Here is a 72,089-nt window from a genome sequence, read left to right as displayed (position 1 = left end):
CTGGATTAAACGTATATAGGGTATATAGGCTGACAAGTGATGTGTATCCCACTTAGTTTTGGTGGGGTACACACTGGTGAAACCAGGATTATGCGTATATAGGGTATATAGGCTGACAAGTGATGTGTATCCCACTTAGTTTTGGTGGGGTACACACCGTTGAAACCTTGATTATGCGTATATAGGGTATATAGGCTGACAATTTCAGTGTATCCCACTTAGTTTATTCCACACCATGGAAAGCTGGGTTGAGCGGATATAGCCTGGCTTAATTGCTGTGCATCCCACTTTGTCATTTGTGGGTACACAAAGCTGGATGGAGCGTCTCCCTGCAGTGTAGCTCTTAAAAGAGCTGTTGTTCTTCTTCTTTTGATTTCCTGCCTAGCAGAATCTAAAACCTATCTAGCCCTCAGCAGATGTCTGTCTCTAATTAAGTGCAAATGAATCGGAGATGACGTCGTCTGTTCTTATAAATCAGAGGTCACATGTCCTCGGCAGACAATGGCTTTTTCCTAGTTTTTTCATGGCCTCCGTTGTCGTAGTTCCTGACCCACCGCCCCTGCGCTGTTATTGGTGCAGAAAAAGCGCCAGCGAATGTGGGAGGGGAACCGAATTTTAAGTGCATTTGCCACGCGGTGTTCGTATCGAATCGAACATGGCGAACAGCGTGATGTCCGATCGGACATGTACTTGATAGAACTCTGTTCGCTCATCTCTATAAATAGCCACAAAGCACCATGACAATCTTAGTTATTATCTTTTTTCTATACCTTTCTAGCCATCATACAATTTTACACAGGACATTTATAAAAATGTAATAAAAAACTTTGATCTACTTCAAACCTTATAGTCAATGGTGTCCTCTGGGATGCGTTTCTGTCTATCATTATTTCCATCACTATTTCATTTAATGGACCAGAAGAACAGACTTCTTGATGCAGATATGAACACAGGGTAAGTAATAACAAATAATTATCAGACAAGTGATGTCATTTCATGTAAGATATACAACCAATTCTAGCAACAAACTTTCAAAATATACTAGTGGAGTAGAATGTTATCAGTTACACGGTTTCAAATTAAGTTTTTTTCATTTGTATCTTCTTTGCAACCGGAGTATTTTATGTGTAAGTACAGTATAGTAAGAAGTGTAAGTACCTGAAATGGTAAGCTGCTTTGCTAATAGTTGGTTTGCTATGGTGGTGGCTCTACCCAAGTATTCTAATGCCACATCGTCCACCAATGCAGTCCATCTCTGATAACACCAACCACAGTTCCATCTAAACCATTCTGTTCAATGCTCCACATCCGAATGTGAAAATTTTTAACTCTTTATTGAAAATATTTATTTTACTGGTTTTTTCTAATAAAGAAACATTTAAATATTAGCACTCTAAATCAACCTCCAGTTTTGTTAAGGATTTCAATTGTTCATGAATCCAATTCAACACAATATTGCAATATGCTAGTAAAATCCTTGAAAGGATGCAATTAATGAAAACCCTGTGGGTGGTCACACACAGATACATGCTATATACCGTATAATAGTAGTTAGTATATCAATTTGGGACAACGTATCATGGTGCTTCTAGTAAAGCTTCTTAACTTGTGAATGTTCTGTCTGCTACAATAAGTTATCTATCACCCTGGTTCCTTTATGCTGTGTCGAGAATAAATTGCAAATTTCCATTTATTAAAGCAATCATGCTGTTAGGCCAGTTCCCTATGGAGTACTGAACCAAAAGTGGCACAAGCTAATGTCTTTAAATCTCAATGACCTCACTAGCTTCATATTTGTACTGCATACTGTATGTCCTTCTTTAAGTACAAACTTGCAGCACTAAAGATCTAATATTCCTTTTTCTTCATTACCAATCTTGCTTGGATTTGATTACTTAGACAGTTCTCTAAAGAGAACTACCAGTGTTGTAGATATAAAACAAATGAACAACGCTGAAAGTGCACTGGAGATGATTATAGTCATTCAGGCCTGAAACATTACTTATTATTATAAATCAGCTACAAGTTCCCCCACTCTCTCAAAGTCACCCTGTGCATTGTGCAGTGTTATATGAAAGACTTAGCACACCAGGATTGTGTCCTGTTTATTCACAAATACAATTCTTTGTAGGAAACCTTAAAACAGCAGAGAAATACCTAACTTGTTTTGTCATTGTAATATACTATACACTATTGTTATAATACTAATAGTATTATAAAACTAATACTATTATTTATCACTGACGGGTAGTTACTCACATAAAGACTAAATCACTGTAGGAGTAAATAAAATATAACTTTTAATAATCTTTCTTAAAAATGGCCTCGATTTATTTAATGTTTTTTAAATATTTTATTTAAAAAAAAAAAAACTGTACTATGACCTCATTGATAAAGGGTAACCAATAATTATTAAGTCAATCCCTGTCTGGTACAGCCATTAACAGTTTCATTCCCTGATAGTGTGCCAGGAGCTAATCTGGTATGCCCCAGTACACCTATAGATCCCTGGAACTCTAGATGAAATCAGGTGCGAGGAAATCTAGATACAAATCCCTAGTGGTTCCACATAGGCTGTGAGTAAGGCCAGAGGGAGGTCCTGGAGGAGAAAGCTCTGTGAGCAGTCTCTGTTACTGACAAATTAACCCCCGTATATGATAATGACAGCAGGAGCTATATTGAAACGGAGGATATTCAATACAGTACAGTCTCACGTTCTCACAAGCCGTATTCCACTCAACTACACCTCACACAATGCCCTACTGATCTCAAGTATGCTCCAATTGCCTATGTTAACATTGTTGCCACTTAGGGTATAGTTACATTAGCCCTATTAGTCTCTATTCATGGGCTACGTATCCTAACTAGATAAATACAATATATGGTCCCTGATGTATCCACCACCTATTGTATAAGTTTTCCCTCACACTTCCCTCAACGCGTTTCGCTAGGGGTCTAGCCTAGCTCATCAGGAGGATGATAATGCAGGAGATGATAATATTTGCAGTTAAAACTGCATTTCCCGCGCCCTTGATGGTAGGACACAGTATCAATCCACATTGGCCCTTACACAATGTAATGTCTCACATAAGCCCCTGCACATAGTGTAATGTCCCATAGAAGCCCCTCCACACAGTAAAATGTCCCACAGTGGCCCCTGCACACATTATAATGTCCCACAGTGGTTCTTCTACACAGTATAATGTCTCATAGTGGCCCCTCCAAACACTATAATGCCCTATAGTAGCCCCTCCACACAGTAAAATGTCCTATAGTGGCTTCTACACAGTATTAAGATCCATAGCATCTCCCCCACACAGTAAAATGTCCCTTAGCGACCTCCCAACAATATAATGCCCTATAGTAGCCCCTTCCACACATTAAAATGTCCCATAGTGGCTTCCACACAGTATTATGTCCCATAGCATCTTTTCCACACAGTTAAAAGTCCTATATTGGCCCCTCCACACACTATAATGTCCCATACTTGCCTCCGTACAGATTCGCCCAACACATACTGTTGGTGACACCCGGCAGACTCTGCTCTAAGGGTATAGAGCAGGGACTGTTGGACTGCACCCTGCAGCAATAGTCTGGGCAAGTGCTGGTCCTTGGGGCAGGTAGCTTGCCAGCCCAGTGGCATATATCCCAGTGGCCCACTGGGAATTTTTACTGGTGATTTACATGGCCAATCCATCCCTGTCTAGGACCTTCACAAATCATCTGTTCTGTGACAGAGTAGAACCCAGAGCAGCTGATAAATAGTTAAAAAACAACTATTAGTAGTAAAATGCAATGTATCATCTAAAAGTCCTAAAAACTATATAATATCACCATATACCCAGATTAATTAACATAATTGCTGGCAACAAAAATCTCCTATATTTGTCTTGCACCTTACTTGAATAAAATATCTTCTAAACTGTGTTTCAGGCTAACATTGTTAGGAGTATTTAGGTTCTTTACTTTCTATTTTTCTTACCTGGGGAGTTTTTGGCTGCGCAGTGTCTGGGGTGGCATCCTGGCGCTGCGGGGTTGTCCTGTCGTGAGTATTGGTGCACACCTTCTGACTTGCACGTGCGCACTGATGGTAGGCAGCTTTATCTCCTGGTTGATTAGTCTGTCCTCCCATTTGCACCTGGGAGGAGTGGTCTCTACTCTGTATTTAAACCCATGCCTCCCATGGTTCTGTGCTGAGTGTCTCTTTTACAGAGCTAGGCCTTAGCAGGAGGAGTAGGTGGTTATCTGGGATAGAGGAAGTTCCGTGGTTGGTTTTTGGGAGGTTTGGGTGAACGAGTTGGTTTGTGTGTTTTCCCTTCTGTGTTCACCAATCCTCCCTCTGTGTATAATTGACTGTGTGAGTGAATTGCCTTATCCTTTGATTTCTACTCAGTTTCCCTGTGTTTGTTTCCTAGTGTAAGGTTCCTTCCCATATTGGTTTGGGGGAATCCTTTCCCACATTTTTCCTGTGTGCTGCTTGTGTTGTTAGTCAGCGCACACCCTTGTCAGTCCCTGTCAGTAGCAGCTTCACTTGTTTGTTAGGGGTGACCCCCTTTAGTCTCCAGTCCCTAGAGGTCTTATAGGGCATTCCTTCTCCCACTTCCCTCTAGGCCTACGGTATCAGTGAGAGAGGAGCTGTCGGGGTCAGGCTTAGCCTGAGTACAGCCGACCCACACCCGTGAGGCAGGGACCGGGATAGCTAGTGGGAGTAGTGCAGGGCGAGATTCCCCACTGCTATTCCTTAGCCCCATTGCAGCTACCTGGACTGACATAACAAACATAGCCATATAATGGGTATTTGCTAATATTCTTACCCCGGATATGTATCTACCACTGCCGCTACCCCTATCATTTTCAATGAGAAATAAACATCCTATCACAGAGCGATAAAACTTGCTGTCTGCAGCCACCACTAGGGAGAGCTTAGTTCATAGAAATTTATACAGCTATCGCTGAACTCAAAAGAATTTGTAAAAATCTCTTTACATTGCGCTCCCTCTAGTGGCAGCTGCAGGAAAATGCAGTGAATCAGTGTCAGTAAGATCAGCGCTGGACCCCTCAAGCATGGGCCCCATAATCTTCAGGGGCATAACTTGAGGGGGTGCAGAGAGTGCAGTTGTACTTGTACACCTGCCTTAGGTGACCCATAAGCACTGGCATCTGGCCCATAAGCGAAGGAGACCCACAGATTACTCTAACCAAACTAAAGTGGATTAAACTCCTTAGCACCCGTAACCATCACTATGAAGAATTTGCTGTAGGATGAGGTACAGAACCCCAGACAAAATATTGCATCGGGGCCAACAAAACTTTAGTTACACCACTGATAGTCTCTCTTCATTGAAGGTATGCCATAGTCACATCTTTCCTATCAATGGCCACAGAACCAAATTATTATTCCTGCTGATATCAACCACCATTTCTGACATTTCACAAATATTCAGACCTAACAATTTCCACAAGACCACTCTGCAAAATTACCTACTAACTTTCTGTACTCATTTGCTATGCAACCTACAACCATAGTGCTGTCTTAAAATTTCTGCAGATGACAAAATATAGAATGATACTGAAAATCAGAGGTATAAGCTGTAAAAAGAAATCTAACTAGTACAGTACCCTGCGGCGTAAGCACATAATTCAACCCTGACATTTTCTCTGACAAATAGTCATAAATCCAGGAAATATTTTGTAATCACAAATAAAAGGTAACAAAAATGCAAATTATATATATATATATATATATATATATATATATATATATATATATATATATATATATATATATCCTACTAATATTATAGGTGTGAAAGTTTGTGTGTTGGGATGTTTGGATGTTTGTGAGTTTGGATGTTTGTTCCTCAATCACGCTAAAACGCCTGGACGGATTTGCGTGCAGTTTTCCACAAACATAGTTTTCCCTTAGGATTGAGTCACAGGCCACTTTTGGTGCCACTAAACAATGATTTCCTAGTAGGAGACTCACAAAAGCAGGACTCCTAGCCCCAGCTATAGACTCACACACACTGCCTGGCATTTCCTGCCTCAACCTGCCTGCACACTCCTTACTGTCACCTCAGGAGTAGCCCTCACTCTACTCACTCACATTTACATATAGCTTTCCACTATATAACACATCACATTGTCTGTATCACTACATACACAATACAACACATCACATTGTCTGTATCACTACATACACAATACAACACATCGCATTGTCTGTACCACGACATACACAATACAACACATCACATTGTCTGTATCACGACATACACAATACAACACATCGCATTGTCTGTACCACGACATACACAATACAACACATCACATTGTCTGTATCACGACATACACAATACAACACATCACATTGTCTGTATCACTACATACACAATATAACACATCACATCACATTTGCTAGCCCACCAAACTTTTTAAAGCACTTTTACAGTTTCACACGTCTGTGTCCGCCCAATTCTCAAATCACCGCCGACGAAGCCGCGGGTAAAAGCTAATATATATATATATATATATATATATATATATATATATATATATATATATATCTATATCTATATCAGTATTGGCGATATTTCCCATCTTTGAAAAAAATAATAGAGCAAACACACACACAATATATATATTTTAGAATAGACAAGGCTTTATTGTGACAAAGTAAATACAAATAACACATTTCTCAATTTTAGACTATTTCTCTGTCACTCACAAAGAGTTACTTTCAAAGATAATTTATATTACAGTCTGCTTATGTCTAGCATCTATTTTCATGTATTACATGGCCTAGTTAGAAAAATTGCAGCTGATGACCTATGTGCCCAATACATCACTGATGCTTACTAGAGGTGGATGAACCTATCAAGATTCCTTTTGTTTTAGGTTCAGGTGGTTTGGGAAAAAGCTTGGTATGAACCACCAAATCATTGTGTATATCACTGTCAAAGCTTCTAGGAACCTATTAATCCAACTTTTAGCTCTCGGTCGGTTGCCACGTTCAGTGTGCTATCCATGTATTTCCCAGATGGCACACTGACTCATTAATTTCAAAGGGCCTGTACACACGACCATGAATTTCATGGTCCAATGTGCGGGCCAACAGATTAGGCTGCAAAATATAGAACAGGTCCTATTCTTGTCTATTTTGCGGCTCTTGCTTCCATGGTTCCTATTTATTTAATGAAAGGAGCTGCGGAAGCATGGCCTGTGCACAGACAGCACATGGGGACATCCTTTTGTCCCCCGTGTGCCACCTGTACTTTTAATTCACAGTCGGCCGGTTGCAGTACAGTCTTCTGCAACTGGTCCAAAGCCAACACAGCCGTAGCTATGTGAAAGAGAAAGTGACATCTATGTCTATGGAAAAACGGATGGTAAGCAGTGGATACAAATTCCTAGCCAGTGATCCTACAGTACACTGCCAAATTTAAACTGCTAAACATAATTGCCCTATCATTTGAGAAAACTATAGAGGAAAATTTGCTCACCGAAATTTTCATTTCCCGTAGTCCGTAGGCAGCACAATTACACAAGGGATTTCGTCCCCTAGGTACTACCAGAGAGACAGGTTAGTTAGCAATCGTGAATAACCAATTAACAAGTGCAGATTAACCAAAGTGCACTTATACATGGCATGACTATGACCTTCATTCTTCCTCTCTTCATACAGGTATATAATCTGCTATTGAACCCACCTCTGCTTTGCTGTCTGAATTCTCCCTTCGATCATCTGCTGTAATGTTCAATGGTATATAATCTGCTATTGAACCCACCTCTGCTTTGCTGTCTGAATTCTCCCTTCGATCATCTGCTGTAATATTCAATGGTATATAATCTGCTATTGAACCCACCTCTGCTTTGCTGTCTGAATTCTCCCTTCGATCATCTGCTGTAATATTCAATGGTATATAATCTGCTATTGAACCCACCTCTGCTTTGCTGTCTGAATTCTCCCTTCGATCATCTGCTGTAATATTCAATGGTATATAATCTGCTATTGAGCCCACCTCTGCTTTGCTGTCTGAATTCTCCCTTCGATCATCTGCTGTAATATTCAATGGAATATAATCCTGTATTTCACCTCTGCATGATTACTGAACTATATCCTAGCATTTCATCCAGGCTGTATATTTTTTGCACTTCCATGTCTTCTTATCTGCACTAGTGTCAGTCTTTTGATCCTCAATGATTTTATTGCTGTTCTGGCCAAGTGTTTACTTGGATCCACACTGCCAGTCTCCTCATGTGTCACAGTTTGTAGATTAATTAGTTAACGACTTAAATTAGTGCTAGTCTGAAGCTGTGCTTTCCTATATAAATAGATATAGCTTATGGGGTGCATCTCATATGCGGGGGCATCTCATCTGCAGCATGCATCTTAACCAAATTGCATCTTAATCGAAGTGCAGATTAACCAAAGTGCACTTATACATGGCACTTAAACAGGGCATGGAACAGGCTAACCATGGCAGACCACCAGGTAAATTTCAACCTAAAACAACAAGTTTTACCACATGGTATGCTATAGCTGCACTGTCTCTTACTATCTTAGCCATTGTCTTCCTGCAGATCTCTCCTCCATCTCTACCACCAGTACACACCATCCATATCAGTCCCTCTCTTCTTCCTTCTCCCATGTACAGCTCTCACACACTTTTCACACTCTGTAATCATCCCTTTACTTCTTTTAGCAGTGACACCAAACATAAGCGCCCACATAAATCCCTGAACCACCTTCTGTCTCTGTCCATTCTGCTCCTCCTAGCTGCTGGGGACATCTCTCCTAACCCCGGCCCTCCTTCCTTCACTAACTCTTCTCCCTGCACACATAGAAGGCCTACAAACCTCATCAATATTTACCGTGTTCCTTCCCCTCATCTCTCCCCTGTCTCATTTAACTGCTCTCTCTGGAACGCCCGCCCAATGTGTAACAAACTAGAATACATTAATGACTTATTCCTTAGCAAATCCCTTGGCCTGCTCGCCCTTACTGAGACTTGGATCCAGCAGTCAGATACGGCCTCCCCTGCTGCTCTGTCTCATGGTGGCCTACAATTTGCTCACACCTCTAGGCCTGATAATAGGCAGGGTGGTGGGGTAGGCTTACTTCTGTCACTGCAGTGCATTTTTCAGTCCATTCCCCGGGTCCCCTCACTCACATTCACCTCATTTGAAGTCCATGCTATCAGACTTTTCCGCCCACTCTCCTTACGTGTAGCCGTGATCTACCGCCCACCTGGCTCACCCTACCAATTTTTGGACCACTTTGCTTCTTGGCTTCCCCACTTTTTATCCAGTGACATTCCTACCCTCATCATGGGTGACCTTAACATCCCTATTGCCCCCCCTCACTCCTCGGCTGCCTCACAGTTTCTCTCATTAACCACTTCTCTTGGTCTCTCACAATGTTCTTCTTCCGCCACACATATAGATGGTAACACGATTGATCTAGTCTTCCATCGACTCCTCACAGTCTCTAAATTTTCTAACTCTTCTCTGCCGCTCTCTGACCACAACCTTTTATCTCTCACCATCAGTGCTCTCTCCCCTTCACAAGACGCCCCTACCCATCACACATATAGGAACTTGCGTGCTATTGACACCCAGCACCTCTCAGATACTCTACAGTCCTCCCTGTCCCCCATCTCTTCAATCTCCTGTCCCAATCTGGCCACCAGTCACTATAATGAAACCCTCAAAAATGCATTGGATGAGGTTGCTCCCCCCTCCACTCGTAAAGTCCCACATAGGAGGCAGCAACCCTGGCACACACCACAGACACGATTTCTCCAGCGATGCTCTAGGTGTGCCGAACGTCTCTGGCGAAAATCACGCTCACCTGCAGATTTCCTCCACTTCAAGTTTATGCTTAAAACATATAGCTCTGCCCTTTACCTCGCCAAACAAGACTATTTCACCACCCTCATCTCTTCTCTCTCCAGAAACCCTAAAAGGCTTTTTGAAACCTTTCACTCCTTACTCACACCCAAGGAACAGACGCCATTCACAGACCTTAGTGCTGATGACCTGGCCATGTATTTCCATGATAAAATTGATAAGATCCGTCAGGAAATTACTGCCCAAGCCCCAGGTGGCATTGACTCCCACACCTACGATAGTACTGATCCCCTCACCAGCCGCACTTCAGACTGTCCATTCTCATCTTTTGAACCTGTTACAGAAGAGGAAGTCTCCCAGCTACTTTCTTCATCTCGCCCCACAACCTGCAGTAGTGACCCTTTCCCCTCACACCTTCTCCAATCTCTGTCCCCTGCTGTCACTACTTACCTTACTAAAATATTTAACCTCTCTCTTCTGGAATCTTCCCATCCTCCTTCAAGCATGCTGTTATAACCCCGCTACTGAAAAAACCCTCCCTGGACCCGTCCTGTGCTGCTAACTATCGACCCGTCTCTAACCTCCCCTTCATCTCTAAACTTTTGGAACGCCTGGTTTATTCTCGGTTAATTCGTTATCTCTCTGCTAACTCTCTGCTTGACCCTTTACAATCTGGTTTCCGCGCTCTGCACTCTACTGAAACAGCTCTCACAAAAGTCTCTAATGATCTACTAAAGGCTAAATCCAATGGTGACTTCTCTCTTCTTATTCTTCTGGACCTCTCTGCAGCTTTTGACACTGTTGACCATCATCTCCTCCTCACTATGCTCCGCTCAGTCGGCCTCAATGACACTGCACTCTCCTGGTTCTCCTCTTATCTCTCAGACCGCACTTTCAGTGTATCATTCGCGGGCTCTGTTTCCTCCCCTCTTTCCCTTGCTGTTGGGGTTCCTCAGGGCTCGGTCCTCGGCCCCCTGCTCTTTTCTCTCTACACAGCCCCCATTGGACAAACAATCGTCAGATTTGGCTTCAGGTACCATCTTTATGCTGATGACACCCAATTATACACATCTTCCCGTGACATCACCCCTGCACTCATACAGAACACCAGTGACTGTCTCTCTGCTGTCTCTAATATCATGTCCTCGCTCTATCTGAAACTAAATCTCTCTAAGACTGAACTACTACTGTTTCCACCATCTAACAGATCTGTCCCTGATATATCCATTGCAGTCTCAGGCCTTACTATAACTCCTAGGCAGCATGCCCGCTGCCTCGGGGTCATATTTGACGCAGACCTTTCCTTCACCCCTCATATTGAATCACTCGCACGTTCATGTCACCTCCACCTCAAAAACATCTCCAGAATACGCCCTTTCCTTACCAGAGATACACTAAAGATACTTACTGTCTCTCTGATTCATTCTCGCCTTGACTACTGTAACTCCTTACTAATCGGTCTTCCCCTCACTAAACTCTCCCCTCTACAATCTATTCTGAATGCAGCGGCCAGGCTCATCTATCAGGCTAGACGCTACAGCGATGCCTCTGGTCTGTGCCAGTCACTACATTGGCTGCCTATTCATTATAGAATAAAATATAAAGTTATTACTCTCATCCACAAGGCTCTCCATAAAGCCGCACCTCCCTACATTTCTTCCCTCATCTCTGTCTACCGCCCAACCCGTGTTCTCCGCTCACTCAATGATCTAACACTTACATCCTCTATTATCAGAACCTCCCACGCTCGTATACAAGACTTCTCCCGAGCTGCACCACTTCTCTGGAATGCTCTACCCCGGACAATAAGATTAACTCCCAACTTCTACAGTTTCAAACGCAATCTAAAGACGCATCTTTTCAGACTAGCCTATCACAATTCCTAATGCACAAAATTGTCCAAACACTGTATAAGCAATGCCGCCCCTGCTACCTCTTGTGTCACCCCCTCTACCTCATAGATTGTAAGCTCTTTTGAGCAGGGCCCTCAGTCCCATTGTGTGAAATGACGTTCTTTGTTATGTATGTCTGTCTGTATCTGAACCCTATAAATTGTACAGTGCTGCGGAATATGTTGGCGCTATATAAATAAAATGTATTATTATTATTATTATTATAACAAGGACCCCTCCTATAAAGGTAAGGAAGTCGGCTGGCCCAATTGTGTTGTTTTGAAGCAATAGACATTTAATAGGGAGGGTTGCTTGTGCTGCCTACGGACTATGGGAAATGAAAATTTCGGTGAGTAAATTTTCCTCTTTCCCGTACGTCCTACGGCAGCACAATTACACAAGGGATTTGAGAAGCAATGAGATAATAGGGAGGGATGCCAGCCGCCACTCTTTTGCCTAATAAGGATCGCACTGCTGCTCGTGAATCGAGTCTGTAGCGTTTTATAAATATGAATGAAGAGGATCCGGTTACGCCATGTGCATTTGTTCTAGTGGAATATGTCCCACTTCTTCCCATGATGTGAACATGGGCCGAGCGGCATGAGTTCTGACTTTAGCGGAGATTGCAGATCACTCAGTTGGTAGCACATTTCTGCCGCAGCCCTGAACCATCTTGCCAGTGGGGCTTTTACTTGTCCTTTGCCCCCTTATTCGGGCCATAATGTTGCCAGTAAAATTTCGGCTTTCCTGAAGCTGTTGGATCTCTGCAACCAGACAGGAGTTCTCTTTAACATGTAAAGATGCCACTTTAGTTACTCCTCTCCCTAAGGTTTAAGGAAGACCCTGGCAAGGCAACTTCCAGGCTGATCTGCTTGAAAGAGGGACCTTAGGAAGGAACCCCGGGATGGCTCTCAAGAGAAAACAAACTCCTAGGAACTCCGATAGGACTCTTTGTAGTAGAGAGCCTGTAATACACTAATATGTCTGGTAGATATGATGGCGATTAAGAAGAAACTTTGAAGTTTAGCCATTTATTGAGACTTCTTGAAGTGGCTCAAATGGAGATTCAGCGCATTAATGACCCTGCAGGTCCCTAAAGGAGAACACTTTTTTTTTTTTTTTTTTTTGTGACAAAACGGACTTAACAATGCTTTGCATAATTGCAATGCTTTGATAAAAAAAGGTTCTTATGAGGTGGAGACTAACGAGTATTTGAGTATATTCAAAATAGAATATATGAGTATACCAGACAATATGTGAGTATATCCACAATAGGATATATGAGAATATACAATGAAAAATATCTAAATATATATAATGGAAGATATGTGCACGTATCCACAATAGAATATATGTAAGTATATACAATGGGCGATATGCGAGTCCACACATCAGACTACATGTGAGTATATTCACCATACAGTATAGGATCATATCCACAAGAGTTCATGAGTGTATCTCTACAATCGAGTATATGAGAGTGCAACCATAAATAAAGCACATGTGAGTATATATACAACGGAGTTTATGTGAGTGTAAACATACTAGAGAGAATACACAACAAAGTATTTGTGAGTATATACACAGCAGAGTGTATGTGAGTATAGACACTGTAGAGTGTATGTGAGTATATACACAATGGAGTGCATGAGAGTATATACACAGCAGAGTGTGTGAATATATACAGTGTATGTGAGTATATACACAATAGATTGAATGTGAGCATACACACAGTAGAGTATGTGAGTATATACACAGTAGAGTGTATGTGAATATATACACGATAAAGAACATGCAAATATATACACGGTAGAGTGTATGTGAGTATACACACAATGGAGTGTATGTGAGTATATACATAGTAGAGTGTATGTGAGTATATACACAGTAGAGTGTATGCAAGTATACACACAATGGAGTGTGAGTATATACAAAGTAGAGTGTATGTGAGTATACACACAATGGAGTGTATGAGTATATACACAGTAGAGTGTATGTGAGTATATACCCAGTAGAGTGTATGTGAGTATACACACAATGGAGCGTATGTGAGTATATACACACTGGAGAGTATGTGAGCATATACACAGTGGAGTTTATGTGAGTATACACACAATAGAGTGTATGTGAGTATATAGACAACGGAGTGTATGTGAGTATATACACCACAGATGATATATTCTAGGATCCTGTGGATACAGATTTTATTTTATGCAAATGAGTATCGCAGAGAAATATAAAGGATTCTCCATCCGTGTCAGTGACCGGAGGATTTCTGCCCTCGGACTCCTAATCTATGGTGAGATGAGCGAGCTGTATACATAGTGACCTGGTAACTGGAATCACTTACAAAGATGTATTGTAAACTCCTATGGAGGATATAGAAGGTTTCTCCAAGACAGAATCTGTTTGTTTTTTGTTTTGTTTTGTTTTTTGTTTGTTTTTTTGTTTTTTAGCCAATGGAGTTAGTGATTCCCCGTCAGTCTCCTCCGCTGGCACTTGCCAGGCCCGGAGCGGACGGTGGTAGCCACTTTCAGTCCACAATGGTCACTGACCTTTCAGTGACAGGAAGATCTAGCTTAGGAACCAATTCCCAATCATGAGTGGAGAAGATATCCAGGCTGTAGGTTGTGTCACATCTAGAACCAGATACACAGGTTTTTTTTTTTTTTTTTTTACTTTCTCGGAGTCTCCTGGTCACATTGTAGCCATTCCTGCAAGACTGGATAACTCGGGTAAACCTTGCCTTTAGTTACATGACAATAATAGAGCTTCTTTCTCAGGCTCCATCCTATGCTGTTTTAACTCATTAGTGGGCCCCGTGCAAGCTGCTGCAGCACCTCATTAAATATAACATCAGTTCCTGCAGAATCTCCTGATAGACATGTCCGCTTTATGCAGTGCGGTAGATTTATCATTAGTCTGACACTTTCCATTTACACTATGGTGCGTGGCTTTACCACATAATCTATGCAACAGAAACGTATGGCGAGGACCCCAGCGCAGATTTTCTTGCGCAAAGTATAGAGAGCTTACAGTGGTGTAAGGAGGCGTTCACATGTAGGGATTTGCGCCCCTAAACAGCAACAGATTTTGTCTAGACTCCGCCTCTACTGTTTGCAATGGAAGGTGCAGGTTGTGGGAGGACACTGGAAGGAGAAACCGCTAACTCCTGTAAGTCCTGTAAGACTCCTTATGGATAAGGCCCCAATAGTGGAGGAAAGACGGCAGCAGAATCCAGTGTCTGTCAGACATTCAGCCGCAGGAGCAGAAGGCTGGACAATGAAGAGGAGCAGTGTGAATGGCTCCTAACTGGGCACATTAGAAAACCATTATCCGGATATGTCTCTACCAGCCCTGACCTGCGCCTTGTCTGCGGCATTCTGCAATTTTGAGCAGTGCAGAGTTTGGGGAGGGCCCTGGCGCAGAAGATAAATCAGCCACTTTATGAAGGGATTATTATGGAATATATCTGACTATATTTGTCATTATAGCAGACACTTCACACCGCCATCCAGGGCTCCACCTAAATTTGAGCACATCTGCAACAGTAAATCCACTGGCTGTTACCCAACTCTCCAGCAAACTGATTCAATGGTCTGACCACAGAACATGTCCGATCTCTAAGACAGGGATAGGAAAAATGACCGTAACACAATCTGCTTTAAGTGGGACACGGCTGCATAGGCGCAGTATTCCATGAGCAGGAGCCTGATATGCAACCCAGAAATCAGGAGGGCTCCCTAATTGTTTCCCATCTTAAGGGCTCAAACTTGACCCTTCATTAGGAATCTAGAGGGAACGCTCTGCAGCAATGCATCCTCTACCGCTCTGCACCGCTCCAGAACTGCCATACCTGGCAAATAACAAGGAACATTGTATGTAAGAACCTAACTATAGGGCCCATAGGCTGCTGCGCTGGCCAATGTATGGACAACAGGACTACCTGCCCGCATCAGCAGGAGAGGGAGAAAACCAGTCATGGCGATATATTTATTGTTTGTTATTTGTTTTTTGTTTTTTTGCAGACTCTCCGCCTCTCATATGAAGTTCCTGATGTCCCGGGGCAGCTGCACCATTTGCCCTGTGATTACAGTAACTTGGTTACACCTCTTTAGCAGAATTCCCTGAGTTTTAAACTGCGTTAAGTAGAAAAAAAATTCACATTGTCCTTGAACACAAAACTCCTGGGTCATCTGAATTTAGGATTTAACCCCTCATGATTGTAAGAGCTTGATACTGGTCACTGGGTGAGGGAGACATCCTAAACCCTTAGTAAGCTGCTGTATACCCCCTCCATACATGCTGTAGTGCCCTCTCCTGGAGAGGAGGCCACAGATGAGGGACAATTCACACAGGTGTCTGCTACCAGGTCCTCAGGTAGGGGCTGCGGCCTCTACTGCCCCCTGTGTCTGGACTTACGGGTCCTCTTACTGCTCCTGCAGACATCTAAACAGAACACAAACAGTTAGCAGAGCTTCAGCATGCGGAGAGTTAATAGTGCACAGAGCTGGACTCAGCCGGGCAAACAACATGGAGCAGCTTATCACATACAGCCATACTTACACAGTAAGCAGAGGGCAGAGCAGGAGGTGAGTGCAGCATGTGAGGAGTCACAGTGTGTACTGGAACCAATGCAGAGCTAAACACAGCAGGGCAAACAACATGGAGCAGCTCAGAACATTCAGCCATACTTACCGCAGTAAGCCGAGGGCTGAGCAGGAGGTGATCACCATATTGCCGGCTACTGGCATGTGAAGGGTTACAGTGTATAATAAAACCAGTGCAGAGCTGAACACCAGGATAGACAACATGGAGCTGCTCAGAACATTCAGCCTTACTTACCTCAGCAAGCAGAGGGCTGAGCAGGAGGCAAAGTGCGCCATGTTGCCCGATACTGGCTCCATTACTTATGGTGGCTGCAGCGTTGATGCCAGTCCTGGAACAACATGCCTCATTTCTCGAGGAGCGCGCACCATTTTCAGTGCGCCATTTGTAGTGGATTGCTGGGCTAGGCGCGCATGCTTCAGGGAGAACCTGAAGCGCCTCCATGTGCTACCATCCATGTTTAGTGGGGAATTTCTGACCATGTAATTCCACCCACATGTGAACCAAGGCAAGTCCAAATAGAAACGGCATCATCTTGGAACACCTTCGGAACTGAGGGACAGGGACCCAGCCCTGTATACAGCCCGGAAAGCCCAGCAACTGCCGAAAAGTCCTTAACACATCCTGTCTCTTCAGGCACCTAGAGAGAAAAAAGAACACAATTGGACCAGCCGACTTCCTTACCTTTATAGGAGGGGTCCTTGTTAATTGGTTATTCACGATTGCTAACTAACCTGTCTCTCTGGTTGTACCTAGGGGACGAAATCCCTTGTGTAATTGTGCTGCCGTAGGACGTACGGGAAATGCCTGTTTTTGGGGGTTTTCTTTAGACATGCATGGTTACATTGAAAAAAGCCATTTTTATTTTTTTTATAACCTGTAAGTGCTACAGTTTTGTAGTTATTTGAGAGAAAAATTAGTGGCTGTGTATGAGTTCAAAAGTGATGTAGAATTAGCTTTTCAAAAGAAAACACTAAAGTATCTCTTTATGGAAGTAAAATACCATACCAAAATTGTGTTGGTATTAGAAGTACCAATAGTTAGGTTGTTTGTTTTATTTTCTTGTTATCATTTCAAAAGAGTGATACTGGTACTGGCAACTATAGAATCTGAAGAAAAATTTGTAGCACACTTTACTAGTAAAGTGAAGTGATAAAGAATTGACTTTCTAAAAAAAAAAAAAAAACATCAAAAAATGTATTTTTATGGGTGCAGATGGTGACTAAATTAGATTATTGGCAATAAAACGGTTACCTTTCCTTTGTATTACTGCAGCGGTCTGGCTCACAGCAGAGATATTCCCCCTCACTCCTATCTATGATTTATATCACCATCTGCCTGGGATTTTTTTTTTAACTCTGACTAAACTTTGCACTACTTCTCCTACTCCTAAGATTCTCTAGCTGTATTGTAAGAATTTTTGAACTCAGTGCTGTGCATTTCTGAAGAAAACAGAATAATTGATCATGCAGTGATCATAACAGTAACATTCATTGCCTTCTTCCACCATCACTGAAATGCCTTTTGATGAGTCTGGTGGCTGCATTGAGGACAGATTGTAGAGGGGAAAGTTTAGTTAGAGAAAGCCCAATATGAAGAGAATTGCAATTGTCAAGATGAGATCGAATCAGAGTAACAATTAGGGTTTTTGATGTTTCCACAGTGAGAAAAAAATCGAATTCTAGAGATGTATTTGAGATGAAAGCGAAAAGAGCATGCAAATGTCTAAATATGTAGGGTGAAGATGATATTCAAGTCAAATAGAATTCCAAGAGAGCGGGCAGGAAGACCACAGATAGAAATGGAGGTATGAGGGTTAGGTTGTTTAGCAGATGGTGGGAACACAAGAAGTTCAGTTTTTAAAAGATTCTGTTTCAGATAAAGAGAAGGCATGATGTAAGAGACAGCAGAGAAACTGACACTAGTGTTCTCTAGTAGTAAAGGGTTGATGTCATACAATAGGCGGTACATAGCTGGGTGTCATCAACATAAGGATGGTATTGAAAGGCAAATCTTCTGATGGTTTGTTCACTAGGGACTGTGGAGAGAGAAAAGAGGAGGGGGCCTAGGACTGAGGCCTGTTGAACCCCAACAACAAAGGGGAGAGGTGAAGAAATAGTACAAGAGAGAGCGGTGTCCCAAAGGCCAATAGAGTGGAGCATAGTAAGCAGGATTTGGTGGTCTACATTGTCAAATGCTGGTGAAAGATCCAGGGAATAACAAGTTAATAGTTCCCTTTAGGTTTAGCTATCAGGAGATCATTGAAGAATTTTTTAAGGGTTGTTTCTGTAGAGTGTAGTTTTTGAAAAACTGCTTGTAAGAGTTCCAGAAGAGAATTAGCTAATAGTGAGTTAGGCAGGAATAGACCAAGCGTTCCAGGAGTTTAGAGATGAAGGGAAGCTTAGAGACTAGTCGATAGCAGCACAGAGGTTTTTTCAGTATTGGAGTTATGACAACATTTGAAGGAGGAGAAAAAGATTCCAGAAGAGAAACAGGTTAAAGAAATGTTTTAGAAATCTGAGTTGTAACAGAAGGGGACAGAGATGAGAGGAGTTGTGATGGAATAGGATCACTTGTGCATGTAGTATGGAAATAGAAGAGAGGAGCAGGGAGATTTCTCCTTCTGTTACTGGGTCAAAGAGTTAGAGTTCACAAGTAGGAGTAAGGGATGAAAGAGGACTACTTGGAGATTGGGTTATCTCCTGGCTGAGATTGTTTCCACGGCGCCGTTCCTTAGACATACCTGTTTTACCTGGTATGCAAATGAGTTCTCCGCAGCAATGAGGGCGGGCCCCAGTGCTCAAACAGTGATGGGGGCGTCCCCACTGCTGCCCAAGAGCTCACTCCAGCGACGCCTCCATCTTCAGCTGCAACCCCAGCCTCTTCTGTCTTCCGTCTCGGTCCAACGCCTGCGCAGTACACTCCTGTATTGAACTACAAGAGTGGCCTCCCAAAAATGGTTGCTGGCAGCTGAAGATGGAGGCGTTGCTGGAGTGAGCTCTCGAGCAGCAGTGGGGGTGCCCCCATTGCCGTTTGAGCGCTGGGGCCCGCCCTCATTGCTGCGGAGAACTCATTTGCAACTGGTATTTTTAAGGAATGGTGCCGCGGAGACCACATCTAAAGGTAAGAGACGAATAGCAGCCTTTCTTAAGGCTATTCCGACGTGGTAATTAGAAAAAATGTTGGTTTAGTGGTAGAATCCCTTTAAAGCATAGACCTAGCTAGTACTGAACTACTCCTTTGTAATGTCTATAGATAGAAGACAATATAAAATCATTGCACAAAACTGTACATGATGCTTAGGGAGTGGGTCCTTGTTCATATTTTATAAAAGTGCCCAAGGAACGTCAAGCTATGCTTGTGATTATAGCTTAAAGACTGAGAACACAAAGACAGCAACATCCAATGTCTTTCTATGTAAAATCTCACAGGCAGTTATTGTAGTGTTCAAACCTTGCAAATAAAAGTGATTGAATGTGTGTATTCTGGTAACAAATGCTCTTTTTCTACATTGTTTTTCTTCTGACAAATATAAACAGAGGACTGTAGCAATAGACTGACTAAAAAATCCAACAATATTTGTCCCTGCTCTCTAGTAGTCAAGGGCCTATCGTATGGGTGGTAAAACTAATCATTTTTCAGAACAAAAGCAAAAATATGTATTTCTTGCTAAAATATGGTATAGCATGAATACTATTAGTATATAAAACTGTTTGCCTACCAAGAGAAGGTGTTTTTCTAATAGCTGTGTAAACACAAAACGGCACAGACACATCTCATTATAAATGTGATCTTGGGCAAAATAGTTTATATTAAATGGAATAATATGGGGCCTAAGAAACAAGTTATCTATCAGGTTGAGACACACACACACAAAGGAATCTATGAAACCTGCAATTCAGAATTTTGAGTAGAAAAAGTCTCAAAGGAGAGATCTGTAATTTTTTTTTCAGCTCATTTCTGCAAAAATGTTCAACATTTATTTATCAACGGTGACTTTTTAAAAATTGTTGCAATCTCAATGAGTGTGGCTTGCCATCCTGGAGACAAGTCACAAATAGCATGAGCATTCATCCAAACGAGATGTAAAACTAGACCCTCATCCTCCTAGGCATCTGACATCCCCATCTCCAACTAAAATTACTCTGCAACAAGTGGATGAATTGATTTTTTTTCTGTCCCATACAGATGATATACAGTGTTGGCCAAAAGTGTTGCCCCCCCCCCCCCTGCAATTCTGTCAGATAATACTCAGTTTCTTCCAGAAAATGATTGCAAGCACAAACTCTTTGGTATTAATATCTTCATTAATTTTGCTTGCAATGAAAAAACACAAAAGAGAATGAAAAAAAAAAAAAGTCAAAGCATTGATCATTTTACACAAAACTCCAAAAATGGGCTGGACAAAAGTATTGGCACCCTCAGCCTAATACTTGGTAGCACAACCTTTAGACATAATAACTGAACAACCGCTTCCGGTAACCATCAATGAGTTTCTTACAATGCTCTGCTGGGATTTTAGACCATTCTTCTTTGGCAAACTGCTCCAGGTCCCTGAGATGTGAAGGGTGCCTTCTCCAAACTGCCATTGTGAGATCTCTCCACAGGTGTTCTATGGGATTCAGGTCTGGACTCATTGCTGGCCACTTTAGAAGTCTCCAGTGCTTTCTCTCAAACCATTTTCTAGTGCTGACCTGAAGTGTGTTTTGGGTCTTTGTTCTACTGGAAGACCCATGACCTCTGAGGGAGACCCAGATTTCTCACACTGGGCCCTACATTATGCTGCAAAATTTGTTGGTAGGCTTCAGACTTCATAATGCCATGCACACAGTCAAGCAGTCCAGTGCCAGAGGCAGCAAAGCAACCCCAAAACATCAGGGAACCTCCGCCATGTTTTACTGTAGGGACCGTGTTCTTTTCTTTGATGGCCTCTTTTTTTTCCCTGTAAACTCTATGTTGATGCCTTTTCCCAAAAAGATCTACTTTTGTCTCATCTGACCAGAGAACATTCTTCCAAAACGTTTTTGGCTTTCTCAGGTAAGTTTTAGCAAACTCCAGCCTGGCTTTTTTATGTTTCTGGGAAAGAAGTGGGGTCTTCCTGGGTATCCTACCATACAGTTCCTTTTCATTCAGACACCGACGGATAGTACGGGTTGACACTGTTGTACCCTTGGACTACAGGGCAGCTTGAACTTGTTTGGATGTTAGTCGAGGTTCTTTATCCACCATCCGCACAATCTTGCATTGAAATCTCTTGTCAATTTTTCTTTTCCGTCCACATCTAGGGAGGTTAGCCACAGTGCCATGGGTTTTAAACTTCTTGATGACACTGCACACGGTAGACAGAGGAACATTCAGGTCTTTGGAGATGGACTTGTAGCCTTGAGATTGTACATGCTTCCTCATAATTTTGCTTCTCAAGTCCTCAGACAGTTCTTTGGTCTTCTTTCTTTTCTCCATGCTCAATGTGGTACACACAAGGACACAGGACAGAGGTTGAGTCAACTTTAATCCATTTCAACTGGCTGCAAGTGTGATTTAGTTATTGAGACCACCTGTTAGGTGCCTCAGGTTAATAAATTAATACTTTTGTCCACCCCCTTTTTTATGTTTGATGTTGAATTATATCCAATTTGGCTTTTTGACAATTATTTTTGTGGTTTTCCATTGAATACAAATTAAAGAAATAATACCAAAGAATAATAATACCAAAGAATTTGTGATTGCAATCATTTTCTGGAAGAAAATGAGTATTATCTGACAGAATTGCATGGGTGCCAATACTTTTGGCCAACACTGTAGAAAATCATAACCAGTGCAACAAAAGACGTGGTCTACATGAAACCACTAAGGCCCCCAACCACATGGGTATATTCAACCCCCTCCTGGGATCCTGCCGATTATGCAGATTGAAATTGTGCAGGAAAAATTGTATAACTAAATTTGGGGAGCTTTTTCTCCTTTTTCCTTTTGTGAAAATTAAAACTTTGGGGCTAAATTGACATTTTATTGGAAAAAAAGTATTTTTTTTTATTTTTACATCCAAATTTTAATAAAATTGGTGAAACAGTTGCAGTGTCAAAATGCTTGCTATATCTCTTGATATGTTTTGAGAGGGATGTAGTTTCCATGTTCATAATGACGACCATGTTCTTGCACTATGTGTAGATGTTGCATGCCAATAAGAAGATCAAGGGAAGGAGTAAGAGAATAGCCTTCAGTGGCCCCGGACCACCATTATAGCAGTTGGGAAAAGTCTGGTTCCCCGACCTCTATACATATTGCTATTAGCAACATACCGCGGCCCTTTCCAATAGATGCCAGCCTAGGGGAAGTGATTAAAAATATACTCACCTCTCCTGGGCTTCTGATGATTCTCAGCATCTTCTCTGGTGCTCTTTAGGCTTGTGACTGAGGTCATATGCCACAGACGTCTCTGCTGGGGTCTGTGATTAGGCAATAATGTTACATTGTTTATGTTTAAGTAGAAAAAAACTTGAAAGTCCCCAAAAAAAATGTAAGATTTTTTTTTTAATTTGAGCAGTCTAGACTTTATAATAGATGAACAACAAGAAAATAACACTTGTGTATAAATTATCATAGTGCATTTTTTAAGATTTGCAAAAGCAAAATCATCAACACTTTGCTGTTAAAACAGCAGTATGTATTTAATGAAAAAATAAAGGTAACTCTTTCCCAAAGAAATCCTCAAGCAAATATTTTTCACTAACAGGATTTTCTTCAGTAAAAAAAAATAAATACATATTAAATATATATATTTAAAGAACCTGTAAAGAAATAAAATTGCTCCATTGCAAATACTGTCAAATAATATTAGATTATTGGCAATGAATGGGTTATCTATCTGTGTACGACACAAATAATTATACAGAAGAGGCAAATAATACATCACAGGCTTGAAGGGCCACAATCAAAATAACAAAGCAAACATCCACACCCAAATAGCATAAAACATATAGAGTACATTTATTAATATCCGGAATAAACATATGGATACATAGACACAAACAATAAATGCATATAAGACATGGGGGTTACATAAGTCTAAGTACCAGAGATACCAAGATGGTGTGCATAGTTCAGCATGTAAAGCTGAGTCTGCTGGTGAGACTAAATAAATACATGTACCAAACACTCAAGGACACATAAAGGCTAAATTAGTGGAAGTCCAACTTCTGGGACTCCAATAATTGCAAGAATTGGCAAGAAATATGCATTATGCTCCATTCTGCGCTGTGCACAGGCACGTAGAGCACTGGATATAACGGGGTTTTGTTCTTCATAACGGCAATGCCCCTTTAAATGATGATAAAATAATGACTCACTTCAACTACCATTGGGAGAGCTACAGGGCTTACAGCATAATGTTTTGAGATCAGTTATTATATCTTATCAATAAGATTCTAAGCTTCCCTCTAGTGGTGGCTGAAATTAGTCCCATATTATCATTTACCTCTAAATATTAGCTACTATTACTCTACTCTTTTGTCCGGAGTAAACCGTGCACCTCGAAGATTTATTATCCGGGACTGATGCCACACAGTGGGTGAGTCTCAATACATTTTTTCTATTTGGATGTACCTCTAAATATATAGGACTTAGTTATGTGTAAGAAAAGATTCAACTGCTAAAATGATATTAGGAAGTCAATTAGCGCAGAACCTTGACCCTAATGGGATTAAAAAGCAACATGGTGTTCAAGGGTAGATATTCATGTAAAGTATAACGCTGCCTGGGTGAGGTTTATATTTGGAAACTACATTATCAGCATTTCTCTAACATAATTACTTGATTAAAAAAGAATAATTTAGATAAGAGTGGCAATACATATTCTAATATAATACTTAAGTGGCATCAAGGTCAGGCTTTGATTGAAAATGACATGAAAGTATCATTTGGGACTATAATGTTTTGTGGGTTTTTTGAGAAATAAAATAATGCAATATATATTTTCACAGTAAAGGTTAAAAGAAAAAAAATATGCATACCACAACATTATAATCTTCACTTAACTAAATACACCCAGGGATAAGATAGCCTCCTTCAATTGGGATGTAAGGATGCTGCTGCTGCAGTACTGAAGGCACCTAAAGATTTTAGCACTCGTCAAGTAATAAGAGTGTATTAAAGTTTTACAATCCTCTACAAAACGTTAATTGAATGTTCTTCTGGGTTCTTTTCCGTCGTTTCTCATCTAGAATGCAAAGTAGAGTAATAATTATCTTGAACAGCATTGGTTAATCATTATTTTATTATGTGCCTAGTTTTTGGAGTATTATAAAGTTACATTATCAGATTAGGAATATAATGCATTCTTTCTCATGTAAACACAAGCACTTCTGACATGAATAAGTGTTCCCAATAGAACATGGGAATACAAACGGGAAAATTGAGCACAAATGGCTTTGTGAATGCTTAAAACATAATGAATACATTGCTTCAGAATTATGTTTAATTGGAATTGTAACATTTAAAGACACTTGCTTAAAATTTCCCAAGAAAGAAGTTCACCTGCATTTGCTTAAACTAATGATTCTACACTAATGTATTTTTTCTCTTTACAGGGAAGTGCTCGTTATTAGAGAAAGATGAAATAATATTGCTGAAATTGCTTCTTTTAAAGGCTCTTTTGACAGCTTTAATACGGGTTTCAAATCACAGATGATAGCTTTATGTCTCCTGTCCAGGGGATTTATTAAGAGAAATGATAACCGTGCTGAATAATAGAACAATTCTTTATGTCCCCTTTCAATAGGTCCCTATGTTCTCCCTAAGCGTGTATGTCATACTACGTCTTTCATAAGACAGCTGGAAAGGTTACAGTGGTAACTCAGTTTCAAAGCAGATAACACAGTCTATGCTATCAACACACTGTCAATATATCCTTTCATCTTTAACACTATTTCAGTTAATGTGAACGGCATAAAGGTTTATAAAAAGCAGTTGTGCCCCCTCCACCTATTTAAGCACCTTAATACAATTCATTTAACTTATATAATTACTTTTGGATGGTGTGATACTTGAAAGCATTTATTGGTGTCTTCAAAAAGACACATAGCTCTTATTATTTCTTATTTTATCTCTAATCATTTATTCTTTTAACTCATAGTTACCAAAAAGTTAAAAGGGTTGTTAATGACCAGATACTGATGTTCTATCAATAGGTCATCAATATGAGCTTTATGAATCAAAACATGGCACTATACTGTGTATGGAGCTGTCTGCTTTTAGCATTGCAAGCAGTACAGATATCAGTGGATTGGTTGGGGCTGCTAAATGTTGGAGCCTCTCAGATTTGATAATGGTGATTTATCTTAATAATAGGGCATTAATATCTGGTCTTAGAAAACCTGCTATGATATTATCATTGGCGCACATTTCAAAATTGGAGGATCTGGCAGACAACAGATAGTAGAAGAATAAGCTATCTAAATACATCATAGTGCTAAGAGATAGAATCTAAGAACCCAAACATCTACACCAGTGTCAGCTGCGAAGTAGGATGGACTTGTGGTGAATTTGTACCCAAGTTATCGATACAAACTAGTATAAAAAACAAACACTCTACAAACAGAAGTCGAACCAGAATCCACAACAAACTCACAAGGCAGATCTAAAGCAGACGGATGAATCACAAGAGCCAATATGTCCAAACCAAAAGGTCAATCCAAGATATATTGTTGGAGCTAACATCAGATGACAAGTGAATTCCAAGTAACAGGCCAATTGTTCGTAATAGAGCAATTCAACACAAACAATCGCAAAACAAGTTCAGGAGCCTCTTAAAAGTACAAACTAATAGCAGGCAGCTGGGTGGGCAGGGATTGAATTTAAATATCCCTCCTCAACTGCTAATTGGATTAACATAGCAGAAAACTTGAAAATTGCATAAAGCTTCATATGTTGGCATGGTAACCTTAAGACAACAGCAGTGAGATGAGATTCCTAACACAATTCCTGTGACAAAATTGACAGAAATTTGTAGCATGTTTTCTACTGCAGTGTATTTGAGATAAGTTTAGGCTCTTTCTAAAACTTATAAAAATATTACTGGCAAAACTTGGACTCTATAGTATGTGAAGATGCATAAAGATCTATAATGAATAAATTCCTGTTGTACGGTGTGTTGGCTCATAGGTCCACTATTCATTCAAGGAATCAATGATAGCCGCTTTTGGTAATCCGGAGATTAGGGACTGCCATGCTACCACTAGCAGTGGATAAATACATATACAGTGGGGCAAAAAAGTATTTAGTCAGTCACCAATAGTGCAAGTTCCACCACTTAAAAAGATGAGAGGCGTCTGTAATTTACACCATAGGTAGACCTCAACTATGAGAGACAAAATGAGAAAACAAATCCAGAAAATCACATTGTCTGATTTTGTAAGAATTTATTTGCAAATTATGGTGGAAAATAAGTATTTGGTCAGTAACAAAATTTCATCTCAATACTTTGTTATATATCCTTTGTTGGCAATGACAGAGGTCAAACGTTTTCTGTAAGTCTTCACAAGGTTGGCACACACTGTTGTTGGTATGTTGGCCCATTCCTCCATGCAGATCTCCTCTAGAGCAGTGATGTTTTGGGGCTGTCGCTTGGCAACACGGACTTTCAACTCCCTCCAAAGGTTTTCTATAGGGTTGAGATCTGGAGACTGGCTAGGCCACTCCAGGACCTTGAAATGCTTCTTACAAAGCCACTCCTTCGTTGCCCTGGCGGTGTGCTTTGGATCATTGTCATGTTGAAAGACCCAGCCACGTTTCATCTTCAATGCCCTTGCTGATGGAAGGAGGTTTGCACTCAAAATCTCACGATACATGGCCCCATTCATTCTTTCATGTACCCGGATCAGTCGTCCTGGCCCCTTTACAGAGAAACAGCCTCAAAGCATGATGTTTCCACCCCCATGCTTTACAGTAGGTATGGTGTTTGATGGATGCAACTCAGTATTCTTTTTCCTCCAAACACAAAAAGTTGTGTTTCTACCAAACAGTTCCAGATTGGTTTCATCAGACCATAGGACATTCTCCCAATACTCTTCTGGATCATCCAAATGCTCTCTAGAAAACTTCAGACGGGCCCGGACATGTACTGGCTTAAGCAGTGGGACATGTCTGGCACTGCAGAATCTGAGTCCCTGGCAGCGTAGTGTGTTACTGATGGTAGGCTTCGTTACATTGGTCCCAGCTCTCTGCAGTTCATTCACTAGGTCCCCCTGCGTGGTTCTGGGATTTTTGCTCACCGTTCTTTTGATCATTTTGACCCCACGGGGTGAGATTTTGCATGGAGCCCCAGATCGAGGGAGATTATCAGTGGTCTTGTATGTCTTCCATTTTCTAATTATTGCTCCCACAGTTGATTTCTTCAATCCAAGCTGGTTGCCTATTGCAGATTCAGTCTTCCCAGCCTGGTGCAGGGCTACAATTTTGTTTCTGGTGTCCTCTGACAGCTCTTTGGTCTTCACCATAGTGGAGTTTGGAGTCTGATTGTTTGAGGGTATGCACAGGTGTCTTTTTATACTGATAACAAGTTTAAACAGGTGCCATTACTACAGGTAATGAGTGCAGGAAAGAGGAGACTCTTAAAGAAGAAGTTACAGGTCTGTGAGAGCCAGAAATCTTGATTGTTTGTAGGTGACCAAATACTTATTTTCCACCATAATTTGAAAAAAAAATTCTTACAAAATCAGACAATGTGATTTTCTGGATTTGTTTTCTCATTTTGTCTCTCATAGTTGAGGTCTACCTATGATGTAAATTACAGACGCCTCTCATCTTTTAAAGTGGTGGGACTTGCACTATTGGTGACTGACTAAATACTTTTTTGCCCCACTGTATTTGCCAGACACCCTAGGGTGTTTATGAGCCCGTATGAATTTAAACTTTAAATCCTGTAATGAATGAATCAAATGTTTAGAAGTTTTCATAGGGACACCTAAAGATGTGTAAAATCCTAGGAAGGAATACAATTTTAAAGTTGGATATACAAGCAATCCAAGAAAGCTTAATCTTACTCCAACCTTGGTTTAAAGGAGTTGAGTAATTTCGACAGATTGATATCTAGAGTGTGGTGAGTGGGAAACTTAAGATGGATCTCTAATTATGGAAACTTGTCTTTCTTCCATTGGATGGGAAATTCAAAAGAGAGGTGTGTAGAGAGATGTAAATAATAATAATAATAATAATAATAATTAATAGTTTATATAGCGCCAACACAGCACTATACAATTTGTAGGGTTCAAGTACAGACAAAAAAGATACATTACAAAGAAATAGTCACTTCACACAATGGGACTGAGGGCCCTGCTCGAAAGAGCTTGCAATCGATGAGGTAGAGGGGGTGACACAAGAGGTAGCAGGGGTAGCATCAGAGGTAGTATTAATGTATCTCTGGTAAGGAAAGGGTGTATTCTAGAAATGTTTCTGAGGTGGACATGACACGAGCATGCAAGTGATTGAATATGGGGGGGTGAAGGAAAGGTTTGAGTCAAGCACAACCCCTGAGGCAGGGGGTTATATGGGTTATCGGGGTTATAGTAAGGCCGGAGTGGATATATCAGGGACAGATCTATTAAATGGTGGAAAAAGCAGTAGTTTAGTCTTTGAGAGATTCAGTTTCAGATAGAGCGAAGACATGATATTTGAGACAGCAGAGAGACAGTCACTGATGTTCTGTATTAGGGCAGGGATGATGTCACAGAAAGATATGTATAATTGGGTGTCATCAGCATAAAGATGGTAGTGGAAATCTGGTGATGGTTTGTCCAATGGGGGCTGTGTAGAGAGAGAAGAGCAGGGAGCCTAGGACCAAGCCCTGAGGAACCCCAACAAGGGAAAAGGGGAAGAAACAGAGCCCGCAAATGATACACTGAAAGTACGGTCCGAGAGATAAGAGGAGAACCAGGAGAGCGCAGTGTCCTTGAGGCCAACTGAGCGGAGCATAGTGAGGAGTAAAGTATATAAGAAAGAGCAATGATTTAGTGGGATTTAATTTGTAGTAAGAGATATCAGCAAACTTGGTAACAATTTTCATGTTAATTTACATATAATAATTACATCATCACCATACAGACTGATGTGGTGTGCAGTATCACCAATCACTATGCTTTTTTAATATGTGGAGACTGCCAAATGGCCTCCGCCAGGGGTTCTATTACCAATGCAAATATTAGGTGCCAGGGGGTAGCCCTGGCAGGTGCATTTGAGATTTTAATGCTGGATCATATAAACCCTGAGGCCATGACACTAGCATTTGGAGGTGGATACAGGTTCATAATGGCCCTCACTATTTGGCCTGAGAGACGAAATGGCCAGTACTGTCTGCAGTGCACCCTATGAAATGCTTTTTCAGCATCAAGGGACAGAAGTACACTAGGGGGCCCTAAAGATCTCTGACATGTGCAATAAGTTTAGTAAATGATTGGTGTCATCTTTGTTCTGGCACCCAGACACAAACCTGAATTGATCTTAGGCTATAATATCTGGTAAGATTAATGTGAGTGGTTGATTAGTATTTTCACAAAGATGTTCACGTCACAGTTTAATAGCAAAATAGGGCAGACATTTTCTGGCTTTGTTGGGCTTTTACCAGGTTTAGATAATTGGAAATTGTGGTGACCAGTGTAGGAAATATGAGAAGTAGTCTGCCAGGCAGCAAAGGTACGCCTCATATAAGCTGTCAGCATGGAGGAGAATTGTTTATAGTATTCATGTGGAAGGTAATCTGGGCCAGGTTCTTGTGAGGCTTGCCTGTCTTGATCACCTGTTGGATTTCTTTGTCCAATAGTGGAGCATTTAACATTTGCATTTGAGCTACAGAAATTGATGGTAAACTTAGGGAATGTTAGAACTTAGTAATGGATGGTTGGTTGTGGAGTCATATGGTCCTCTTTAAAATTGTATAGAGTACAATTTTATTGGTCAAAGGCATCTGTGATTTTAGGTCCTTAACTTGAGTGCTATTAAGGGTTACTGGCAAAAGTGCCAGAGACACAAAGGCGTTGTGCCGGATGAAGAGGCCTGAGATGGTCAATGCGGAGAACTCTGTTTTTTCAATCTCCCCCTTGTTATGATTGTAATAGTCACTGTAGACCCATAGTTGAAAGAAGAACATGCAGACTATGTGACCAGCTCCATTAGAGAGCAAATCGCACACCCAGAGAGTTGCATTTTACTCTAATATATACATATTACAAATTTTCTTATGTTTAACTGTAATATTGATTGATCTATAATCCAACTAAATAAGTGGCAAATTTAAAACACAATTTTATTGATATGCCTTAAAATATTTCCCGGATAATAAAATAAGGTAACAACTATTCCCCATTCCATAGAAATCTTCCTCATATCAAGAGGGCCACAACAAACATGACTGTAGCAGTGTGGGCTGAATTTCACAATCCAACAACTAGATGCCCTGCCGTCTGGTCACACAGATCTCAATTGTGAGTAAGGGAGCATACGTTCCTAGCTCCCACTTATTCAACCACACCTAAGTTAACAACCAGATCTTGAGGACCAATTTAAAAACACTAAGTGAGGTGTTCCCAGATGACGACCATATGTTGTTAGGTCTGCCTCAGTTAGTAATATTCAATATCTAGTAGGTGGCACCACTATGACTACAGCATACAGTGGGGCAAAAAAGTATTTAGTCAGTCACCAATAGTGCAAGTTCCACCACTTAAAAAGATGAGAGGCGTCTGTAATTTACACCATAGGTAGACCTCAACTATGAGAGACAAAATGAGAAAACAAATCCAGAAAATCACATTGTCTGATTTTGTAAGAATTTATTTGCAAATTATGGTGGAAAATAAGTATTTGGTCAGTAACAAAATTTCATCTCAATACTTTGTTATATATCCTTTGTTGGCAATGACAGAGGTCAAATGTTTTCTGTAAGTCTTCACAAGGTTGGCACACACTGTTGTTGGTATGTTGACCCATTCCTCCCTGCAGATCTCCTCTAGAGCAGTGATGTTTTGGGGCTGTCGCTTGGCAACACGGACTTTCAACTCCCTCCAAAGGTTTTCGATAGGGTTGAGATCTGGAGATTGGCTAGGCCACTCCAGGACCTTGAAATGCTTCTTACAAAGCCACTCCTTCGTTGCCCTGGCGGTGTGCTTTGGATCATTGTCATGTTGAAAGACCCAGCCACGTTTCATCTTCAATGCCCTTGCTGATGGAAGGAGGTTTGCACTCAAAATCTCACGATACATGGCCCCATTCATTCTTTCATGTACCCGGATCAGTCGTCCTGGCCCCTTTACAGAGAAACAGCCTCAAAGCATGATGTTTCCACCCCCATGCTTTACAGTAGGTATGGTGTTTGATGGATGCAACTCGGTATTCTTTTTCCTCCAAACACGAAAAGTTGTGTTTCTACCAAACAGTTCCAGTTTGGTTTCATCAGACCATAGGACATTCTCCCAATACTCTTCTGGATCATCCAAATGCTCTCTAGAAAACTTCAGACGGGCCCGGACATGTACTGGCTTAAGCAGTGGGACACGTCTGGCACTGCAGGATCTGAGTCCCTGGCAGCGTAGTGTGTTACTGATGGTAGGCTTTGTTACATTGGTTCCAGCTCTCTGCAGTTCATTCACTAGGTCCCCCCGCGTGGTTCTGGGATTTTTGCTCACCGTTCTTTTGATCATTTTGACCCCACGGGGTGAGATTTTGCATGGAGCCCCAGATCGAGGGAGATTATCAGTGGTCTTGTATGTCTTCCATTTTCTAATTATTGCTCCCACAGTTGATTTCTTCAATCCAAGCTGGTTGCCTATTGCAGATTCAGTCTTCCCAGCCTGGTGCAGGGCTACAATTTTGTTTCTGGTGTCCTCTGACAGCTCTTTGGTCTTCACCATAGGGGAGTTTGGAGTCTGATTGTTTGAGGGTGTGCACAGGTGTCTTTTTATACTGATAACAAATTTAAACAGGTGCCATTACTACAGGTAATGAGTGCAGGAAAGAGGAGACTCTTAAAGAAGAAGTTACAGGTCTGTGAGAGCCAGAAATCTTGATTGTTTGTAGGTGACCAAATACTTATTTTCCACCATAATTTGAAAAAAAATTCTTACAAAATCAGACAATGTGATTTTCTGGATTTGTTTTCTCATTTTGTCTCTCATAGTTGAGGTCTACCTATGATGTAAATTACAGACGCCTCTCATCTTTTAAAGTGGTGGGACTTGCACTATTGGTGACTGACTAAATACTTTTTTGCCTCACTGTATATCATTGCAGCTAAGCAAATGGGACACAGAGACATTTATATTCACTAAGCAGGAACACGCTCTAATTGCATCAGCAGGAACCTGCAATCGTGGATCCTCAGAAGAGTCTCAAATAGTAGAAGTCTAGAGAAATTCAGATTTCTACATAATAGGTAGTTATAGCAGGATAGATTGAGCATTCAATATAATATTGTAATTTACACACCCTGCATGCTAATACTGAATAACTAGAGATTCCTAGATAACCAATAGCCGTAACAGGATAGACTAGGCATTAGATACAATGTTGCAATATGCTCGCCCGTACGTGGTGAATGGCTAATAAGTGCTCTGATACAGTCCTATGAAAAAGTTTGGGCACCCCTATTAATCTTAATCATTTTTTGTTCTAAATATTTTGGTGTTTGCAACAGCCATTTCAGTTTGATATATCTAATAACTGATGGACACAGTAATATTTCAGGATTGAAATGAGGTTTATTGTACTAACAGAAAATGTGCAATATGCATTAAACCAAAATTTGACCGGTGCAAAAGTATGGGCACCCTTATCATTTTATTGATTTGAATTCCCCTAACTACTTTTTACTGACTTACTGAAGCACAAAATTGGTTTTGTAACCTCAGTGAGCTTTGAACTTCATAGCCAGATGTATCCAATCATAAGAAAAGGTATTTAAGGTGGCCAATTGCAAGTTGATCTCCTATTTGAATCTCCTCTGAAGAGTGGCATCATGGGCTACTCAAAACAACTCTCAAATGATCTGAAAACAAAGATTGTTCAACATAGTTGTTCAGGGGAAGGATACAAAAAGTTGTCTCAGAGATTTAACCTGTCAGTTTCCACTGTGAGGAACATAGTAAGGAAATGGAAGACCACAGGGACAGTTCTTGTTAAGCCCAGAAGTGGCAGGCCAAGAAAAATATCAGAAAGGCAGAGAAGAAGAATGGTGAGAACAGTCAAGGACAATCCACAGACCACCTCCAAAGAGCTGCAGCATCATCTTGCTGCAGATGGTGTCACTGTGCATCGGTCAACTATACAGCGCACTTTGCACAAATAGAAGCTGTATGGGAGAGTGATGAGAAAGAAGCCGTTTCTGCACGTACGCCACAAATAGAGTTGCCTGAGGTATGAAAAAGCACATTTGGACAAGGCAGCTTCATTTTGGAAACAAAAATTGAGTTGTTTGGTTATAAAAAAAAGGCGTTATGCATGGCGTCCAAAAAGAAACAGCATTCCAAGAAAAACACATGCTACCCACTGTAAAATTTGGTGGAGGTTCCATCATGCTTTGGGGCTGTGTGGCCAATGCCGGCATCGGGAATCTTGTTAAAGTTGAGAGTCGCATGGATTCCACTCAGTATCAGCAGATTCTTGAGAATAATGTTCAAGAATCAGTGACGAAGTTGAAGTTACGCCGGGGATGGATATTTCAGCAAGACAATGATCCAAAACACCGCTCCAAATCCTCAGGCATTCATGCAGAGGAACAATTACAATGTTCTGGAATGGCCATCCCAGTCCCCAGACCTGAATATCATTGAACATCTGTGGGATGATTTGAAGCGGGCTGTCCATGCTCGGCGACCATCTAACTTAACTGAACTTGAATTGTTTGTCCAAAATACCTTTATCCAGGATCCAGGAACTGATTAAAATCTGCAGGAAGCGACTAGAGGCTGTTATCTTTGCAAAAGGAGGATCTACTAAATATTAATGTCACTTTTCTGTTGAGGTGCCCATACTTTTGCACCGGTCAAATTTTGGTTTAATGCATATTGCACATTTTCTGTTAGTACAATAAACCTCATTTCAATCCTGAAATATTACTGTGTCCATCAGTTATTAGATATATCAAACTGAAATGGCTGTTATAAACACCAAAATATTTAGAACTAAAAATGATTAAGATTAATAGGGGTGCCCAAACTTTTTCATAGGACTGTATCTAATCCCGCATATGTGTTCTCTCTACGCGTTTCCCTCACTATAACTGGAGTTTATCAGTAGAGTATATGGATTAGCGGTTTACAAAAATGATGGTTGTTGCCATTCCTAAACTCAGCCTTAGATACAGCGGTAAAAACTACCTTTCCCCGCACCTTGATGGTAGGTGCAGGTACTCATGTAAGCACTGTGAAGATAAGGACAACATTTTGGGTTTTGATGAGCTTGAAGCCAGAACAAATATATAGGAAAAGTACAAAAAAAGTACATTGCCATCACAATATGCTAATAGATGCATGTCTGATGTTAGATAATGCCATTGCATTGTAAGGATGCATTGCTGCTGAATAAAAACTAATACACATCTATGTAACTATTAGGAAATATCTTCTCATTTATATACTTTTTTAACAAGTAATTCCCAAGGCAACCAGTAAAATGCTCTGCATAAGACATAAGTGCTATATTTGGGATATACAGATTTTTAGCTAATAAACCTGAAAGGGTTTCTTCTCACTCCTTAATGATGCATCACAGGGCCAATATTATGAATGGAAAAAGTCTTCTGTGATTATCTGAAGATGTCTCTGTATTGTTAAGATCTTTTCACAGATTGACACATATCTTATTAAGGGGTACCTAGACCATTGTAAAAAATATGCAAAACATGAGAAGACTTGTTCTAAAATGTTCTTAATTAGGAAATTTTGCTGCCTGAAGTGTTTTTAACAAACTGATATTATAGTATTGGCCTCTGAGGAAGCATTAGAAATATATAATGCAATACCAGTAGTACAGAATGTTCTCACGATTTCAATACATAATATATGACAGATTTGCACTATTTTAACATACATTTAAATTGACTCTGCATATAAAAATGGCTGGCATGAGAAATCTTGTTTTCACAATTCTTAAGCACACAGAGTAGTCCAAGAGTTTCTTAACTGTTTTAGGGCCTGTTTTGACTATCGGGATCACATATTTTGGATTTTTTATTCTGAAATTCAGGAACGATTTGTATTAATTTAATTTTAAGGGGACATTCACCCCAATGTAAAAAAAAATGAGAGAACTTTTCTTACATCATATGTTTTTTTTTTTTTTTTTTACTTTTCTGAGCTTGCAGGCTTTGTCTGTATTATTACGCTGATACAGTTAATGTCTGTTGGTGTCATCCTATTATGGATGACAGCAACGGATACAAACCCTTTCCAAACAACCACTGTACTATTATGGCGGATGTTGGGTTTTTAAATATGGCTGCTGTATTATACCAATGCCTGCACTGATCGCAGGCATTATTCCCCCTAAAGCCTTTTCCTGGTGGTTATTTTGGGGTGGATTGACAGTCCTCAGAACGAGATCCAGGGACGGCAATCATTATGACAGCCATACACAATACACATTAGGTGTCCCTGTGGCCAAAAACATCCTGTTTACATATGTAGTGTTTATATGAAAAGCAAAAGAACACAAGTGAATTCTAAACCAAATCAATATTTGGTGTGACCACCACTTGCCTTCAAAGCAGCAGGAGTTTGTTCCAAACATCTTAGAGAACTAACCATGCATCTTCTGTGAATGTAGGCTTGTTCAAGTCTTTCTGTCTATTCATGCAATTCAAGACAAACTTGATGGTGCTGAGATCTTCTTTATTCTGAAGAAAGTTTTTAAACAGTAAGAGTCTCCAGGCAAAAGTGAAACATGGTGGAGAATCCTTGCAAGTTTGGGGCTTTATTTCAGCAAATGGAGTTGAGGATTTGGACAGGATTAATCTCGTCCTCAATGGTCATGACAAATATTAATTTGATTTAAATTTATTTTTGTTTATTCACTTTGCATCTTGTTAATAATTGAAAATAAGCTATTAGCACCTCTATTTTTGAAAGCCCAATTCAGCCCTCCATGGGGCTCTAGCTAAAGTGGAAGCAGAGGGTTGGAAGGCTGAAGTGGAAGTGAAGGTGGCTGTGGGTAGGAGCAGGGATTGGTAAGTAGGGTCCGCAGCAAAAGTATTTGTTGGGTGAACCTAGGGAGATTTGTCTTGTGAGGTTCACCTGGTGGTTCTGTTCAGACGGCATACATCCGAACCACAACTGGCATCATTATACTCTGTCTAAGACCCCAGAGTATAATGATTGGAGGCCCACGGGAGTTGATAAAAGATAAAAACTAGTGTTACTTACCTCTCCTGGGCTACGGCGCGATTCCCTACTATCTTCAGACATCATGCGGGTTGGGCTGGTGTCACAATGTATAATGATACAGGCGTAACCCATGTCTGTGATGTCATTGAAGAGGGCCGAAGGCTGAGCAGGGACTTGCACCAGAGCCGAGGAGACGTGAGTAACACAGTTTTTTCTGTTTGTTACCTCCCCTGGGTCTTTGATCATTATATTCAGAGGTCTGAAAACACCACTGAGTAGTATAGTTCCTGTGTGGTGAATCTCAAAAATTTCAGGTTCAGCCGAACCTCAATTTTTTAAAATACTTACAAGAAACTCAGTGAGAGCCACTATGGGACATTATACTGTGTGCAGGGACCTATATGGCATATTATACTATGTGAAGGATCTGCTATAGGATATTATACTGTGTGCAGGGACCTATATGGGACGTTATACTATGTGAAGGGGCTGGTATAGGACATTATACTGTGTGCAGGGGCCAATATGGGGCATTTTACTGTGTGCAGGGGCCAATATGGGGCATTTTACTGTGTGCAGGGGCCACTATGGGGCATTATGACTGCAAAATTTCAAATTTTTTGAATCTCACTTCCAGTGCCTGGGACCTGAGAACCCCACAGATCACATACTGACTGCGCTGCACCTCCCATGAGTGCGACCTGAAGCGACGGCTTCAGGCGGCACTATGCTGGGCCCCCCGGGGAGGACAAGCTATCCTGGACTGGCTTAGTGTCATCGTCTCGGCAGCCCGGCACGGGAAGTGAGCGGTGGATTGGGGAGGCCCTGTGGACACAGTGCTGCTCCACCGGCCTCCCCTGATGCTCAGGCAGAGAGCAGGTCCTCTCCCTGCCTGCTCTCTGCCTGCTAACACCGCTCCGCCCCCTCCGCTCCATCCAGCCCCTCCGCTCCTCCCCCTCCTCCGGGGGGGGGGGGCGACTTTCTGTCGGCCGCCTCAGGCGGCATAAAAGCTAGGTTCACCCCTGCATACCGGTGACCTATCCACTGGGAAAAAAAAAAAAAAAACCATTAAGGACCAGTAAAGTGCTTTTAAGTCTTCCTTTAGAATTGATAGAGTATTACATAGAGTATTACACTATCATCATTTAGCAGTAGTAAACTGTGTCAATAATCACACAGGATACCTGTACATGACATCTGCTGAGCAATGACATAATAAATGACTAGACCTAACAAAGGCAAGACCATAAACTGGATTGATGCAGAGCATTTACTCCCTGTGGCACAATTCAGACAGGTTATTTTTTGGTTGTTCATGTAGGCATGACTGCGGCTGGCAGATGTGAAATATATTCAATTTCCATTCACACACAGCATTGTTTGTGATTTTTCAGCAATTTCGCTGTATGCATTTTTTATTTGCATTTTAGTTGCTAAAATTCAAAATGTTTTATGGGATTTTGTAGTTGTTTTCACATTAAATGTTAAAGGAAAAAAGAACTATAAAAACAATTTATACAAGGCTTTACCAATAAGGTTCTTTACAGAAACAATTCCAAAAACTGGTTTGTGATTTGGATAACCAAATTTTACACAAGAAACAAAATCGTAAATGTGTGACAAAATAGGATTGCATGCGCATATAGTTAGGAACTTGTATGGTATATAACCTGCTAAGAACCCAGCTTGTATTGATGTGTTCCTCTAATTCACGCAGACAGTTTGTTTCCTTACAGATTCTACGCAAATACATATGAGGCGGCATGTTCTTTCACGTCATATAATATTAAATTAGGATTGCTTTGAGGAGAGACTGAAGGCAGATACTGATAACATTAAAAATATTCAAAAAGTTCTAAATGTTCTTTGATTTTAAAATATTCAAAGACTTTACTCCAAGCGAAGAAAAAATGAGATTAGATTTTATTATATTGCTGTGCTGTCAAATAACACATTCTTCGTATAGCACATATGCTGAATCTAGTGATGCCTTGCTTTATTACCATATACAGTTATTTCTAGGAGGTGCTGCTTATGGCCAGAAAAATGTCTGCATTAGAGATGAGCGAACAGTAATATGTTCGAGGTTCGATATTCGTTTTGAGTAGCCCCTCAACATTCGACTATTCTAATCGAATATCGAACCTTATTATATGATCATTTCAGGGGTAGGCAACGTTCGATCAAATTATACTTACCAAGTCCACAAGTGAGGGTCGGGCTGGATCCTCGGACCTTGGCAGAGCCGACTGTGCATGCCCGCACTACAAGCGGACATGCACAGTCGGCTCTGCCCAGGCCCGATGCCTGGCAGAGTGAATTCAGAGCTGGAAGACGCCACGGGGAAGCTGCACGGAGAAGACTTCTAAAGGTAGGAGAAGAACCAGCGTTGATTGGCCGACTGTATAGCATTCGGCCAATCAATGCTGGTTCTGCATCGAACTTTTCCATTCGAATAGCGAGTGGTACTCGATCGAGTATGAGTATTTCAAATACCGTAGTATTCAATCGAATACCTACTCGATCGAATACTACTTGCTCATCTCTAGTCTGCATATTTCAGTTATTCTTATTTTGATAAAAACACCTTTCTAGACTTCTACAAAAAGGTCTGCCATTGCACCACCTTATCTGTGAAGTTCCAGCTCTATGGAGCTCCACATTAAACATCCTGAAGCATCTGTGTGATCAGTAGAAGGCGGTCAAAAATTGATTGATTCAAAGGGAACCAGTGGAGGATGAAAATCTGCGTCAGGAACATTATGGTGGGGGAACTGGAACTCCTAGACTGGAAGAATCTCCTTACGATGCAGTGGGAGCCCTTGATATGTCACAGGCAAAGAGGAGAAGAGGGTGATCATTATTTATTTCAAGATGATAATGATGATAATGACCACACTGGTCAAGAACACCAACCATGGTAGGCCCCAGGCAAACATGGCAGGCTGTATGCTCCATTGCTTACACAGTGACAAACACATTATTAGCATCAAGGAATGAGTACTGGATCATCGTTCTCTTAGACCCAAATTATAAAGTCAAAATGGGGAAGTCTGCAAGTACCAGTTGTATGTGTGCCTCTGTCTGTTCCGAGCCCACCTCACTCAGTCACTCATTCCTTTATCAATGCCACAGTTGCATGAAGCAGGAGGAACAGCATGAGCATCAGCAGGTAGTACAGTATCCTGAACATGAGGAACCAGAATTTTTTCACCTTACAGCAACATCTAGATCTACCCCAGGCTGTGAGGTGGCTACAAGAGCAGGTACAGTTGTACCTAGGGTACTTCATCAGATAATTTTGACCTCATGGAATTCTAACTCAATAGGTTAGAGCAGTGTAAGGTGTTGGCCTGATTTTCCATAAAAGCTTTATCTTTCCCATCCTCAAGTGTAATGGTTGAGAAGGTGTTTAGTGCTGCATGTGGGTCCAATCTGTCCATCACTATCATGGACAAAACTTAGTATCGACAAAATAATTCAAGCATGCATCCATGAGGATATTCACACACCTTTTACTGATGCCTCAGAATAGAGCTGCCACTGTCTTCCTCTGATGTTCTATTTGCTGTATTGCCAATTCTGCCCACTACTTCTAAACAGTCGGACATCATGTACTGCAGCCCAATACATTACATTATTCAATGTCATACTGCTACTCATGTTGCCACAGGAGCCACCAATCAGCCAGACATGTTATGTGGCCTTTTACATCATATTAATCCATAATTCACTGTCTGATACTCATTCTGTCACTGTCACCAGTCAGTCAGACTGCAGCCTGGTCCATCACATTCTGTACCACACTGTTGGGTATTTAAAAAAAACAAAACAAACGGTGCCATTGCATCTTTCAATCCAATGTCATTTTAATTTCATATCTGCTCCCATGAAGGGATCATTTTTGATGGCTTTTTGTTTTAGAAAGCCAATTTTTCTTCATCACTTTTCAATTAGCCATACAGCCAAAAACATTTCTCCAAAATAACAAGCCTTAAACACTTATAAGTCATCAAAAAGGACTCATTTTTATAAAGAAAAACATTACAATATAACCACTATGTGCATATAGAAAATTATGACAAGCACATTTCCCCATTCTATCATTCGATTTAGTGATTTTTAGCTTAGCATATATTTGCATAGCCTTTAGAAAAGCTATTCCAGACATACCTTTTATCCAGTAATCCTCTCAGCCATTTTCGAGTTAGCTTGCTTTTATTGATATGCCAATTAGCCTCCAGCGTGCCCCCGGAAGTTCACTGAGCACTGTCTGCTGTGTGGAGGAGAGAGCAGGGAAGGCTGATGAGTCATCATAAGCAGCAGTAGCCTCCCTGCTCTCACCTCCCCCTGTTTAGACGCAGCAGACAGTGCTCAGTGAACTTCTGGTACTCTGTACTGGTTAGCATATCAATAAAAGCAGGATAATTCAAAAACGTCTGAGAGGATTGCTAAATAAAAGGTAAGTCTGGAATAGCTTTTCTAAAAGGTATGCAAATATATGCTTAGCTAAAAATCATTAGAGCCAATGATAGAATCCCTTTAAAACCTGTAAAAGTGAGTGGCAGCACAGTTTATGGTTAAACTATGAGTTTTTTTTCAATGCTGACCAGCTAGAAATTGGATAGAAAGGTTCCCTAATAGTGTCATACACTATGTTTTAGGTCAGTTTAAGCTATGGTTCATACTGAACTTATTTAACCCAAATTAAATTTTTCTACCAAATCACTCAAAACTAACCTTAAGAAGTTCTCCCATCTTTACTCCTGCAATAAACACCAGATTCATTGCCAATCTAGCATTTATGGGACCATCTGGGATGCCAACCTTAGCAACCTGAGTGTGTAGTATCTAAAGGCCCAGCTACAACATCTATTGGCAAATGTGCTGCAGGATGCCATACAGAACCTGTATGCTTTGATGAGAAAGTGGGCAGAGGACGGAAACTGGACGGTCAGTTTTCAAACCCATTCTCTTGAATGGGTTTGCAAAGCGACCTCCTGTGTGCTTCTTCTGCCTCTCTGCGGCAAAACTGTGTCCTTTAACCAGACACAAAGTCCTGCATGTCTGACTTTGTGTCCGGCTAAAAAAAAACGGTTTCGCCGCAGAGAAGCAGAAGACGCACACGGGCAGTCACTTTGCAAACCCATTCAAGTGAATGGGTTTTGAAAACTGACCGTTGAGTTTCCGTCCCCTGTCCAGTTTCTCAGGGCAGAGGACGGAAACCCACCTGATTGGCTAAAGTGGAGACCGGGCACTGGTGTGAACCCAACTTACATAGATCATCATTACATTCACACACATATACAGTTTTATTTAATTGCAACAACTCCTTCTTGGTACACTTTTTTTTTTCAATTAGTATATTTTAAATATGTCTGAGCCATTACCTGTGTGGTTGTCCTGCACTTCTAACCCCTTGTTATAATGATTTTTGTTGAGTAAATTAATTGCATCTTATCTAGGTGATGTTAAATGTTATTTTACTTGTATTTCAATTAAGATTATTTTAATGAAACAGTTAAAGTAGAATGCTGAAACCATGAAGCTTCTGGGTTTAAGGAGAAAATAGTCACAAAGACTCACATGCAGCTCGGAGAGACGAAACTGGCACCGTCTGATTAAATTGTTTTCCTCCCAATTTATTTTGTAATCAGGATTCCCTGATGCTCGCAGCCATAGTTGATACTCCAAGAATGGTGCTGAAGAAACATGACTGGAATCAAAAATGCTGTTTGTTAACTTCTCATAATTGCTTTAGAATTTGCTTTGGGAATACTATGTTGGGATTAGTTACCTGAATTTAGGATTAGGAATAAAAGAATGTAATCCTAAATCGGTAGGTAAACATATGCTCCAATTTAGCCGGGCAACAGGAAGACTGGCCAGATATATTTCCTTGTGGTTAACTAGTAGAATCCAAATAAAGTATGTTCAGGATACTTACTCTTCCATAAATATGCAAATCTTATAAATATACACTTCTCCTGCTCTGATTTTAAAGATGACTTTTTACTTTTTCACTTCTTTTTTACATCCCAGTCCCTGCATACATCATACATGCCTGAACAAAAAACTCCAAATGGAACATCTTAAATAACTACACAAATTAATCAGAAATAAACCACTGGCTGTGTGCTGTTTCTTAGGTCTTGTCAGCTAAAGACCTAGGCTAATGCCCCACACCGCAGAAATGCAGCTTTTTTTTTGTTGAAGACTTTGCTGTGCTTTTTTGAGCCAAAGCCAAGTGTGGATTGAACAGAATCTAGAAGTATAAGAGCTTCTTATTTATGTCCCGTTCCTATTGTAGCCACTTTTGGAAATCTGTAACAAAAAATTGTGCATTTCCGCAATGTGGGGTCTTAGCCTTAGGGGGCATTCACACGGAGGAAGTTGGCGCTGATTCTGCCACGATAACTCGTGGCAGAATCAGCGCTGAAAAAAAGACACCCATTGACTTCTGTTGTGCAGAACAGATTGAAATCAATGGGTTAAAAAACTTCCCATTAATTTCAATGTGTTCCATGTGGAAAACGGAACCCATTTAAGTCAATGGGAGTCTTTTTTTCAGTGCTGATTCTGCCGCAAGTTATCGTGGCAGAATCAGCGCCAACTTCTTCCGTGTGAATGCACCCTTAGGGTGAATTCACACTACGTAAACGCCAGTTTATTCTGAACGTAAAACACGTTCAGAATCAGCGGCTTATAAAGCAGTTCCCATTCATTTCTATGGGAGCCGACATACGAGCGCTCCCCATAGAAATGAATGGGCTGCTTTTTTCACTATGAGCACTCCCATTGAAGTGAATGGGAAATGCCCGCGTGTACGGCTCGGCATGAGCAGAGCTAGCCGTACACGCAGGCACTTCCCATTCACTTCAATGGGACTGCTCGTAGTGAAAAAAGCAGCCCATTCATTTCTATGGGGAGCGCTCGTATGCCAGCTCTCATAGAAATGAATGGGAACTGCTTTATACGCCGCTGATTCTGAACGTGTTTTACGTTCGGAATAAGCTGCCGTTTACGTAGTGTGAATTCACCTTTAGGCTGAAGCCCCACGTTGCAGAAACGCAGCTTTTTATGTTGCAGATTTTTTTGCATTTTTTTTTAGCCAAATTCAGGAGTGGATTGAACAGAAGATAGAAGTATAAAAGCTTCCCATATATTTCCCATTCCTTTTGTAATCATTCTTGGCTTTGGCTCAAAAAACTGTAACAAAATATCTGTGTTTCTGCAATGTGGGGCTCCAGCCTTAGAAAATAGAGATGAGCGAACACCGTTCGATCAAATAGGTATTCGATCGAATATCAGGCCGTTAGAGGTATTTGTTCCCAATCGGTATACACATTAAAAATTCGTATCCCCTCCCACCTTCCCTGGTGTGTTTTTTTCACCAATAACTGTGCAGGGGAGGTGGGACAGGAACTACGACAATGGAGGCATTGAAAAAAAAATTTGAAAAAACCCATTGGCTGCTGAAAACAGCGGGAGTACCTGGCTGACCTCAGCGCTGTCCTCTCCGATCCCTCTGCGCCCTATACTTATTGGGTCTCCAAGCTGGATTTGTGGCTAGAACTTGCGCTGTACACATTGGAGGTCCTTTCCTGCCCTGCCGCCAGCGTGCTTTCGGAAAGGGTCTTTAGCGCAGCCGGTGGCATTATTACGGATAAGCGCAGCCAGCTGTCAGCTGACAGTGCTGACCGCCTGACGTTGATCAAAATGAACAGCCACTGGATAGACCCATCATTTTCATGTCCACCTGTGTCAAGCACCCCGACATGAAGTTTCATGTGTGTGCTCACCCTCTACAATTCCTCCTCCTCCTGCACCATCAGCGTTGCACAATTATACTTCTACTAGGCTCAATCCACCATGATTCCCCCCAACTCTGCTGGTTAGTCTCAATCCACCCTCATTCCCCCCAACTCTGCTGGTTAGAGGCTCAACTCACTCCAAGGGCCAAACACACTGCCAATGCAAGGCTCTACTCACTCTAAGGGCCTAAAACTCTGCTGGTAAGAGGCTGAAGTCACCTAATGGGCCTCAATCTCTGCTGGTAGCTCAGCTTAAGGGCCTCTAACTTCATTTGGAAGGGCTCACGTTAAGGGCCATAAAAGTGAATTTTGGAAGGTCTTACCATATCACACACACATATACACAATGACAGTTAAGGGTGGGGGCTTTTGGATTTCCCATTGCCTATTCCATCTGTGGTTGTCATGGACAGCGTGATTTAAAGGGGTGCTTGTTAAGGTTTCATTAGAGTAAAATTGGGGTTTCTGTCCATACAATTGGGGAGTAAAGAAGGTTTCCAGGTATTTTCCCACTTTGATAGAGGTTTCTTTGAGTGTGGAAAGTGTGTAGTTGATAGGCTGTGATAGTGGGGTAAAACTATGACTTGGGCTTGTTAGATGCCCCCAGACATGCTTCCCCTGCTGTCCCAGTTGCATTCCAGAGTGTTGGCATCATTTGCTGGGGTGTCTTAGTGGACTTGGTGACCCTCCTGAGTCGAATGGTGGGTTCCCCTGAAACTAAGCATTTTTCCCCATAGACTATAATGGGGTTGGATATTCGATCGAATAGTCAAATATTGAGTGGCTATTCGAAACGAATAACAAATATCGAATATTTTACTGTTCGCTCATCTCTATTAGAATGGATTTCAAAAGTCAACCAGTACTACCAATGCCAAAATGCTAAAGAATTAGGGGGAAGGTGACTGCAAATAGGTCACTTGCTTGAATCTTGATCAGTCTGGCAATGGCCAGAACAGAACAAGAAAAAGAACAAAATATAAATTAAATTATTTTATTATCAACAGAAAAATCCACCAGGTCAAGGTACAAATGTACAAATTCTGCTAGCATAACCTATAGCACAGTCTTTCTAGAACCCTTTCCAGAAAAATAATTTTAGGAGTAGGAGCTCCAAAAAATTTAAGGAATATCTCAGGACAAAGAATCACCTTTACACACCTAGACAATGAGAAAACTTGACCTCTGAATAGTATCTGCATTGGATAGTCTCACTGTATTTTATCATGAGAGATAACATTGTGCAGGCAACTGTACACTTCTTTGTGTGGTACAAATATTCATAATCTATAGGACAATCTATCACATCACACACTTTATTGATATGTTCTTCTTGAATAGTGTATTTTTGAATGATTTTACAGGAAGTGCTTAATCATTGGAACCTAGTTGCCTGTTAATGTATTCTAAGTTTCTCCAGTATTCAACCATTTAGACGCCAAACAATAGTAGGAGAGCCATTGATTTACTATCCTAGTTACTTGAGAATATGACACTTGATCAGCCATTTCTTCTTACAAGTCAATACACTAGTCGTCTGTATTGTACAAATTCTCAGAAATGAGATAATACTCACATCAATACTTTTTTACTCTGTTTAAAAGCTTTAGTATCTAAAAAGACATTGTCAATAGCAGAGTCACAAATAAAGTGGTGGGTTAATGCTGGCCTTGCAGTCTTCATATGAAAAGTTTGTTTAGTGTTCTAAAAAAAATAAAAGTGAAAATATACGATATGTAATTTCTTCAGTAAAGTAATTAGATATTTCATTGGTATATGTTATTCACAATAGTTCATGTAGTTTAGGTAGGTGAGTCATACAAACAGTACCCTAGGATATCCCTCTGTGCTTGTATTGAATATTGCTGTGATATCATGTACAGTAATAGAATATTTTGTCCCTAGATGGCCAAAAACAAGTCATTCATTGTTTAGATAAAGAACCAAGCTGTTTGAGTAGGTAAAGTAAAAATTATTTCATGTACTTATTTTTTTGTTGGCAAAAGGCAGTTGAAACATATTGTTGTTCTAATATCATAAGCAAGAAATTACCTGATGAGACCTGACACATTGCTCTAGAGCCGTGACCCTATTACATTTGTAGCTTTATTTCCATTCCTATTTTTCATTTCACTTCAAAATCTCTTCTTAATTCATTTTTCTAGAGCAAGATGGGACTGCAGATCATATAGGTGTAATGGCCAAAAGGACAGTTGCTGTACTACCCAGTACATCAGGGTATAATAGGGCAATCAGCCCCAGCAAGATTGAAAATCATCCGCTGTAGAGGGGCAACACGGTGACTCAGTGGTTAGTACTTTAGCCTTGTAGTGCTGGAGTCCTGAGTTCGAATCCCACCAGGAATAACACCTGCAAGGTGTTTGTATGTTCTCTCCATGTTTGCATGGATTTCCTCACATTCTACAAAGACATACTGATACTGTATGGGGCTCACAATCTACATTAAAAAAAAAAAAGAAAAACATCCACTGTAGTTCATGAGGTCTGTCCCTCAAAAGACACTACCTGCTGCACAGCCAATAGGGGAAATATAGAATATCTAATTTTACATCAGCAGAACTTAAAAATATTTGGTGAATAATCCACTTTAACACACTGAAAATGTGCAAAGCAATAAACAAGTGCATAAAGTAGTCAGTTTTTTTTTTTTTTTTTTTTTTTTTTTTTTGGGGGGGGGGTAGTGGGAATTTGCATCAGATAAAAGACAAAAGAACATTCAAGGCTTATCTAACAAGGTGTTTCCATAAATGTCTGATAGATGTGGGTTCCATACAGAATTACGCAAAATTACGGGTGCAAAATTACACGCCATATACGATCATAACTTCCATTGAAATCAATGGGATCTTTTTGAGCACGCAAACTCTGACACGCCGTATACGTGCCAGATCGCGCGCCAGATTACTCTGTGTGAATTCCCTCTTACAATGATAAAGGCACTAAATTCACTCTCAACTTACTAAAATCCAAACAAATAGACAATTTTTAGGCCTCATATCTGTATGTCATCCATTTTACATTGCTCCAGAGACATATAAAATATATAAAATGAACATACACAAAAAACTGATCTTCTTTTCACAGATGCAAAAAGGAGATCAACCACAGACTGTACACCATTTGCCATTGAGCGGAGTAGGGTCTATCTGTGAAAATCAAGAATCTCACACACAGATATGTGGATGAGGCCTCAGAATGTAATGCCAAAATATTCTCAAACTAAATCACAGATGCATTGGTAGAGTGTTTACAGTCCGTTACAGGAATTGTAAGTGGACAAAGAATAAGACTGCATGTACATTTACAACATATGAAACTCTTAGTTTTTAGGTCCATTTTCCAACAATGTGTCACATATTTTTTATCAGGTTTTTGGCCGTATGTTTGTGTTTTGCATCAATTTGTCATTTGTTTTTGACTGTTACCCAACCCACTCATCCATCCTCTTAAAGTCAGTGAAACTGGTACATTACCCAAAAAAACAGTGCATTGGGTTCAGCTGGAAAAAAAAATAGGAGATATCCTAATTGTCTTTTTTCACTGTCAGTTGAAAAAACTGGCTTTCATTGTTCATTGTAAGAATGTTTTCAACACCGTGTCCATGGGGCCTATTAGTACCAGTCCAGCAAACTGCACACCTACTGCCAGACACACAGCTAGCTACCTGGTTCTGAAGAGGTGGTGAACTTACCCTGCAACATTATTAATCTACAGGGCTCCAGCCTACAGCAGTTAAACATGCCTGATAATATAACAATAAAGGTAGTCAAGGCAGGTTGCCCAAACCAGTATCCAAACAGAGAAATGTCTAGTCAAATCCAGGAGAGACAAGCAGCCCAAGCAACAGACAGAATAAAAGCCTGTCCAAAGTCATACAAAATGTCATATATACGAAAGAAAGCAAAAAGTAAAATGGTATTATTTTTTTGGCCTGACACACACGGCAAAGGCCATGGGAAGTCCATTTTTTAGACGGTTAAAGGCGTTGTCCATGATAACCCATTTTTGGCAAAGAGGCAGTCAAAAACATACGTGTCTCTGGTGCTCCAGTGTGTCTTACTCTGCAGTCCAGTTGCTGCTCCTGGGGCCTTGTTTTGGTGAAAATCCTTGTCGTATGTGACTGCTGAGGCAAATAATCGGCCTACGGAAAGGAAACGGGATGTCATAGGTGACACATAGGCCACTGAGGCCACCGATTAACCTCAGCTGTCACGTGCGGCAAGTACATCTGCCAAAACTGGCAAGCTGGTATAAAATAGAATGGAAATCTACTCCAGAATCTACTTTGTGTATATTTTCATTCTGGTGTTAGGACCTGCGACAGATTTCTGAAAATGCTGCAACCTTTTCGCGAGTGAATAAGGCCTAAGGAACCAAGTAAATCAACAATGTGCAAGAAACAAAGGGAGAACCGGATTTAGTTAGAGCCCATGTCTAACTGATTGGCTCTTTGCTCAAGTCAGGAATGAACAGGTGAGTTTATGATACTTCTTTACCTGGTTTAAGGAGCAGAGATTGTGAAATGAGTGAACACACAATCCTTTTAATATTTGCCATCTTTACATCTTGTTCACCAAGTAGGCACCTGTAAAATATATAGATTACATAAAAAAAATAAAAAAAATAAAAAAAATTAACTGTTTAGTTCATATAGTTCACATGTACAGAAAAAAGGTTCTTAAATAAATGACTACACCTTTATTAGCTGTTAGCAGAATGTTCATTCAGCAGACAACTACATGTATAGCAAACATTAAAGGGATTCTATCATTAGAATCCCATTTTTTCTCCCTAACACAAAGGAATAGCTTTAAGAAAGGCTATTCTTCTCCTACTTTTAGATGTCTTCTCCACGCTGTCGTTCGGTAGACATCCTGGTTTTCTTCTGTATACAAATGAGTTTTCTCGCAGCACTTGGGGTGGTCCCCAGCACTCAAACAACACTTGGGGTGTCCCCAATGCTGCGAATCTCCAGTGCGGCCTCATCTTCTTCTGGCATGCCTCTCCACACATCCTCTGCAATGATTCTTCTTCTGGCGTCTTCTGAGGAGATTTGCATACCAAAGAAAACCAGTGAAAGAGAGGAATAAGCTACTGCCAGTCATGTATATGTTCAGCTTATTTCCATCAAGAACAGAAAATTGAGTTTGGACAACATTAAGTCATTAGAGATGAGTAAACACTAAAATGTTCAGGGTTCGAAATCCGATTCGAACAGCCGCACACTATTCGACTGTTCGAACGGGTTTCGAACCCCATTATAGGGGGAAATGCTCGTTTCAGGGGTACGCAACATTCGATCAAATTCTACTTACCAAGTCCATGAGTGAGGGTCGGGCTGGATTCTTCTCCCTGCGCAACGTCCCCGCGTCCTCTTCCGGCCTTGAATTCACTCTGCTAGGCATCGGGACTGGGCAGAGCCGACTGTGCATGCCCGCACTACAAGCGGACATGCGCTGTCGGCTCTGCCCAGGCCCGATGCCTGGCAGAGTGAATTCAGAGCCGGAAGATGCCGCGGGGACGCTGCGCAGGGAGAAGACTTCTAAAGGTAAGAGAAGCGTTGATTGGCAATGTATAGCATTCTGCCAATCAACGCTGGTTCTGCATCAAATCTTAACGTCAAACAGCTAGTAGTACTCGCTCGCTGATTAGTCATGTCTATGGCCCCCTTTAGGGTTGCTACAATTTCAATGGACACTAATAAAAACCTGTTAGCTATACACAGAATTGCGAATCAGAAAATAAAGCCAGTGGTGAAAGAGGACTAAAGTCAAAAAGGTAAAAAAAAAAAATGAAATAGAATATTTTAATATTTCATGGCTATTGTCCTTAATTTGTGCAAAGGTGATTTAAACATACAGTATAAATGTGAATGTTTAATGGTGCAAGAAAAGTGCTTCTACTGTTTCTTTTCCATTCCCTTTTATATCCAGTCCCACTAGTCATCAGTGAATGACATTTCCAAAGCCTGCCACAATAACATTGTTCCAGATGGAATGATATTTGAGGATCTAGGCTAAAGCAAACATGTCAAGTGATTGTTGCTACCCAATCTGGGCAGAAAAAAGAAAGTGTCAACCTGACATGACTTAAATAGGTAATTTCAACAAACTTTGCATAAGTGAATAGTATAGGTGATTGTAAGGAACTTTATAAAATATCAGAGAAAAAAAATGCCTCTTTCAACTCTTACGACATTTCACTTCTTCCCTACCTCTGCTAAAATTACTTTACTCCTGCTATGTTTATCTTGAGACATACGACAAGTCACATAACTCAGATTACTCATGTTTATAGAAATCTTTGAGCAGGGGAGGGAGGAGGAAGTGCATGAGATAAGAAAATATAAATGTTGAATAGAAGCTTTATATCACAATCAAAGCACTTTACTCATCAGTACACATCAGCACTTCTTTATATGCATACATATGTCCTGTATGGTCCTGGAGCTGCTTCTGAATGAGATGGACAGTTCTGGCACAGATTCTGTTGTATTTTCTGTGAGCAGTGTATTGAAGCTGATCTCCCCCCACCAGCCCATAAAAATCTACAATATCAAGATAGTATGAAGAGGGGAAAGCTGCTAACAACTTCAGAATGGTGATTAAATCTACTATCATTTATCATTGCACTGTTGAGTCTGAAGTCCCTTACTTACTGCATGAGACATTCTTGTTCCTTCCAGGCAAGCTTCCCAGAGCTATAGGGATCTCCTTGTTCTGTAATTTATTTACGGCATACATCTCATCTATCAAACTTCCCTATATGTATATATGGGATTCAGATCTTAATGACACCTTTACTATTCAACAATGGTTTTGGGCAATGGTAAACAGGTTTTGAGAAGTACTCATTACTCATTGTAAAATGAGTAGGAAGATAATTCTGAAATGGTACTTTACTCCAAATAGATTAGCTAAAGTTTCTGCTGCCGTTTCAAATATGTGCTGAAGGGATGTGGTCAAGTTGGTTCTTACATTCATACTTGATGAGACTGTCCCATCATTTACCTTTTATCGAAGCTAATCCTCCAAATTGGATCTTATTGCAAGTGTCTACGCACTTAAAAGAAATTGAGGGGAACCAAAAATTTTAATTCCCACACAAAATACATTTTTAGTGCATTAATTAATTAATTAATTAATTTATTGAGCTTACTTATATAGCATCATGTTCCACAGCACTTTACAGATATTGTCAATCACTGTCCCGTTCCCATATAGGGCACAGAATTTTACATTCCTTATCAGGATGTTTTTGGATTTTTGGGAGGAAACCGGAATACCTGGAGGAAACTCCCGCAAACATCATATCACTACACTCTAAATGCATGTGATCTATGGAAAAACAAATTTAATTGTTTTACCTATTTTTAAAGGGATTCTATCATTCAGAAAACCATTTTTCAGATAAACATATGCCTGAATAGCTTTTAAAAAGGCTATTCACGTGCTGCCTCTAGTCCTGCAAATGATCCCCCAGTTTCTTGGAAAAATGAAGAAATAGTATATGTAAATGAGGCACATCGAGCACCCTGGGCATTACACCCCATCCTAGGCACACCCCCGTGTCATACCTCATACGTCATACCCAAGCGCCATTTTGTTGTAGAGAACTGTGCAGTACAGTTGTGCAGTACTCTACAATAAAATGGCGCTCAGGCATGGGCAGTACCGCTCAGAATGGAAAGGTACTGCGCATGCCCGAGCCGGACAGCCGGAGCAAGAATAGAGAAGATATGGGCGGAACAGGATGTCTGGAGGAGAAGGGCATACAGATTACAAGCAATGGAGGGTTGTTTCATAAGGAATGACGCAGGGCGGGCTTGGTGGGCCTGGGGAACGCCCAGGGTGCTTGGTGAACCTCATTTACATGTACTATTTCTTTATTTTCCAAAAAACCGGGAGGTCATTTGCAGGACTAGAGGCAGCATCTGAATAGCCTTTTTAAAGACTATTCAGACATATGTTTAGCTGAAAAAGTGTTTTCTGAATGACAGAATCCCTTTAAAAGTATGAACTTTATTTTCACATTTACAGTACATGCGCTATGGAATAACATTTTTCATATGTATGGTAGTAATGGTTTAAGTAAAAATTCTAATAGTGTGGATTTTTCTAAGTAAATAGTATGAATCAGATCTACAACATGTGCAAAATTTTGTCAATTTTATCTTGTGTCAAAATATATTATGTATTAAAACACAAAACAGAAATACTGGAAAAGAAAATTAGGGCTAAGAAACCAATAATTAATTTATACACTTTCCGTAGCTGCAAACATAATCCATGTTTTTCCGTGCATGCCAACTCGCCTGAGGGTGTATAGCACAAATCTGGAAGTACGTGAAAGCATTTGAAATTAAAAGTGTTTGGGGATATATCTGTAATAGATTTTTCTCAACAGCTACTAGTAAACACATTTATACAGCATAGTAAATCGGAGTATGCTAGAAGCACAGCCACATACAGTCTTGAGATTTCTCATTAACGACGTAGGCTCGGAAAACAGTGCGGCATCTGCTACTGTATTACTGGCAGTACCAACACCATCTGCTGCACTTACCAAGGCCTCTCTGAACAAAAATTACAGCTAATTTTAAGTCCCTTGATTAATGATTTTGTAGAATGGAATACAAAAACATTTTTGGGTGAAGCTGCTGGAAATCAAAATACACCTGTAAAATGTAAAATGAATACACCAAAGCCACGGGAATAGAAGGCGCAGATGTTATTGATTCATATTCATGTTAAAATTACTTGTGGCAAAATGAGTAACCTGTTGATAATGTATGTGAATATCCTTGTAATTAAGAGCGGCTTATCATGGGCATTGGTTTAAGCCCAAAAGACCAGTCAGCTATTCTGCAAAAAGAAAAAAATGTCTGGAATGAAAAACCGCTTGGGGATAGAACTGCAATTGATATTTCTTAACAGCTCCTAGAAAAAAGACATTAAGAAGAATATCCTCACGTAACAGAAAGTCATATAGAAATGGATAAAGGGCAACCCTGTCTTACTAAATAATTTTCTTCACAAAAAAATAAACAGTCATTGTTAAGCTGGAACAGATAGATAAGAGAAAAATGACAAAGGCGTAAGCAACAAAAACTTTGGGAAAATAACCTCATTGTACTATAGAATTTCTGGCACCAGTGAACAGAAACTATATAACAACACACTTTGGGTTGTTTTAAGAGATTATTAATTTCCTTTCTGGACATTAAAGGGGCTCTATCACTGGGAAAAGTCATTTTTAACTAATCACATCCTTGCATAGCCTTTAGAAAGGCTATTCTACACCTACCTTTAGTATGTAAATTGCCTCAGTGGTTTCTGAATAACTCCATTTTTATTCATATGCTAATGAGCTTCCAGCCAGCACAGGGAGTTTCCAGCAGCACTCGTCGCTGCTATTATCTCCTATGTGTGTGAGGCAAACAGGAAGCTGAGTCATCAGCAGCAACAACCTGTGCATAGGAAACAATAGCAAAGGGGGTGCACAATGCATCGTGCATCAGTCTAGTTAGCCTGTATATGAATAAAAACGGACTTATTCAGAAACCACTGACACAATCTACATAATAAAGGTAAGTGTGGAATAGACTTTCTAAATAGCCTTTCTAAAGGCCATGTAAAGATGTGATTAGTTTCCCAATGATAGAGCCTCTTTAAGCATTATAAAATTAACTAACCACTGAACAGTCTCTTTGATTTTTTTTTTTTTTTTTCAAAATATAGGTCATGTACTATTTTAGACTAAGGAAAAATATCTTTGTACCGTGTTAGCCAGTGGATATGAAATATATATAAAAAAAATACCTTTGCCATTAAAAAAAAATGTATCAACTACTGAAGACTCCTCAAAATATTTTTTTTTATATATTTTGGACTAGTTTCACAGATCTATCAATACACTGAAATGTATGGTGGAGCATGAAAACTGGTGCCTCTCAGGTGCAAGATGGCCATGAAAAATGCACCTATTTAGTGTGAATATAAATTAAAACCTCCATATTACAAAAGAAGAAATTTAGTACCATTTAATATTTTATATGATGTCATGGGAACCTGGAACAAAATAAAATGAATTAAGTGGAATTGAAAAAAATTCAGTTATTGAATTTTAAATTGGTTTTGTTTTTTCACTGTCCACTGTGCTGTAAAAATCATATGTTACAAATATTCTTCTGGACAGTACAAGGTAAGATCACCCCAAAACCAAATCTATGGAGCTTTTGTTATGTTGTAACTAGAGATGAGTGAACACTGTTCGGAACAGCCGCTACCATAGAAATTAATGGAAGCGGCCGACACGCGGGGGATTAAGCAGCCAGCAAAGTCTGCGTGCCAGGTGCTTCCATTCATTTCTATGGGAGCGTGCTGTTCGGATCGGCTGATCCGAACAGTGTTCGCTCATCTCTAGTTGTAACATATTCCCCAGCACTTTACAGACATTGCCATCACCCACTGATCCAAAGAGGGCTCACAATCTACTGTTAGGTCCACGAGTATTTGAAGACTTTACCAAAATATATTCAAGATGGATGCATTCAACACAGAGACAAGGTGAGTCTCAGCAGAAGCATAGTTCATTGTGTAAGTTACACCTCTTTATACCCACTGGAGTGGACGTACATATACGATTAAACATTAATCATTTGAATAAGCAGTTTTAGTCCACATGTATCAAACAACAATTTCCCAAATAGTTAAATTCCCATCACATGATAGTTGAAGTAATCTTACTACATGACAAATCAAAGTCCCAATAACTAATTGATATTGATTTCCCAATTGATCTCAACTGGGTCATATCATCTTTATTATTCAAGTTTTATTATCTTGTTATGTTAGTGGACCCAGTCACGAATATCAATTAAACAATTAAGTACTGAAGTCAGGTCAGGAGGCCCTGTGTGAGAAACAGAACTAAAAGTTGAGAGCAGAAGTGTAGTTTGAGAGTAAGTATGAGCAATATATATATGTATAAACACTTCCCCATCACCTTTAAATCTATGTCCATAGCATAACAAATGAACCAAGATTATTATAGGATGGTAACTTATTTTATTTTTATTTCTGAATTACTGCATATCAAATTGGTCAAAGTAAATCTTAAAGCAAACATACATTTAGAATTTCAAAATTTAAGATACCTTGGAACCACCATAAGTTATTTCCCTTGTATTAACTGTATTTGGAATCATTACTTTTAGTGACATTATATTCTTTAATGCACATTCTGAGAAATAAAGTCAAAATAGAAAAATATAATATAATATGATGTCTGTTTTTTTAAACATACAATTTCTTCCAGCTATTAAGAATCATAATAGTGATGCCTAAATTTCTGTATATGAATGTGCTGACAGTAAACCCCTTCGTGAACCCGTAGATCATTTACATGTGACCCTGGAACCCCAGTACATGCATTTATATAAAAGTGCTTTTCCAAATCATTTAAAAGCTTTTTCTCCCCATGGTGTTTGTTTTGTAGAATATAAAGTACATCTCTCTCAGGTTTAAACAGCAGAATTATTTCCAATCCGTTTGCCTGCTTTCCTTTATGCTCCTAATTATATTTCACTGTAGCCAAGCGCTCCGATTGCTTTCAGCACATTGCTGCTGTCTTTGTGAGCCTCTCAGACTGATGTAAATGGCCTTGAATAACAAGTCATCATTATAACAGTATGGTGTCAAAAACTAGATATATTTGTCCACTTTCCATTGTTTCAGTAACATCATTTCTCTTTCCAATTTTCTTTCATTATTCGTACTGGATACATCCACTTTGCTGCTATTTGCTTAGGTAAAGAAGTAGACAATCACCAAAAGTCATTTTTGGTGACACTGGAGATCCGGAGCTTTGTCTCATGGATTAAAGTTTAATATATATCTATACCAAATGTGCCTTCATCCTTTATTGACACAATTGTTCATTGTGCATAGAAATAATGATTGGTTTAGTTGAGCAGCGGAATATAAAAAAATGTCCTTTTATTTGATAGAAGTCTCTACTTATTAAAGATAAAGGACACAAACCAATTATTCTGTTCGGTAGAGCCGTCTAATTTCATTCCGAAAAAAAAAATAATTTAAAAAGAAATAGAAATATGTTAATTTTTTATGATTTTCACAAGCTTCTAAAGGAGGATTTTTTCTCCACAATTGTGTCTCACAAAAGGAAATGTATACCAGGCATAGATTTATTCCTGCGGACAGCTGAAGAGACCGATGGATCTTTTGACTAATATTTAAAATGAAAGATTCCAAACAAGCAAGGAAATCTAATAATTTATCAGATTTATTTAGTGATTTGATAGTGCCAAAGGCACAAGACTCTATAAGTGTAGTATGCAGTGCTTGTGGGAAACAAAAGTGACATTAGGGTACATTCACACAGAGGAAAATGGTCAGGAATTTGGTGTGGAATTTCAGTGCTCACCATTTTCTTCCATGTGAATGGACCCTAATGCTTTAGGGCTTTTTAATGCTGAGGGCATTAATGCTGGTTTAAGTACCAGTATTACCAAGACTATATGTGAAAGGTGTAAACACCAAATACCGAATTATCCTACATATATAGTGTTGGTAGATAAAGATTCAATATACAATTATAATTAGGGTATAAATGCCTAAAAGTAAATAGTAAAGCTACTACCATACACCCATATGTATCAGTTCAATAACTAACCATATAACCTTACATGTCAAAGACTACCCACACAGTCAGCATGGCCGAGATGCATTTCGCCCTTGACAAAGCCCATGTGCGTTTACCCTATATACAGTCTAGCTTGCATCAATCTGAAAACTGACTGCCAGGTTTCCGTCCCCTGTCCAGGTTCTCGGGGAAGAAGACGGTAACCTGCCTAAAGTGGAGACCAAGCGCTGGTGTGAGCCCGCCCTAACTAGTTTTTTGTATGTGTGACATCTGTAAAAAATCAGTCAGCACATGAAACCTATTATATAGTCAATGGGGAACTTTTACATGTCCTTTTGTTGTTTATGGATGCTGAACATGCACTATTTATTTATTTATTTATTTATTTCTCCACTATTCTTGGTCATTCATGTCTTGGGGGGTGTGAAAAAAATGGACAGAACATGGACATAATTTGTGTGCTGTTCATTTTTCACAAATACATCACAAAGATGTTCGATGATGTAGGCATGAATTGATCCCATTTTGCATGAGATGCCTGGCAATTCAAATGAATTTCCAATCTGCTACTGCTGCGAATGCAAGAACCACCCAGCAATTTATAATAAATATTTGGGCAACTCCTGCTTTCCCTGTCCCAAGGCCCTACCTACACTTTAATGTAATCAGATTACTACCGATGTTTTTTGTGATCAGGTTACTACTTTAATTTTGGAGGGACTATTATGTAGCTTAGAAGACCCTCTTAGTACTTTGCAATATTTCTTGAAATATTGTTTATTAAAAAGAAAAACAAATACAAAAAAATTAGTGTCAGAATTGTTGCCATGTCACTAAGCAGTATGCAGCAAAATGACAATAAAAAAAAAGAGGGCAGGAAACAGGCAAAAGTAGGGAGGAAACAATTGTGCAAATAATACTACTGACAATAAGATTGTGGTTGGCAACAGCAACACTATTTCTAGTCTTGACAGTGTAGAATATAGCTGCAGTGCAGAATATTTGCGTCAAACCTGTCATCGAAGCAAAAGGGGCTACTTTGTAGAATAAAAAATTATTATGGTTTGATTAATTAACAACTACCTTGTAGTTTAATGTGACACATTACCATCACTTGCTGGAAGAAATCCATCCCATTGCTAAGGGGAAACAGTCTAACATGTCCTGATCAGCACAGAATCCGAACTGAAATCTGAACTCTTTCTCGAAGACAGTGAGCAAACTAAAATCCCACCTGCCTGACTTTACCTTTCTTAATTTCAGAGCTTAAATAGCTTATTAGGAACCATAACTAACTGTGCTTGTTGCTCAGGAATAGTGAAGGCTAGAGAAAAATCCAACTGTGCCTGAATTAGTGGAGCAGCACCTATTAATAGCTGCTAGGAACTTGACATATTAAGAGGGTGTCTTCCACTGCCTTATAGAGCAACAAATGACACATCGAATAAAATAGGTATAATACAAAAAAATATATGATCATCTGTAATTGTGGGTAAAAGTACAGACCCTACATTTCAACGGGCCCATACAAAAAGCTGTAGTTTTTGTGTCTGTGTGTTCTGGGCAATTTGAAGAACTGCAAAATATGGGGCTGCTCCTATACCTGTCTGTACCTGTGGCTCTGTCAATTCATTTTCAATCTATACCAATCTGTATGTAATCCATGGTGAAGGAGGGCTTAGGGTCCATTCACACGGAGGAAAATAGTGAGGAATTTGGTGTGGAATTTCAGCGCTGAAAAAAAGCCTCCCATTGACTTCAATGGGTTCCTTTTTCTGCTAACTTTCAGCGCTTAAATTCCACACCAAATTCCTCATCATTTTCTTCCATGTGAGAGGGCCCTTAGATGTTAAAAGGGTTTTTCAGGCAAAAAAAAAGGTGTTTTTTTTTTTTTTAAAGACATTTTAGTGCTATTAATGGGTTAATAATTGCACCAAAATACCTTTAGCAGTGTTTTGAGTGATTTATGGCTTTCCTTAAAACCTCATGGCATCCTCTACATTTGTATACATGCTTTCCTAGCTTCCTGCTGTCCAACCATACAACTCCTATGATCCCCCTCTCTCACACCCTTCCCTGTTTCCCTAGTAGCCCATGGACTACTTGCCCTATCTACCCACCTGCCTACCTCATTAAGCTCCAATCCCCCCCCCCCCCCCCCAGTTATACTTACCTGTCTTGGAGATTAGCATATTCAGTCCCGTCGACATCTTCTTTTGTGGACTACTTGCACATGCGTGGTATGCGCTTTCCGCTTCTGCTAGTGTCTGTACAATAAAGCTCTATTGCGCAGGTGCCAGCAGAAGTGGAGGAAGTACCACTTTGTGCTAGAAGAATGAAGATGGGTAAGTATGAGAGGGATGGGGAGTTTTGGCAATGTTTCATTTCCGGAAATGTGGAAACGGCACGTCACCGGAGCATCAAAAAATGTGCCTGAGGTGGTCACATGACCGCCCCAGGTATATAAATAATATAGATTTTTATGAAATCAATTAGAAGTTAGGCAGGGGACGAGGGGGTTTAGTTTGGAGATTGAGTTTCTATTTATCCCAGACAAACCCTTTAATAATTTTTAAAGTTGTGATGTTATGGAAGGACACAACACTGACAAGATACAAATCTGTAAAAGTAAATCACTCTTGTATTGAAGAGATAATGTATATAATCTTAACCTATTCTGTAAAATACACAATACATTCAATACAAGTGGATTGTATAAAGAAAAATTGGAATGTGGCATGAAATGTATAGAGAGGGTGGACAATTGTCAATAATTCTGACAAATAACTACAGCATACATAATGCTAATGTCATTTTCTTCCAGCAGAACTGGTTTGGAGATGCTGACAACACTGACAGAACTAAGAGGAATCGAAGCTTTCATCATTGAATTATCTTGACAGTGCAGCAGGATAGCATCAAGTCAACATACAGATAATCAGACTCTTTTGTCTTCCCACCACCAAAAGACACAGATGTGTATTGCCGTCATCTCATTGCAATCGTCACAAGCGTTTACACAAATGGACATTGTATAACCATTGTAAACTGATTTTTCTTTTCATTTGTGAAATCTGTTACAGTCTTTTAACTACAATGGAGAAACTACAGCTTATAAAGAGAAAGAACTTTCTAAGAAAATTGACTAGCGTGTTGAGTTAGTTATAGGTTACCATACAAGTTTAATATGATTTTTAATGTGTTGAGTAGAGATGAGCGAACACTAAAATGTTCGAGGTTCGAAATTCGATTCGAACAGTCGCTCAATGTTCGTGTGTTCGAACGGGTTTCGAACCCCATTATAGTCTATGGGGAACAGATACTCGTTAAGGGGGAAACCCAAATCCGTGTCTGGAGGGTCACCAAGTCCACTATGACACCCCAGGAAATGATGCCAACACCTCTGGAATGACACTGGGACAGCAGGGGAAGCATGTCTGGGGGCATCTAACACACCAAAGACCCTCTATTACCCCAACATCACAGCCTAACAACTACACACTTTACACACTCAATACCACCTCTCTGACAGTAGGAAAACACCTTGAAACATGTGTATTTGGCACTTGCAGTGAGGAGAGCTTGTCACCAGCAGTGAATTTGGCCCTTGTAGTAAGTTGAGGTTGGCACCAACATTTGTTTTGAAAATCAGGGTGGATTGAGCCTCTAACCAGCAGAGTTTGGGCAAATTCATGGTGGAGGGAGCCTCTAAAAACCCCAGATTGGACCAATTCATGGTGGAGGGAGCCTCTAAAAACCCCAATTTGGACCAATTCATGGTGGAGGGAGCCTCTAAAAACCCCAGTTTGGACCAATTCATGGTGGAGGGAGCCTCTAAACAGCCCAGTTTGGGCAAATTCATGGTGGAGGGAGCCTCTAAAAACCCCAGTTTGGACCAATTCATGGTGGAGGGAGCCTCTAAAAACCCCAGTTTGGACCAATTCATGGTGGAGGGAGCCTCTAAAAACCCCAGTTTGGACCAATTCATGATGGAGGGAGCCTCTAAAAAACCCAGTTTGGACCAATTCATGGTGGAGGGAGCCTCTAAAAACCCCAATTTGGACCAATTCATGGTGGAGGGAGCCTCTAAAAACCCCAGTTTGGACCAATTCATGGTGGAGGGAGCCTCTAACCAGCCCAGTTTGGGCAAATTCATGGTGGAGGGAGTCTTTAAAAACCCCAGTTTGGGCAAATTCATGGTGGAGGGAGCCTCTAAAACCCCCAGTTTGGACCAATTCATGGTGGAGGGAGCCACTAAAAACCCCAGTTTGGACCAATTCATGGTGGAGGGAGCCTCTAAAAACCCCAGTTTGGACCAATTCATGGTGGAGGGAGCCTCTAACCAGCCCAGTTTGGACCAATTCATGGTGGAGGGAGCCTCTAACCAGCCCAGTTTGGACCAATTCATGGTGGAGGGAGCCTCTAACCAGCCCAGTTTGGGAAAATTCATGGTGGAGGGAGCCTCTAAAAACCCCAGTTTGGACCAATTCATGGTGGAGGGAGCCTCTAACCAGCCCAGTTTGGGCAAATTCATGGTGGAGGGAGTCTTTAAAAACCCCAGTTTGGACCAATTCATGGTGGAGGGAGCCTCTAAACAGCCCAGTTTGGGCAAATTCATGGTGGAGGGAGACTCTAACCAGCCCAGTTTGGGCAAATTCATGGTGGAGGGAGCCTCTAAAAACCCCAGTTTGGACCAATTCATGGTGGAGGGAGCCTCTAAACAGCCCAGTTTGGGCAAATTCATGGTGGAGGGAGCCTCTAAACAGCCCAGTTTGGGCAAATTCATGGTGGAGGGAGCCTCTAAAAACCCCAGTTTGGACCAATTCATGGTGGAGGGAGCCTCTAAACAGCTCAGTTTGGGCAAATTCATGGTGGAGGGAGCCTCTAAAAACCCCAATTTGGACCAATTCATGGTGGAGGGAGCCTCTAAACAGCCCAGTTTGGGCAAATTCATGGTGGAGGGAGCCTCTAACCAGCCCAGTTTGGACCAATTCATGGTGGAGGGAGCCTCTAAAAACCCCAGTTTGGACCAATTCATGGTGGAGGGAGCCTCTAACCAGCCCAGTTTGGACCAATTCATGGTGGAGGGAGCCTCTAAACAGCCCAGTTTGGGCAAATTCATGGTGGAGGGAGCCTTTAAAAACCCCAGTTTGGACCAATTCATGGTGGAGGGAGCCTCTAAACAGCCCAGTTTATGCAAATTCATGGTGGAGGGAGCCTCTAACCAGCCCAGTTTGGGCAAATTCATGGTGGAGGGAGCCTCTAAAAACTCCAGTTTGGACCAATTCATGGTGGAGGGAGCCTCTAAACAGCCCAGTTTATGCAAATTCATGGTGGAGGGAGCCTCTAACCAGCCCAGTTTGGGCAAATTCATGGTGGAGGGAGCCTCTAAAAACTCCAGTTTGGACCAATTCATGGTGGAGGGAGCCTCTAAACAGCCCAGTTTATGCAAATTCATGGTGGAGGGAGCCTCTAACCAGCCCAGTTTGGGCAAATTCATGGTGGAGGGAGCCTCTAAAAACTCCAGTTTGGACCAATTCATGGTGGAGGGAGCCTCTAAACAGCCCAGTTTGGGCAAATTCATGGTGGGGGGAGCCTCTAAAAAACCCAGTTTGGACCAATTCATGGTGGAGGGAGCCTCTAAAAACCCCAGTTTGGACCAATTCATGGTGGAGGGAGCTTCTAAAAACCCGAGTTTGGACCAATTCATGGTGGAGGGAGCCTCTAACCAGCCCAGTTTGGACCAATTCATGGTGGAGGGAGCCTCTAACCAGCCCAGTTTGGACCAATTCATGGTGGAGGGAGCCTCTAACCAGCCCAGTTTGGGAAAATTCATGGTGGAGGGAGCCTCTAAAAACCCCAGTTTGGACCAATTCATGGTGGAGGGAGCCTCTAAAAACCCCAGTTTGGACCAATTCATGATGGAGGGAGCCTCTAAAAAACCCAGTTTGGACCAATTCATGGTGGAGGGAGCCTCTAAAAACCCCAATTTGGACCAATTCATGGTGGAGGGAGCCTCTAAACAGCCCAGTTTGGGCAAATTCATGGTGGAGGGAGCCTCTAAAAACCCCAATTTGGACCAATTCATGGTGGAGGGAGCCTCTAAACAGCCCAGTTTGGGCAAATTCATGGTGGAGGGAGCCTCTAAAACCCCCAGTTTGGACCAATTCATGGTGGAGGGAGCCACTAAAAACCCCAGTTTGGACCAATTCATGGTGGAGGGAGCCTCTAAAAACCCCAGTTTGGACCAATTCATGGTGGAGGGAGCCTCTAACCAGCCCAGTTTGGACCAATTCATGGTGGAGGGAGCCTCTAACCAGCCCAGTTTGGACCAATTCATGGTGGAGGAAGCCTCTAACCAGCCCAGTTTGGACCAATTCATGGTGGAGGGAGCCTCTAAACAGCCCAGTTTGGACCAATTCATGGTGGAGGGAGCCACTAAAAACCCCAGTTTGGACCAATTCATGGTGGAGGGAGCCTCTAAAAACCCCAGTTTGGACCAATTCATGGTGGAGGGAGCCTCTAACCAGCCCAGTTTGGACCAATTCATGGTGGAGGGAGCCTCTAAACAGCCCAGTTTGGACCAATTCATGGTGGAGGGAGCCTCTAACCAGCAGAGTTGTGGGAAAACAGGGTGGAGGGAGCCTCTAACCAGCAGAGTTGGGGGAAATCAGGGTGGAGGGAGCCTATAACCAGCAGAGTTGGTGGAAATCAGGGTGGAGGGAGCCTCTAACTAGCCCAGTTTGGGCAAATTCATGGTGGAGGGAGCCTCTAACCAGCCCAGTTTGGACCAATTCATGGTGGAGGGAGCCTCTAAACAGCCCAGTTTGGGCAAATTCATGGTGGAGGGAGCCTCTAAAAACCCCAGTTTGGACCAATTCATGGTGGAGGGAGCCTCTAAAAACCCCAATTTGGACCAATTCATGGTGGAGGGAGCCTCTAAACAGCCCAGTTTGGGCAAATTCATGGTGGAGGGAGCCTCTAAAAACCACAGTTTGGACCAATTCATGGTGGAGGGAGCCTCTAAACAGCCCAGTTTGGACCAATTCATGGTGGAGGGAGCCTCTAAACAGCCCAGTTTGGGCAAATTCATGGTGGAGGGAGCCTCTAAACAGCCCAGTTTGGGCAAATTCATGGTGGAGGGAGCCTCTAAAAACCCCAGTTTGGACCAATTCATGGTGGAGGGAGCCTCTAAAAAACCCAGTTTGGACCAATTCATGGTGGTGGGAGCCTCTAAACAGCCCAGTTTGGACCAATTCATGGTGGAGGGAGCCTCTAAACAGCCCAGTTTGGGCAAATTCATGGTGGAGGGAGCCTCTAAACAGCCCAGTTTGGGCAAATTCATGGTGGAGGGAGCCTCTAAAAACCCCAGTTTGGACCAATTCATGGTGGAGGGAGCCTCTAAAAAACCCAGTTTGGACCAATTCATGGTGGATGGAGCCTCTAAAAACCCCAATTTGGACCAATTCATGGTGGAGGGAGCCTCTAAAAAACCCAGTTTGGACCAATTCATGGTGGAGGGAGCCTCTAACCAGCCCAGTTTGGACCAATTCATGGTGGAGGGAGCCTCTAACCAGCCCAGTTTGGGCAAATTCATGGTGGAGGGAGCCTCTAACCAGCAGAGTTGTGGGAAAGCAGGGTGGAGGGAGCCTCTAACCAGCAGAGTTGGTGGAAATCAGGGTGGAGGGAGCCTCTAACCAGCAGAGTTGGTGGAAATCATGGTGGAGGGAGCCTCTAACCAGCCCAGTTTGGGCAAATTCATGGTGGAGGGAGCCTCTAACCAGCCCAGTTTGGGCAAATTCATGGTGGAGGGAGCCTCTAACCAGCAGAGTTGTGGGAAAGCAGGGTGGAGGGAGCCTCTAACCAGCAGAGTTGGGGGAAATCAGGGTGGAGGGAGCCTCTAACCAGCAGAGTTGGTGGAAATCAGGGTGGAGGGAGCCTCTAACCAGCAGAGTTGTGGGAAAGCAGGGTGGAGGGAGGCTCTAACCAGCAGAGTTGTGGGAAAGCAGGGTGGAGGGAGCCTCTAACCAGCAGAGTTGTGGGAAAGCAGGGTGGAGGGAGCCTCTAACCAGCAGAGTTGGGGGAAATCAGGGGGGAGGGAGCCTAGTATTAGCAGAATTGTGCAACGCTTATGGTGGATGAGTATGAGGATGCAGAGGAATTGGAGAGGTTGAGTACAGACATGGAGTTTCATGTTGGGGTGCTTTACACAGGTGGGCACAAAAATGAAGGCTCTATCCAGTGGTGGTTCATTTTTATCAAAGTGAGCCGGTCGGCACTCTCAGCTGACAGACGGGTGCGCTTGTCAGTGATGATGCCACCGGCTGCACTGAACACCCTCTCAGATAGGACGCTGGCGGCAGGACAGGACAGCACCTCCAAGGCATATAGGGCAAGTTCAAGCCACAGGTCCAACTTCGACACCCAATACGTGTAGGGCGCAAAGGGGTCGGAGAGGACAGGGCTGTGGTCGGAAAGGTATTCCCGCAACATGCGCCTATACTTCTCACGCCTGGTGACACTAGGACCCTCCGTGGCGGCACTTTGGCGAGGGGGTGCCATCAAGGTGTCCCAGACCTTAGACAGTGTGCCCCTCGTTTGTGTGGACCGGTGAGAACTTGGTCGCCTACTGGAGGAACTGCCCTCCCTGCCGCCAACGTCACATGCTGGAAACATCTCCATCATATTCTGCACCAATTGCCTGTGGCAAGCATTGATGTGATTGTCCCTCCCCCCTACCGGAATAAAAGACGAGATGTTGTTTTTATACCGGGGGTCAAGGATAGCAAAGATCCAGTACTGGTTGTCCTCCATGATTTTGACAATATGCTTGTCGGTTGTAAAGCACCCCAACATGAACTCAGCCATGTCTGCCACAGTGTTATTTGGCATGACTCCTCTGGCCCCACCGGAAAGTTCAATCTCCATTTCCTCCTCATCCTCCATGTCTACCCATCCGCGCTGCAACAATGGGACGATTCGAAGTTGCCCGGAAGCCTCCTGTATCACCATCACATCAACAACTCTTGACAACTCTTCTTCCTCCTCCTCCTCCTCCTCCTCCTCCATTAAACGCGATGAAGCGGACAGATGTGTGGACCTACTCTCCAGCTGTGACGGATCGGATGCTATCCCTGACTCCTCTGTGTGATCTGAGTTATCCCTGATGTCAATCAGGGATTCTCTCAGAACACACAAGAGCAGGATTGTAAGGCTCACCATCGCATCCTCAGAGCTCACCCTCCTTGTGGACTCCTCAAACACCCGTAGGATGTCACAAAGGTCTCTCATCCATGGCCACTCATGGATGTGAAACTGAGGCAGCTGACTTTGTGGCACCCTAGGGTTTTGTAGCTGGTATTCCATCAAAGGTCTCTGCTGCTCAACCACTCTATTCAACATCTGAAACGTTGAGTTCCAGCGTGTGGGGACGTCGCACAAAAGCCGGTGTTGTGGCACATGCAGGCGTTGCTGGAGAGATTTTAAGCTAGCAGCACATGCGCCGCACTTTCACCAGTAGCTCTGGAACATTGGGGTAGCTCTTTAGGAAACGTTGCACCACTAGGTTGAAGACGTGGGCCAGGCATGGAACATGTTGGAGTCCAGCAAGCTCCAGAGCTGCTACCAGGTTTCGGCCGTTATCACAAACGACCATGCCTGGGCCCAGGTGCAGCGGCTCAAACCATATTGCCGTCTCATCGAGGAGGGCATCCCTCACCTCGGAGGCAGTGTGCTGTCTGTCCCCCAAGCTGATCAGCTTCAGCACAGCCTGCTGACGTCTACCAACGCCAGTGCTGCAACGTTTCCAACTCGTAGCTGGGGTCAATCTAACAGCGGAGGAGGAGGCAGTGGCGGAGGAGGAGGCGGTGGAGGAGGAGGAGGAGGGGGGTGTTCTTCTCGTGTCCCTGCCAGGAATGTTAGGCGGGGAGACGAGGTACACCGGGCCAGTTTGGGAAGCAGTCCCAGCCTCAACTACATTCACCCAGTGTGCCGTCAGTGAAATGTAGCGTCCCTGTCCGCATGCACTTGTCCACGCGTCGGTGGTCAAGTGGACCTTTGTGCAAAGCGCGGAACTAAGGGCCCGCCTGATGTTGAGTGACACGTGCTGGTGCAAGGCGGGGACGGCACACCGGGAGAAGTAGTGACGGCTAGGGACGGCATAGCGAGGTGCCGCAGTTGCCATCAGGTCCAGGAAGGTGGGAGTTTCAACAAGCCGGAACGCCAACATCTTCTGGGCCAGCAGTTTAGCGATGTTGGCGTTCAAGGCTTGCGCGTGTGGGTGGTTAGCAGTGTATTTCTGCCGCCGCTCCAATGTCTGAGAGATGGTGGGTTGTTGTAAAGAAGCGCCTGATGGTGCCTTTGATGGTGCAGGAGAAGGAGATAAGACAGGAACAGGGGAGGATGAGGAAGAAGTCAACAAAGTGGCGGTCGCCTAAGCTGCTGACCTCTGCCTCTAGCTACCCTTTTTGGTGCTGCACCTGCCTCAACATCCACACTACTTTCCCCGCTTGACATCCCCCCTGTCCAGGTCGGGTCAGTGTCCTCATCATCCACCACTTCCTCTTCCAACTCCTGTCTCATCTCCTCCTCCCGCACAATGCGCAGGTCAACTGGATGCCCTGACGGCAACTGCGTCACATCATCGTCGATGAGGGTGGGTTGCTGGTCATCCACCACCAAATCGAACGGAGATGGAGGAGACTCTAGTGTTTGAGCATCTGGACACAGATGCTCCTCTGTTAGGTTCGTGGAATCGTGACGTGGAGGGGCAGGTTGAGGGACAATGAAAGGAGCGGAGAACAGCTCTGGGGAGCAGCGACAGTTGGGGTTATTGTTCTGTGAAGCTTGGGAATTTTGGGAGGAAGGAGGACAAGACTGTTGGGTAATAGGAGGAGAGGAGGCAGAGTCTGACTGGCTGCTGGACAATGTGCTGGACAATGTGCTGTTCTATCGAACTCATGTTCGATCGGATATTAGGCTGTTCGGCATGTTCGAATCGAATCGAACACCGCGTGGTAAAGTGCGCCATTACTCGATTCCCCTCCCACCTTCCCTGGCACCTTTTTTGCTCCAATAACAGCGCAGGGTAGGTGGGACAGGAACTACGACATCGGTGACGTTGAAAAAAGTAGGCAAAACCCATTGGCTGCCGAAAACATGTGACCTCTAATTTAAAAGAACAGCGCCGCCCAGGTTCGCGTCATTCTGAGCTTGCAATTCACCGAGGACGGAGGTTTCCGTCCAGCTAGCTAGGGCTTAGATTCTGGGTAGGCAGGGACAGGCTAGATAGGAAGGAGAAGACAACCACAACAGCTCTTGTAAGAGCTAAATTCCAGGGAGAAGCTTGTCAGTGTAACGTGGCACTGACGGGCTCAATCGCCGCAACCCAGCTTTCCCAGGATCCTGAATGGAATACACTGTCAGTGTATTCCCGTATACCCGATATATACCCCCGATACCCGTTCCAACGGTGTGCCCCCCCACCTTCACCCCAGAAATACCCTGCAAGTCCCCTAGCAATAGAATTGGGTCTATATACACCCACTATTTTTGCTACTGCCATATAGTGCCATTGTCTGACTGGGAATTCAAAGAATATATTGGCCTTACATATAACTTCAATTCCAGGGAGAAGCTTGTCAGTGTAACGTGGCACTGACGGGCTCAATCGCCGCAACCCAGCTTTCCCAGGATCCTGAATGGAACACACTGACAGTGTATTCCCGTATACCCCATATATACACCCCAAATCACCGTTCCAACGGTGTGCCCCCCCCCCTTCACCTCAGAAATACCCTGCAAGTCCCCTAGCAATAGAATTGGGGCTATATACACCCACAATTTTTGCTACTGGTATATAGTGCCATTGTCTGACTGGGAATTCAAAGAATATATTGGGGTTACGTGCACCCACAATTTTTACTACTGGTATACAGTGCCATTGTCTGACTGGGAATTCAAAGAATATATTGGGGTTACGTGCACCCACAATTTTTACTACTGGTATACAGTGCCATTGTCTGACTGGGAATTCAAAGAATATATTGGGGTTATAAATACCCTCATTTCTTGCTACTGGTATATAGTGCCATTGTCTGACTGGGAATTCAAAGAATATATTGGGGTTACGTGCACCCACAATTTTTACTACTGGTATACAGTGCCAGTTTCTGACTGGGAATTCAAAGAATATATTGGGGTTACGTGCACCCACAATTTTTACTACTGGTATATAGTGCCATTGTCTGACTGGGAATTCAAAGAATATATTGGGGTTACGTGCACCCACAATTTTTACTACTGGTATACAGTGCCAGTTTCTGACTGGGAATTCAAAGAATATATTGGGGTTACGTGCACCCACAATTTTTACTACTGGTATATAGTGCCATTGTCTGACTGGGAATTCAAAGAATATATTGGGGTTACATGCACCCACAATTTTTACTACTGGTATACAGTGCCATTGTCTGACTGGGAATTCAAAGAATATATTGGGGTTATAAATACCCTCATTTCTTGCTACTGCCATATAGTGCCAGTTTCTGACTGGTAATTCAAAGAATATATTGGGGTTACGTGCACCCACAATTTTTACTACTGGTATACAGTGCCATTGTCTGACTGGGAATTCAAAGAATATATTGGGGTTATAAATACCCTCATTTCTTGCTACTGGTATATAGTGCCATTGTCTGACTGGGAATTCAAAGAATATATTGGGGTTACGTGCACCCACAATTTTTACTACTGGTATACAGTGCCATTGTCTGACTGGGAATTCAAAGAATATATTGGGGTTATAAATACCCTCATTTCTTGCTACTGGTATACAGTGCCATTGTCTGACTGGGAATTCAAAGAATATATTGGGGTTACTTGCACCCACAATTTTTACTACTGGTATACAGTGCCAGTTTCTGACTGGGAATTCAAAGAATATATTGGGGTTACGTGCACCCACAATTTTTACTACTGGTATATAGTGCCATTGTCTGACTGGGAATTCAAAGAATATATTGGGGTTACGTGCACCCACAATTTTTACTACTGGTATACAGTGCCAGTTTCTGACTGGGAATTCAAAGAATATATTGGGGTTATAAATACCCTCATTTCTTGCTACTGGTATACACTCACCGGCCACTTTATTAGGTACACCTGTCCAACTGCTCGTTAACACTTAATTTCTAATCAGCCAATCACATGGCGGCAACTCAGTGCATTTAGGCATGTAGACATGGTCAAGACAATCTCCTGCAGTTCAAACCGAGCATCAGCATGGGGAAGAAAGGTGATTTGAGTGCCTTTGAACGTGGCATGGTTGTTGGTGCCAGAAGGGCTGGTCTGAGTATTTCAGAAACTGCTGATCTACTGGGATTTTCACGCACAACCGTCTCTAGGGTTTACAGAGAATGGTCCGAAAAAGAAAAAACATCCAGTGAGCGGCAGTTCTGTGGGCGGAAATGCGTTGTTGATGCCAGAGGTCAGAGGAGAATGGCCAGACTGGTTGGAGCTGATAGAAAGGCAACAGTGACTGAAATAGCCACCCGTTACAACCAAGGTAGCCAGAAGAGCATCTCTGAACGCACAGTATGTCGAACTTTGAGGCAGATGGGCTACAGCAGCAGAAGACCACACCGGGTGCCACTCCTTTCAGCTAAGAACAGGAAACTGAGGCTACAATTTGCACAAGCTCATCGAAATTGGACAATTGAAGATTGGAAAAACGTTGCCTGGTCTGATGAGTCTCGATTTCTGCTGCGACATTCGGATGGTAGGGTCAGAATTTGGCGTCAACAACATGAAAGCATGGATCCATCCTGCCTTGTATCAACGGTTCAGGCTGGTGGTGGTGGTGTCATGGTGTGGGGAATATTTTCTTGGCACTCTTTGGGCCCCTTGGTACCAATTGAGCATCGTTGCAACGCCAAAGCCTACCTGAGTATTGTTGCTGACCATGTCCATCCCTTTATGACCACAATGTACCCAACATCTGATGGCTACTTTCAGCAGGATAATGCGCCATGTCATAAAGCTGGAATCATCTCAGACCGGTTTCTTGAACATGACAATGAGTTCACTGTACTCCAATGGCCTCCACAGTCACCAGATCTCAATCCAATAGAGCATCTTTGGGATGTGGTGGAACGGGAGATTCGCATCATGGATGTGCAGCCGACAAATCTGCGGCAACTGTGTTATGCCATGATGTCAATATGGACCAAAATCTCTGAGGAATTCTTCCAGCACCTTGTTGAATCTATGCCACGAACAATTGAGGCAGTTCTGAAGGCAAAAGGGGGTCCAACCCGTTACTAGCATGGTGTACCTAATAAAGTGGCCGGTGAGTGTATAGTGCCATTGTCTGACTGGGAATTCAAAGAATATATTGGGGTTACGTGCACCCACAATTTTTACTACTGGTATACAGTGCCATTGTCTGACTGGGAATTCAAAGAATATATTGGGGTTATAAATACCCTCATTTCTTGCTACTGCCATATAGTGCCAGTTTCTGACTGGTAATTCAAAGAATATATTGGGGTTACGTGCACCCACAATTTTTACTACTGGTATACAGTGCCATTGTCTGACTGGGAATTCAAAGAATATATTGGGGTTATAAATACCCTCATTTCTTGCTACTGGTATATAGTGCCATTGTCTGACTGGGAATTCAAAGAATATATTGGGGTTACGTGCACCCACAATTTTTACTACTGGTATACAGTGCCATTGTCTGACTGGGAATTCAAAGAATATATTGGGGTTATAAATACCCTCATTTCTTGCTACTGGTATATAGTGCCATTGTCTGACTGGGAATTCAAAGAATATATTGGGGTTACGTGCACCCACAATTTTTACTA

Source organism: Leptodactylus fuscus, chromosome 1 (genome assembly GCF_031893055.1).
Source record: "Leptodactylus fuscus isolate aLepFus1 chromosome 1, aLepFus1.hap2, whole genome shotgun sequence".
Lineage (NCBI taxonomy): Eukaryota > Metazoa > Chordata > Amphibia > Anura > Leptodactylidae > Leptodactylus > Leptodactylus fuscus.
Note: the sequence above shows the minus strand (reverse complement) of the source record.